This window comes from Pongo pygmaeus, chromosome 2 (assembly GCF_028885625.2).
Source record: "Pongo pygmaeus isolate AG05252 chromosome 2, NHGRI_mPonPyg2-v2.0_pri, whole genome shotgun sequence".
NCBI lineage: Eukaryota > Metazoa > Chordata > Mammalia > Primates > Hominidae > Pongo > Pongo pygmaeus.
In genome coordinates, this window is record NC_085930.1 from 117,547,969 (window position 1) to 117,620,057 (window position 72,089).

General features: G+C 37.8%; 1 pseudogene; it reads left to right on the plus strand.

Moving 5' to 3' along the window:
- Window positions 1-18,627: 18,627 nt before the first annotated feature.
- LOC129032904 (replication factor C subunit 3-like) lies at window positions 18,628-19,330 on the plus strand (annotated as a pseudogene).
- The last annotated feature ends 52,759 nt before the right edge of the window (window positions 19,331-72,089 follow it).

The window sequence follows — 72,089 nt, forward strand, 5'->3', positions numbered from 1 at the left end:
CTAATGATCAGGGAAATGCAAATCAAAACCACAACGTGATACCACCTTACTCCTGCAAGAATAGCCATAATCAAAAAATAAAAAAATAGTAGATGTTGACACGGATGCGGTAAACAGGGACCACTTCTACACTGCTGGTAGGAATGTAAACTAATACAACCACTATGGAAAACAGTGTGTAGATTCCTTAAAGAACTAAAAGTAGAACTACCATTCAATCCAGCAATCCCACTACTCAGTATCTACCTAGATGAAACGAAGTCATTTATGAAAAAGATACTTGAACACACATGTGTATAGCAGTACAATTCTTAATTGCAAAAACATGGAACCAACCCAAATGCCCATCAGTCAATGAGTAGATAAAGAAACTGTGGTGTATATATACAATGGAATACTACTCAGCCATAAAAAGGAATGAATTAATGGCACTTGCAGTGACCTGGATGAGACTGGACACTATTATTCTAAGTGAAGTAACTCAGGAATGGAAAACCAAACATCTTATGTTCTCACTCATAAGGGGGAGCTAAGCTATGAGGATACGAAGGCATAAGAATGACACAATGGACCTTGGGGACTCAGGAGGAAAGGCTGGGAAGGGAGTGAGAGATAAAAGACTACAAATAGGGTGCCGTGTACGCTGCTAGGGTGATGGGTGCACCAAAATCTCACAAATCACCACTAAAGAACTTACTCATGTAACCGAATACCACCTGTTCCCCAATAACATATGGAAATAAAAAAAATAGAATATTGACAGTTTGAGAAGTCAATACAGTAGTATTTAAAAGCACAAATTCAAACATAATGGATTCAAATAAAGTCTCAACCACGTACTATTGCATGAACTGAAACAAGTTTCTTCTGCAATAGATAAAATATCCTCATACATAAAATTCAAAGAATTATATTTTATAAGAATGCTATATCATAAGAATGTTTTGGAAAATATTGAAGGGTGCATGTGAATGATCTGACACAGAGTAAATGCTCACTAAATATGAGCTGTTATTTTTGTTGTAATTAAATGTACGCTTTTGCAAGTGTGATATCATGGACTCAACTTGCAATCAGTAGAATTGATTTTAATTCTCAGGTAGACTTTAGAGTTTAACCATGAGGTTCAGCTCTTTTGCTTGAGTAATAGTATTGAGTAATAGTAATACTATTGAGTAATAGAGCTGTCCCTATATATCATAGATACATTTATGAATATTAAATGAGATGACATGTAATCAGACTAAGACATTGTTGGTGCAACATTGTCAGTGTTGGTGTTTGTTGAATCAGAAACCTCAATTATCTTGAAATAAACGTTTTTTCCCATTGAAATTATTACCCTAGATTTCTGTTTCTGGAAAGATTATTAAAAACGTTAGAATAGTTTATTAAATATAACCAAATTTTTGTAAATGCATGAACATTGAGGTGGAGTTTTATTATCCTAGTAATTTAAAAGCTCAGGTTTCCTTTTTTTCCATAGTGACAGAAGATAAGGCTTTGGCCTGGAGTAGGTGGGGAACTTGAACTAAGACCCTTTGTAAAGCTTGGATCCTTCGGTGAGGACCTACACTGTTGGTGGAAGGAAGACCTATAATAAAATATATCACACAAGTAAAAGAGAAGGAGGTTGTCCCTCTGGTTTTAACATCTAGTGAGAAGGAATTTATTTAGAAAGAAAAATTCTGAGCCTATAAGTTGCTCAAGATTGTATTTGAACTAATATCCATTGGTTTGGAAACCACCAAGTCAAAGCATTTCATACATATGGCTATAGGGCTGATGATGACACCTGGAAAAAGCAAGAGTAATAGCAAATATTCTCAGGGAGAACATGCCTACCACTCAAGGGATTATCTCGGAAAAATAAAACTCAAAGTTGAGTAGGCATTATCCAGATGTAGTTGCAGGAGCAGTGGAGAGCGTTTCAGGCAGAAGGGAGGCCCGTTGAAGGCCTAGAGGTCAAAGAGCACGGAATTAAGTGGAATTTAGTATGGATTGACTGAAGTGTTCATTGTTAAGTGCTGGTGGCCTAAGATAAAACTAAAGAAATGAGTGAAAAAAAAAAAAAAAAAAGAAAAGAAAAGAGGGAAGGTAGAAAGAGGGAAAATAATATGAAAATTAGAGCATCATTGTAGAAGATTTCAACATATGAGTTATAGGAGCCCCAGAAACAGAGAGGAGAAAAGCAATAGAGAGAACAATATTAAAGAAACAAATCAAGAAAATCTCCGAAAGCTGAAGGAGAAGATGAACTTACAGAAAGAATTGGCTCAACCTCCAGCCTGGGTGACAGAATGAGACTTCATCTCAAAAAAAAAAAAAAAAAAAAAAGAAGAAGGAAAAAGAATTGGCTCAACACAGTAAATGAAAATTGACACTCACCAATGCATATTGTTGTTAAATTTCAAAATGCAAAGGAAGAATGGGTACGTGTTTAACAATATAGCTTTAAAATGTATAAAGCAAAATTGAAAAAATTACTAGGAAAAATGAACAAATTTACAGTCTTCATAGTACAAGATTTTAATATACCTAATGAAAGATTTTAATATACCTAATGAATAATTAATAGATCAAGAATATAAAAATTAGAAGGGATATAGCATATTTGAACAATAGAATTAATAAGCTCGAAGTAATAGACATATATAGAATTGTGTCTAACATTAGTTAATACATAAAGAAAATCTCAAGAAATACATGAAAATCAGCACCATAAATATCATATCCTCAGATAACAATGAAATCAATAAATAGCAAAATTACAACTAAGAAAATCTTACATATTTATACCTAAATAATTTATGGGTTAAAGAAGAACTCTTAATAGATATTAGAGAATATTTACATACAAATAAAAATAAAAGCATTACACATCAAAAATGATGCCACTAAAGAAGTATGGACTGAAATCTGAAATCTTAAAATTAACATATTGGAAATAAAGAACTGACATAAATTAAATCAGCCTTTAATCCAAGAAGTTAAAATCAGGGCCAGGTGTAGTGGCTTATGCCTGCAATCCCAGCACTTTGAGAGGCCAAGATCACCGGAGGTCAGGAGTTCAAGACCAGCCTGGCTAACATGGCAAAACCCCATCTCTACTAAAAATGCAAAAATTAGCTGGGTGTGGTGGCACGTACCTTTAATCCCAGCTACTCGGGAGGCTGAGGCAGGAGAATCACTTGAACCCAGGAGGTGGAGGCTGCCGTGAGCTGAGATCATGCCATTGCACTGCAGCTTAGGCAACAGGGGTGAAACTCTGTCTCAAAAAAAAAAAAAAAAAGTTTAAATCAGAAAACTGAGCAAATTCTCAGTAAACTATCGCAAGAACAAAAAACCAAACACCGCATATTCTCACTCATAGGTGGGAATTGAACAATGAGAACACATGGACACAGGAAGGGGAACATCACACTTCGGGGACTGTTGTGGGGTGGGGGGAGGGGGGAGGGGTAACATTGGGAGATATACCTAATGCTAGATGACGAGTTGGTGGGTGCAGCACACCAGCATGGCACATGTATACATATGTAACTTACCTGCACATTGCGCACATGTACCATAAAACCTAAAGTATAATAATAATAATAATAATAAAAAAAATAAAAAAAAGAAAACTGAGCAAATTCAAATAAAATAACAGATAGGAAAAGCGAATGGATTAACTAAAAAAATTAAATCTATAGATGGGCTCACCTAAGTTAAAAATAATTTCTTTATAAAGATTAATAAAATAGACAAAGCTATGGTAATGTGAGTCAAGAAACACAGAATACAAAATAAAACTATTAGGAATAAAATAGAGGATATAACAACTTGTAGAATAGAGGTTAATAAATCACAAAAAAATTATGAAGATCTTTATGCCAATAAATTTGGAAACTAAAAAAGTTGTTTTTAATTAAAAGAATTTTATTAAAAAATTATAAATTTCCAAAACTGAGACAAGAAGAAATAGACAGAAAACCTGATTTAATTCAATATATCATTTTTAAAAATGAGACTTCAAGACCCATAGAACTTCACAAACGAAAAGTGAACCTTAATGAATAAAAACAAAAAAAATGAAAAATAATTAAGAGGTTGGGAGAGCCTAGGATGAAACTTAAACTTGACAGAAGATTCAAACTATATTAAAACATATGAAATAACTTCACTGAAAGAGTTGTGTTGAGAGGGGAAGTACTGACTTAGTAACTTTGGAAATGAGTGGAGACTGTAAGATAAAAGGCAAAAGGAACCATACATAATGAGGACTGTATTCTTTTTGGCAAAGTAGTTTTCCATGAGGAGATATATTAACAACTCAGAAATCACTATACATGCATACTGAAACTGAACAATTAAGTAAATGGATGGTGGCAGGTGGTATCCTGGTTTTTCGCTGTTGAAGTGTCACAGACAAGCCAGGGGAGAAAGCTAGAATGATCTATGTCATAATGGATTAAAGGTGGAGATATCGATATGAACTCATGTTTAGCTTAATATAGATACTGATGGATATATTAAGAAATGTTTATGAACATATAATGAACATATAGATTAGTATACACAGGTATATTTCCTTGTTGTTGTTGTTGTTGTTTTTAATCTGAGAGGGCCTAGAAGCAACGGCACTTGGTAGCAATGAGCAGATCTAGCGCTCAGACATTGGTTTCTAATACTTTTCTTCAATAAAAGGAACCTATGCACCTTGGAGAAATAGCTTATTTTAAAGCTGGGTAAGTAATATGCAAAATGAGCCTGGAGCTTCCCGTAGTATTAGAAAGCAAGGCAGTGCTAGACAAAAACCAAAAAGCCCTCACAGTTTTGGAGGCATGTCACAGGCACATAGGAGCCAACTAAAAGAACTCCCAATGGCGAAAGAAGAATTTGGGCAACAAAATAAAGTAGTATTGGGTTGTAATTCAAGGTATAAAATAAATATCCATGATCAATAGTGATATAAATAAATAAATAAATAAATAAGAAAGGGCAGACAAATCTCCCGTGCAGAAACATTTCAAATACTTTACACAGATACTCTGCCCTCAAGGATGTAGGGCTTAACTCCCCACATCTTAAATATAGGCTGCACATAATAATCTTTTTCCAAGGAGTACAATATAGAAAGGAGAAAAAGAGTAATTTTACAGTGGAGAAACCTAACAAATACCAAATGATCAAGGTTAACATCAACAGGGATAAGTCACGTTGCTTGTATGTACCCTTGATATGACTGGATGAGAATCTTTCTTCAAAAAAAGCCATAGTTCCAGAGCAATCATGAGAAGAACATCAGATAAATCTCAAATGAGGGAAATTCTACAAAATACCTGACCAATGTTCCTCAAAACTGCCAATGTCATCAAATGTAAGGAAAGTCTGATAAACTGTCACAACCAAGAGGAGTCTAAGGAGCTATGACAGTTAAATGTAATTATGATATCCTGGAGTGGATTCTGCAAAAAGAAAAGGACATTAAGTAAAAACTAAGTAAATTTGAATAAAGTATGAACTTTATTTAATAATACCATATTGCTATTTGATATGGTTTGGATCTGTGTCCCTGCCCAAGTCTGAAGTAGAACTGTGGTCCTCAGTGTTGGAGGTGGGGCCTGGTGGGAGGTGATTGGATCATGGAGGTATTTTTCAGGGGTGGTTTTGCACTGTTCCTTGCTGTTCTTGTTGTGGTGAGTGAGTTCTTATGAGGTCTGATTGGGGGTATGTAGCACCTCCCCGCTTGCTCTCTCTCTTGCTTCTGCTCCTGCCACATAAGATGCCTCACTCTCCATTTGCCTTCTGTCATGATTGTAAGACTCCTGAGGCCTCCCCTGAAGCCAATCAGATGCCAGCATCATGCTTCTTATACAGCCTACAGAACCATGAGCCAATTAAGCCTCTTTTCTTTATAAAGTATCCAGTCGCAGGTATTTTTTTATAGCAATGCGAGAATGAACTAATACACTATTATTTCATTAGTTCTGTCAAACATTGCATACTAATGGAAAATGTTGGGAAACTGGGTAGGAATTATACAGGAACTACCCATACTATCTTCACAACTTTCCTGTAAGTAAAAAATTATTCTAAAATAAAAAGTATATTTAAAAATATGTCAGTAACTAAAAATCTCTCATAGCATAATAAACTCAAAGGAGTCGACAATTCAGAAAATGGTGCTATGCAACTGCCTATCCATGGGGAGAAAAAGAAGATAAAAAGAAACCTACTTAACATCATACACAAAAAGAAAATCTAGGAGAATGAGAGACCTAGATGTGGGGACAAAAGAAATAATTTTATGACAAATAATCTTATTATAGTCCCTAGACTAGTGGTATCAGCATTCTCAGGGAATTTGCTAGAAATGCAAATTTGAGGGCTCAGTTCCAGACGTATTGAATCAGAAACTGCATAGGTAGCGTCCAGCTATTCTAGTTTTAACAACCCCCTAGGAGACTGTCGTGCATGTTGACATGTGAGGACCACTGGAATAGAGTAACCCTTCATAAAAAGACAAGGTAGACAAGGTATAAAGTGAAAGATTGATATAATGGCTGCACCAATATTTAAAATATAAAATATTTATCAAACCAGTCTTAGAAAGTTTTTTTTTGATTCCTATAACTGACCATAGATTAGCATATAAAATATTCAGCACAGATTAATACAGAGCAGTGGTTCCTAATTGGGGTTGATTTTGTCCCCCTGGGAATATTTTGTAATTTCTGGAGGCATTTTTGGTCACTAAAACAGGTTAGAGAATAGGTGCTGCCTTCATTTAGTTGGTAGGTGACAGGGATGCTGCTAAACATCCTATAACAGACAGCTCCACACAACAAAAAATTATCTAGCCCAAAATGTCAATAATATTGAGTTTGAGAAACTCTGGTATAGAAAATTTCTTCAAATCATCAAAGAGATAACAATCAACAGAGTAGTTTGTGCAGAAAAAACATTAAAATGACCAATATGCATATGAGAAGAGGCTTAAATTCGTAGTAGGTAGGCAATTGAAAATATCACATCCCTCATTTTGGCAAACGAAAAACTGAGCCTTACAACAATGTGTGTATTAATGGCCCATTTCTGCTGCAACAAATTGCTAAAAATGTGGTAGCTTAAAACAAAACAAATGCATTACCTTATAGTTCTGGAGGTCAGAAGCCTAAAATCTCACTAGGCTGAAAGTGAAGGTGTCAGCAGTATTGATTTCTTCTGGAAGCTTTGCGGGGAGAATCTGTTTCTTATCTTTTCCAGCTTCTAGAGGTCACCTGCATTTCTTAGCTAGTAGTTCCTAACTTCATCTTCAAAGCTAGCAGCATAGCATCGTCATCTCTCTCTGACCTCTGCTTCCATTTTCACATCCCCTTCTCTGCCTCTGATTTCCTGACTTTTTATTATAAGGACAATTGTGACTACACTGGACCCATCTGGATAATGCAGATCATTTCTCCATCTCAACCCAGCATCTGCAAAATCCCTTTTGCAATATAAGATAGCATAGTCACAGATTCCCGAGGTTAAGATGTATTCATGTTTGCAGGTCCGTTATTCAGCCAACTGTGCCATGCATTGAGAAAAATGTGGGGGCATGATAGCACTTTTACTTTAGAAGTGTAAATTGGTACCACTACTGTGGAGGGCAACTGAGCATATTTAGCAAAGTTGAAGAACATCTTTCAACCCTGCAATAGCGTTTCTTAGTGGTCATGCCTGAAGAATTCTTACACATGTGCACAAAAAGAAAAGTATCACAAAAGACATGTACAATAATGTTAATTGTAGCAGGGATTATAATAGCACAGAAGTGGGAAATAACCCATCTCTCTCAGTTGTAAGGTTAATTAAAATTGATATAGAAATGAACCAGATTTTTTTTTGAATCAACCTGTATAAATATCTAGACTTAAAGCTGAGAGTAAAAAGAAAGTTGTAAAAGGATGCACGTGTATTAGAATATGATTTATGTAAATTGTTAATTAATCCTATGGATTTATACTTATGTAGTAGAGATACAAAAACATGCTTGAGCATAATTTATACTAATTTCAGTATGATGATTAAGTCTGCACAGGGAAAATTGGGGAAGATATAGAAGTGTGGCTTTAGATGTTTCTTTGTTTAGATATTTGTTTGAGAAGTTTTTACAATATAAAGAGACAGAAAAATCTGAAACCAATATGGCAAAATCTTAATGTCTTTTAAATTTCAGCTTGGGCATATAGACATATATTTCAAAACAAATGTTTTAAAATCACAGAACATCCAGGATCCAGAGGAATTCTGTTTTCTATGTTAATATATTCCAGAGAGTTTTGATCATTATGCCATAGCCAGCATTTTTCTTTTCACCTTTTTAATTTTAAAATCCATTTATTATTCATTTGATCAATGAGAATCATTTCTCAGAGTCTCAACACCCTAAAGGAAGATCCAATCTAATTTCTGCATCCTCAGAGCTAAGGACCAACCCTAAGCACTTGTCGACCTATTAAAAGGGCACATGCCCCACAAGGTTCTGCCTGAAACAGCACATAACTTTCTTTCTGAGCTTACCTAATAAACAATAGGAAGTTGATGAATGTGCTGTATTAACTTCCTTTCATTAGGTTTCTGTTATGCATTAGAGGTATCCCAGGGTTCTCCTTTTATACTAATGGAGTAATTTGTCCAGCCCATGTGGAATGATGATCCTTTGCTACATTGTCAATATATCCCCTCCTCTGGACACTTGGATCTGCACCCCCAAACACCCCTGTGTCCTACGCACTTGATTCCCTTGAGCTCACTGGCACCATAATCAATGGGACTAACCAGGCCTCAATTAAAAACATAGCCTACATTTTAAGATACATAAAATACAAGTGAAAAAAAGGACTTAAGTATTCAAATATAGATATTCAGTATTTAGCTATTGGGGACAGGGAAAATGTGTTGTACAAGAGAAAAATACATAGCTAATTTCTAAATCTGGTTTATTTGCTTTCCTTTTTTTTTTTTTTTTTAACTGACCATCCAAATAGTCATCAGGAAATCTCAGATCCAGCTTTCACTTTTTATGATTTTATGTTAATCACTTAAGTGTTCTTGGATTCAATTTCTTCACCTATAAAATGATGGCACTAAACTAATAACATCTTTAAGGGCTTTCAAGCTTTAAAATTCTGATCTTCTCTGTTTTCTTTAAATTTGTAATCTGTAAAGTCTCATTGCTAAGTGTGTTGCTGTTACTCTCTAGTTTTATCTACTAGATTCTAAAGAATTGCTTTAAAGTTAACTCATTGAGCTCTTAATTAGTTTTTAAAAGAACATTCAAACACTTAAAGGTACTTAAAGACTTTTAACAGCACTAGTATTACCAAACTATCGCCAGAGATCTATTGACAGGGTGCTTAAAGATTTAATTTTAAGTAATGGAGGGAAAAACAGTGCCCTACTCTCCTTTCCAACACTTCAGCATTTTAATGTTAAAAGACCAGCCTTACCAACATGGAGAAACCCCATCTCTACTAAAAATACAAATTAGCCAGCCATGGTGGCGCATGTCTGTAATCCCAGCTACTTAGGGGGCTGAGGCAGGGGAATCGCTAGAACCCGAGAGGTGGAGGTTGCGGTGGGCCGAGATCTCGCCATTGCACTCCAGCCTGGTCAGCAAGAGCAAAACTCCATCTCAGAAAAAAAAAAAAAAAAAAAAAAAGGCCGGGCGCGGTGGCTCACGCCTGTAATCCCAGCACTTTGGGAGGCCGAAGAGAGCAGATCACAAGGTCAGGGGTTCAAGACCAGCCTGGCCAACATAGTGAAGCCCCGTCTCCACTAAAGATACAAAAAATTAGCTGGGCATGGTGGTGCGTGCCTGTAATCCCAGCTACTCAGGAGGCTGAGGCAGGAGAATCGCTTGAACCCAGGAGGCAGAGGTTGCAGGGAGCCAAGATCATGCCATTGCACTCCAGCCTGGGTGACAGGGCGAGACTCTGTCTAAAAATAAAAAGATATGCTGATCACTTGCTCTCTTGGCCTAGTAATCCCAATGTTATTAGAATGGTTGGTATCATAGCAGCACGGGGCTTTTGACTTCCTCCCATCCTTTCCTCTGTGTGAACACGTACACTTGTGGTCATTCTTTATATTATATAAATTCATTCATCCTCAGCCTGGGCCAGGGGTTCTACAGCACAGTACAGTTTACAAAGGCTTTCCGTCTTTCTTAGGAAATGCGTCTTTCTTAGCAACATGCATAAACTGTCTGCAAGCAAGGGGGTTGTTTTAACAGATAAGAATATCCTGCCAAAGACAGGAGACAAAAATTGTTTTCAACCATGTTCTCAAAGAACTTACATTGCTTATTTCAATTTATCTTCAAAATAACTTTATAAAGTTTTACATTATTATGTCCATTTTACTGATCAGAAAACCGAGGCTTATGATGAGGGGCTAGGTATCTTGCTTGGGGTTACACAATTGAAACAGCCATGATTTAAACTCCAAATTCACATTTTTTTTCACTTGATTGAAATACCTCTCCTACCAGCAAACATGAAATATAATGGTAAACAAAATCTTGATGAGTTAAAGAAATTACAAATTGTAGAGTTGTTCTTTTTTTTTAATTTTGTTTTTATTTTCTCAAGGCAAATTTTCTATTTGGAGCTTGTTAGGGATATTGAGAGAAAATACCATACTAACTAACTAATTGACATGTGTTTACTTCAAGTCGGCAGCTTTTCTTTAATTTGTTAAAAACATACAGTACTGTTTTACCATGTGTTTGTTATTATAAAAAATAATTCAGATACTTTTAGAAAGTTATTTTACATGCCATTTAGCTGTTTTCATGGAAATGAGTCACATTTGAGGAGGTCAGTTGTCATTTGAATGAGAAAATCAAATACAGAATTGCTAACAGAAAGAAGAGAAAGAAGAAAAGCAAATTTCAGGCAATCAGGGCACAGTGAATCTTGTTTACACATATTTTGGGGGGATAAACTTGATAAGCTGTCAGCTGGCAGAGAAGGCTGTCTGGGCATTCTGTCCTTGAGCAAGCTCACTAGTGGAATCAAAGAAAGCAATTTTAGTTGGTAGTGGACTTGGCCTGCAAAAGTGTAGTTGAGGAGTGTAAGTGGGTAGTCTGCCTCTGAGAAACCACAGTGGGAATGCATCCACCTGCACCTCCGCCTTGGTTAGAGCTGATCTGCACCATTCCCCTCAGAAGTAATTCTTAGTACTTGCCTGTATTCTTTCTACACAGGCATAAGGATGTCTAAGTGGGAGGTTCCTGGAAGTTTTCCCACTTGGGGAAATTTGAGATTAGTCTTAAAATGTAGGCAAAATGGGAAGAATGGGATGGTGGCATGGATCACCATTTTAGAGATGTGAATAGTGTGGCAGGACAACAGAAAACTACACGCATAAGCAAGAGGGAACACAATAGAATGCCTAACTGGTTTAGGACCCTTCAAGCCAACGAAGGCCTTGTAAAACTCACCCACGTGTTAAGATAGTGTCTGGTGGGCAATGTGTGGCCGTCACAGATTTTTCAGCGGGATTTAGCATGTGTAGATTGTACTTCAGAAAGTGTGGAGGCAGAGGTCGGAGGTGAGCTGTTGCAGCGGCTCACAGGTGGAGTGGTTTTTGTTTTCATCAGGGACTGCCTGGTGGTATCTCACATTTCATTCAGCTTTAAAACACACAACATTTTTTTCTTTTTTTTTGAGACGGAGTAAAACACACAACATTTTAAGTACGTTTTAAAATAATGACATCAAGCTTTAGATGTCAAAATCATGTGAGAGCTGAGGATGACTTCTCAACTGCCTTATGCTGTAAAAATTTACCCAAATATTTAAATTTTGTTTGAATTTTTAATTCAGTATTTGAAAATTCAATTTGGTGTTTTAAAGACAATGACTCTTAGGCCTTAAAATGTGACAATGATTTTTCATTTAGAGGAGCCAAAGTGGTATCCCAAACAAGTGTTTGCAAGTCTTCTGTTTGATACTAAAAACAGCATTTGCAAATACACAAGAAATCCTAGGGGCTCCTTTGTCACATTCTCCATCCAGAAGCTGTATTTTGTGTAGACTTAGAGTAAAGGATCAAATTCTCTCGCATATGGGTTGCTACCCTGCCTTCTAAGTGGTCTTCCTGTCTGACGTCCTGTCCTACAGCCCTCCCCTCTATGCTTAAACCAGTGTGACCTTCTGGTTGAAATACTTCAAAATCTTCCCATAGTCTTCAGGAGAAAGCCTGAACTTCTTAGTGTTGCCTACATGGGTTTTAATTATACGAGTATAGTGTGCTTTTCTTTCCATATCCTTAGCCTTGAAGACCACATACATTTTGTTTTTTACCCATGTTTACCTTACCTCCAAACATGTTATCAAACATTGCATGATATTTTACCTCCAGGCTTTTCCAAATTCTTCTTCCTTAACCCTAAACTATCTTTCCCTAAAAAATATTTCCTTCCTCCTCTCTATACTCAACCCCACTTAACAACCAATTGCATATAGACAACTCTTTTATCAGGCTGCTTTTCTCATTACTATTTAACAAAACCCAAAGAGATCAGTGTCTAGGAAGAGGTGGAGCAGGATAGCTGAATAGAACCCTCCAGTGATTGTGCTCCCCTCCCCAGGAACACCAAATTGAACAACCGTCCACACAAGAAAGCACCTTCATAAAAACCAAAACTCAGGTAAGCAATCACAGTACCTGGTTTTAACTTCATATCACTGAAAGAGGCACTAAATAGGGTAGGAAGGGCAGTCTTCACTTGCCAACACCACCCCTCCCCCACCCCCCAGCAGCAGCCACATGGTGGGGAAAGAGAATCTGTGCATTTGAGGGAGGAAAAGCGTGGTGATTGTGGGACTCTGCACTGGAACTCAGTGCTGCCTGTCACAGTGGAAAGCAACACAGGGCAGAATCCAACTGGCACCCACAGAGGAAGTATTTAAATCAGCCCTCACCAGAGGCAAATCATCCATCCCTGTGTTTGGAACCTGAGTTCTGATAAGCCCTGACACCTCAGGCTAAAGCACGCTGAGGTCCTAAATGAACTTGAAAGGCAGATTAGGCCAAAAGAAATGCAATTCCTGGGCAAATCCTGGTGCTGTGCTGGTCTTGGAGCCATTGGACTTAGGGTGCATGTGGCTTAGTGAGACACCAGCTGGGGTTGCCAAGGGAGTGTTTGTGTCACCCTCCCCCAACCCCAGGCAGTACAGATTGCAGATCCAAAAGAAACTCCTTGCTTCTGCTTGAGGAGAGGAGAGGGAAGAGTAAAGAGGACTTTGTCTTGCACCTTGGATACCAGCTCAGCCACAGTAAGAAAAAAGGGTAGCAGGCAGAGTTTTGAGGCCCCCATTCCAGGCCCTAGCTCCACACCATGGGCCAGAGGGAAACTCACTGCCTTGATGAAAAGGACCCAATCCTAGCAGGATCTATCACCTGCTGACTGAAGAGCCCTTGGGCCTTGAATAAACATCAGCAATACTCAGGTAGTACTTATTGTGGGCCTTGGGTGAGACTCAGTGTGATGCTAGCTTCAGGTATGTTCCAGCACATTTCCAGCTCTGGTGACCGTTGCAGGAGAGACTCTTCCTTGAGGAAAGGAGAGGGAAACATAAAGGGGATTTTGTCTTGCAGCCTGGGTACCAGTTGAGCCACAGTGGGATAGAATACCAAACAGACTCCTGAGCCCCCAATTCCAGGCTTTCGCTCCTGGATGGCATTTCTGGACCTGGCCTGGCCAGAGGGAGCCCATTGCCCTAAAGGGAGAGCCCTGGCCTGGCAGCATTTACCATAAGCTGACTGAAGAGCACTTGAGCCTTGAGTGAACATCAGCAGTACTTGCCATGGGCCTGGGGCAGTTGTAGTCATGGGGTAAGACTCATTTCACTTGACGAAAAGAAAAGGGAAGAATGGGAAGGAATTTGTTTTACAGCTTGAATGCTAGCTCAGCAGCAGTAGAATAGAGCACCAAGAAGATTCTTAAGGTTTCTAACTCAAGGACCTGACTCCTGGACAGCATTTGTGTAGCTGCTCTGGGATGAGTAGAGAGAGAGAGAGAGAGAGAGAATGAGAGAATGAGAGAGACTCCATTTATCTGGGGGAAATAAGAGAAGAGATTGTCTGGTAATACGGGGAATTCTCTCAGATCATACCCAAGACCACCAGGTGGTACTTCTATGAGTTTGAAAGAGACACAGTGTTAATGGGTATGGCTAAAGTCACCAAACACCAAAGACTTACATCACAAGACTCAATTCCCTTTGAATACTTGGAAAGCCTTCCCGAGAAGGTACAAACAAGCCCAGACTCTGAAGACTACAATAAATACTTAACTCTTCAGTGCCCAGACATTGACAAACATCCACAAGCATCAATACCTCCCCAAAAGAATAAAATAAGGCATCAATGACTAATGCTGGATTGGCAGAGATATGCGACCATTCAGACAGAATTCAAAATACCTTTTTTGAGGAAGCTCAGTGAAATTCAAGATAACACAGAGAAGTAATTTAGAATCCTATCAGATAAATTTAACAAAGGTATTGAAATAATTTTAAAAATCAAGCAGAAATTCTGGACCTAAAAAATTCAATTGGCATACTAAAGAATGCATCAGAGTCTCTCAATAGCAGAAATACTCAAGCAGAAGAATTGGTGAGGTTGAAGACATGCTATTTGAAAATAGATTCAGAGGAAACAAAATAAAAAAAATGAAGCATGCCTATAAGACCTAAAATATAACCTCAAAAAGGCAAATTTAAGAATTATTTGCTTTTAAAGAGGTCATTCAGACAGAGATCAGAGTAGAAAGTTTATTCAAAAAGATATTAACAGATAAGTTTATAAATCTAGAGAGATATATCAATATTTAAGTACAAAAAGGTTACAGAACACCAAAGAGATTTAACCCAAATAAGACAACATCAAGACATTTAATAATCAAACTCCCAAAGGACATTTAATACCCAAACTCCCAAAGGACAAGAATTAAAAAAAAGATCCTAAAAGCAGCAAGAGAAGAGAAACAAATAGCATACAAAGATGATCCAATATGTATGGCAGCAGATGCCTCAGTGGAAACCTTACAGGCTGAGAGAGTGACATGACATATTGAAAGTGCTGAAGGAAAAACAAACAAAAATCTTCTATCCTAGAATAGCATATCCAGTGAAAAGATCCTTCAAATATTAAGGATAAATAACAGCCCCCCTCCAGACAAACAAGAGCTGAGGGGGTTTCATCAATATCAAAACTTTCATATAAGAAATGCTAAAGAAAGTTTTTCAATCTGAAAGAAAAGGATGGTAACAAGCAATAAGAAACCTTCTAATACAAAACTCACCAATAATAGTATGTACATAGAAAACACAGAATATCATATTACTGTAATTTTGGTGTGTAAACTATACATATCTCTTCCCTTGATTACAGATGATGCAAGTTCTGTGAACTTCATGACAGCATGGAAATCCTTTTTAGGATCTGCGCTAACCTCCCCTCCAGGCCACAAGCTCAATGACCAGGATTAAGTTACAACAGAATCCAGCTGGAGTCATATGGGGTCTGAGAAGGGAGTAAAAAGACTATATTTCAAAAGAGTTGCAGAACATAGCTAACTTCTACTGGCAGGAGTCTGGAACATATGTAAGGGACTGTTTTTTGTTTGTTTGTTTTTTGTTATTTGTTTGTTTTTTGAGTGTGCTGGATCCAAGAGGCAAGAATAGCAAAATCTTTAATATGGTGCTGGTGTCTCAAATAGGTAGAATACCTTGTTCTATGAACCAAGGAATGGAAGCAGAAGTACATTGCTCACTGTCACTCTCAGTAACTCCTTTAGGGGAATTTATGTTTCCTGTACCCCAAATTCTGGAATCTTAAATATGTTAGTTACCAAGGAGAAACACTTCCAACTAGGAAGATACAGGAAGACTCCCATTGAAGTGCAAGCTATGGCTAACAGCTGGTTACTTCAAGTTCTTCTTGGAAAGTGAAGAACAGAAAATAAGAAGAGTCATCATCTTAGAAAGGATAATTAATAATGATTATCAGAAGGAGAAAGGGATACTGTTATAATGGGGACAGGGAAAATATATTTGGTACTCAATGCACTTGGGCACCTTTCAGCTATACCCTTGGCAAATTTTCTTGGCAAATGAACAAGTGTAACAGCCTTGGCCTAAGAAGCCTGTGTGACCAGGGACTCAGGTTTCTTAGGCATGTGGGGATGGATCACGCCACAAGGTAAACCACTGAGATAAGCGGATGTGTTAGTTGAGGATGAAGGGAATCCAGAAAGAAAGTAAAGGAGAGACACACAATGAGTGTCAGTTGTGACTTCAAGACCAACTATAGTAGCAAAGGCCATATATTTTCCTGTTAATCTTCTTTTTCTAAGTTTCCCCTAGAAAGAGAGGCTTACTGGGATCCTTCAGTAACTGTTCCCAGAATTGACTTGAAGAATTGTATCCTCGTATTGCAAGGGGTGGACTATAGAGGACACCCAGATTATCAGGACTGAAGGATTTATTTTCCCAAATGCTGGGAGTGCTTCCAGCAGACAGCTCTTATCTATTAGCCTTCTTTGGAAAGTGCCTAAACTCAAGAGAGCTGCTTTGCCCAGGGTTATAGCTGGTGCCCTGGCTTGCCTTTGGGACTTCTTGAAAAGTTGGAAATTCACATTTCTCTGGTCAGCTCCAGTGATGAGGACTGAGGTTTTTGTTTGACCACAGATACCTGAACTTGGAATTTTACATTGGTCAAAAGCACATGTCCTCCCACCATACTCCACCATCCTCGAAGAGTATTCCTCATGTTTTTTTAGCTCATCACTAGTCCTCCCAAATCAGTTCTCTCCAGGTCTCATCACGATCACCTACGTCTGGGATCTCCTTTTGTGGTTCAGCCTGCTTTACTTACTTATCTTCTGTTACTACCTTGATCTTACAACTGGGACTTGGGTAGGTAAGCCAAAAATAAAATTCTAAGGCCCCCAACCATCTGAATGGACCCCTCCTTTCAGCCAAGGACATTCCAAAGTTAACCTGAAAATCTTAGTTCAGACCCTCATGGGAACGGGGGGTCAGGTATTTCTCATTATACCCTCCTCCTTTTTGTAATTCAGGAAAAGCTGAACAGTGTTAACATCAACACAGACTTTAAGTCGAATAAAAACATTTAAAATCTCTTCTCTCTGAAGCCTGATACCTGGAGGCTTCATCTGCATGATAAAACCTAGGTCTTCATGAGCACTTATTCTAAAGCATACATTCCTTTCTGTTGATAATAACGCTTTCAACCAAATGCCAATCACAAAATTTTGAAATCTATCTATGACCTGGAAACCCCAACTTAGAGTTGTTCCACACTTCCAGATCAAACCACTGTAAATTTTACATGAATTGACTGATGTATTATGTCTCCCTAAGTTGTATAAAAACAAGCTATTCCCCAACCATCTTAGGCACATGTCAGAATCTCCTGAGGCTGTATCATGGATGTATCCTTAACCTCACCAAAATAAACTTTCTAAATTGATTGAGACCTGTCTCAGATACTTTTGGGTTCACAGGTGTAAGTGGAGGGAAGACTGACTTCCTTTCTCTCACAGGCCATATGAATCTTGGCATCTAGGATGAGGCTGGGGAGGTGTTTTCACATGAAAACTAGGGCATGTCTCCCTAAGAAATTGGCCATCTCCAGGACTCCCAAAGAAATAACCTTTGCTATATGGTGATTTGCAGACCAATAGTGTTAAGGAGAGAAGATACATTCTTCTAAGCTGTAATCATCACAAAGCAAGCTATAATTTTAGAAATTGATACTTGGAAGGTATTATGTGTTAACAATTACGGTCAGGAAACTGGTGGTCAGAATGGAATGAAAGCAAAGAAGAATTAGAAGACAAATGGGATTTAGGTGGGATTTGGACTCTGCAGAAAATCTCATGGCTGCCAGATTCAGCTAGAAAAGCTCATTATCAGTGTTTAACTTATTTTTTCTAATGCTAGCGTATGTCTGCTAGTTTCCTTTGTAGTCACACCTTGAAGTGGAAGTGCCCCTTTTTTTTTTTTTTTGAGACGGAGTCTCGCTCTGTCGCCCAGGCTGGAGTGCAGTGGTGCCATCTCGGCTCACTGCAAGTTCCACCTCCTGGGTTCACGCCATTCTCCTGCCTCAGCCTCCCAAGTAGCTGGGACTACAGGTGCCCACCACCATGCCTGGCTAATTTTTTTTTTGTATTTTTTTAGTAGAGACAGGGTTTCACTGTGTTAGCCAGGACGGTCTCGATCTCCTGACCTTGTGATCTGCCTGCCTTGGCCTCCCAAAGTGCTGGGATTACAGGCGTGAGCCACCACACTCAGCTGGAAGTACCCTTTAAGTAAACAGTCTCACCTTTCAGGGCAGGCAGATATGAGATATTACAAATATATTGTAACTCTGCGGAGTTAAAGTTGACTTCAGAATACAAATTTCATGTACCAAAGTAGCATTACATTTTCTCTCTTCAGAAATGCAAATCAAAACCACGATGAGACACCATCTCACACTGGCTGGAATGGTTATTATTAAAAAGACAGGCATGTGTGTGGGACTTTCATTTATCAGACCCCAGGAACTCAAGCTTTCATGAGCCTCTGGGTGGACAAGTACCAGCCCTAATCCTTGGGATGGATGGAGTATCATAGGGAGCAGGCAGCCCAGCTGTACAACCTGGTGCAGGGTGGTGAGTTTCCTCACCTTTAAGTGTATGGACCATCAGGTGCTGGAAAAAAGACAAATGCTGTGTGTGTTCTACATGAACTTTATGGTGTTGGAGTGGAAAAATTGAGAATTAAATATCAGACCATCAGGACTCCATCTAAAAAAATTGAAATTAGCACCATTGCAAGTAATTACCACCTTGAAGTTAATCCCAGTGATGCTGGAAATATTGATGAGGTAGTAATTCAGAAGATGTCGAAAACAGTGGCTCAGTCACAGTAACTTGAAACAAACTGTCAGATATTTTAAAATGGTATTATTGACAGAAGTTGACAAACTTATTAAAGATGCTCAACATGCCTTGTAAAGAATCATGGAAAAGTATATGTCCACCTGCAGATTGGTCTTGTGCTACAGTTCTACATCTAATGTGATACCACCTATTTGTAGTAGGTGCTTGGCAGTTTGTGTGCCTGCTCCCAGCACTGGAGATATTTACCGTGTGTTATGTACTGTGTACAAGAAGGAAGATCTGAATCTTCCTTCACAACTGACTCATAGACTTGCAGAGAAGTCCTGCAGAAATCTCACGAAAGCCCTGCTTATGTGTGAAGTAGGATATCACTAGAGACCTCATGGACATTAAAAGGATGATAAGAAAATATTATAAATAAGTCTAATCATATAAATTTGACAATTTAGATGAAATAGATTCCTTAAAAGCCACAAACTGCTGAACTCACTGAGAATATATATAATATATAATTAATATATATAATTAATTAGTATATGTGTGTGTAACTTATATATAAAACTATTTCTATTGAAGAAATTGCATTACTAGTAAAGGGAAAAATCAGAAAGCCCTGAAAAAGAAACTTTCTATTCAGATGGTTTCACTGGCAGTGAAGAAAAGGCAAAATCTGCAAGATTGGTAAGGAAAATCGCCTAGGCTAGACGAACTTCTCTTTGTTACTTGGTCTACCTCTAAGGTTTATCCAGTCAGGCTTTACAGTGCTGTAGTTACAGGAGAAGACCTGGAATGCTGGTCCCTGGTGGAGTAAAGGAAGGATCTGTTCACCCAGAGAACTTAGCCCTTTTTATAGTCCATACTATGAATACTGAGGACCTTGGAATTCCTTTCTCAAGTGAGCCTGAGCTTGCTTCTAGGGTCTCCATGGGTCCCTTTCTGAGTTCATCCCTATACTAATGAGTTGTTCTCAGAAAGCATAAACAGAGCTTGGACAGGGTTAGAGGTGTTCACGCAAACATGCAGGAAGACCTTTGCAGGGCAAAAGGGAGAAGAGAGTGAGAGGAGGGAGACCCAGGCCTCAGCTGGGGGCCAGGGACTGAAGACTGGCTCTCCTCATTAGACCCTTATGTTCTAGTAAGAAATTTCATGGGGTTTGAGAATTCTAAACTTGAACTTGAAAGTCATAAAGGCATATTTTTTAGGGTAGGAAGAGAAAATGCATTTTATTCAGTCATTTGTTAACTTGATGAATGGCTTTTAAATATCTAGGCATAGGGTAAATTGTATTCATTTGTACTCTTGTCTTGGGTCCCACAATGTAAGCACCAGGATGGGTTGGTGAGGGGGCTTTGTTTACTAACAAATTTTGAGCTCCTAGAATAGTCCCTGGCACAGTGGGCACTCAATAATAATTTTGAATGAATGTGTAGATGAATGAATGAGTTTAGTCTTCCTATCATCCCAAGAAGAATTCCAGATATAAAGAAAGTGGCCTACTTGAAGGTGAAGAATGGGAGGAGGGAGAGGATCAGAAAAAATAACTATTGGGTACCAGGCTTACTACCTGGGTAACGAAATAATCTGTACAACAATACCCCCACCCATGATGCAAGTTTACCTATATATCAAACCTGCACATATATCCCTAGACCTAAAATACAAGTTTTTTTAAATAAGAAAGAAAGTGATACGTGGACATAGAGTGTAGAATAATAGTCATTGGAGACTCAGAAGGTTGAGAGGGGAGAAGAGAGGTGAGGGTTGAGAAATTACTTAACGGGTACAATGTACACTATTTCACCTATAAATATGTTCACATAACAAAACTGCCTTTTTACTCCTTGAATTTATACAAATTATTTAAAAGGCAAATATAAGCATACTTTGTTAAAAAAAGTGGTAATAAGAAGTCACTGACACTTGATAGAAGAATGAATGTATAAAGGATGATTTGAGAAGGAAAATCCTTTAGGGTGTTAGACATAAGGAATACGCTGTTATTTGATCTGATGGACCGTGTAAAACTTAAATCTATGAGGCCATCTCAGAAGAGCCACCTGGGCCCCAGTGGACTGTCACAAGCTGTGTTTCAGGAATTCCAGTCTTAGTCATTTCCTTGGAACTTGTTAAACCTCTGCTGTGAGCCCCAACCTTGAAGTGATGCAGCAGTGACTCAGACAGCTTCCCTGCCCTCCAGGACTTTATTCAGTATCTGCCTTGTTTGTCAATGAGAGGCTGATTGTCAAAAGAAACTTTGGCTCAAATACGATACCTGAACAAAGAATCTCAGCATTGAAATAACCAATGGTATTCTTAGAAAAAAATAAATTTGAGAACGTAATGTAAGAAATTGTAGTAGTAGAACATGTTTGTCTCATGCCGCTAAAACTTCTCCATGTACCATTTGAATCTAATTGAAACAACATTTTCAAATAAATCCAAACTAGTCATATTCCTGTAACACACAGTCATGGTTATTACTCAATTTCAAGATGAATTATTCTCAAACATTCACTATATCAAGGGGAAAATGTAGCCAACAAGCAATTTAATTATTTAAAAGAACATTGGAGCAACTAAACTTTTTCTACAATTACCACATGAGTAAAACAGAAGGACAGAAAGTAATGTGTTAACTGTTTGCCATTAAAATGGCTCATTGAGTCTCTAGCAATCATATGGTACAAATAGGACATTTATATAACATGCAAATATAGTGCCCAGAAAAAAATCAGCGGCAAACCTTCACACAGCTCATTGACTTATGGTCTTTAATGAGGAAGCCGCAATGGAGCAATTATTTCACTGATAACACATTTATTATTGCTGTAATTTCCTCCTTAGCTCTGTTAACTATATTATTAAATAAATAGCAATACTCATGATTTCTTTTAAAATGCAACTAACTGCTATGTAAAGAACAGTGAAATAAAATATATTTATAAAAAATGAATATTTGTTTACATTGTTTTTGAGTTAAAAAATCTATCCCTTAAATAAGACAAGCAGACACAAGATACTGAAACCTGACATAAAAATGTTTTAATGTATATATTTACCCAATGTGCAGAGCACAGAGCTATAGAATTGCTATTATTGATTATTCAGCGAAATAACATCTTTTGCCTTGATTACACATGTTTATAAAGGAAAATTGAAAAACTCATGTAGATTACAAAGCTATTACCATAACCATTCTACTGTCAACATAGAACTATGAAAAATACAATTTACAAAGTGCTAAGTACACTTGTACACTGTACCCTATTATACTTGTATTAAAGTTATTGGAGAAAATGAAAGAAAAATTTTTCTAAAACTGGAAAAAGGAAAGAAAAATTTCCATAAAAATAACATTTTGATATGTAAATGGGATTACTAGCATAGTAAGTTAATAATTTTCCAATTTTAATTATTATCCAGCGTTTGCTCTTCAGTTGACTATATGCTTTCCATGTGTGTATGTGTGTGTTGTTTATTGCTATAGCATTGTATGTATACAATCATCATTATATATCCTTAACAGACATAGAAATACTAGAAAAATGTAATCACTTTTTCTTATGTTTGGCTTCCTTAACTTGTCTTTAAATATGCCCATGACATTTTAAATTTATGTTATTATCATTTTTATCTCTAATATATCTTTTTTCTTCTTTTTTTTTTTTTTTTGACAGGATCTTTCTCTGTTGCCCAGGTTGGAGTGGAGTGGCACAATCTTGGTTCACTGCAACCTCCACCTCCTGGGCTCAAGTGATCGTCCCACTTGAGCCTCTCAAATAGCCAGGACTACGGGCATATGCCACCATGCTTGGCTAATTTTGTATTTTTTTGTAGAGACAGGGTTTCTCCATGTTGCCCAGTCTGGTCTCAAACTCCTGGGCTCAATTGACCCACCCACCTTCACCTTCCAAAGTGCTGGGATTACAGGCATAAGCCACCATGCCTGGACTATTTTTATCTCTAACATTTCTTTATTTTTCTCATAGTCTTCCTTTTATTGCAACCATTTGCAATATAATCAAAGCAATATTTTTGCTTTTTATCACCTATGGATATTAATTCTTCTTATGTTTTCTTTTATTCAGAGTACTGCCTCTTTTTCTTCTGTTTTTTTTCTCTGTTTTTTGAATTTTTTCTCTGACCTCCATGTTAAATACTTTCTCAAATGCTTAATCATCCTAGGCTCTTAGGAACATACATCAAGTTGATATTTGGCAACTCTCCATGTGATTTTGTTTGTGGGGCATATGGTGTGGTAGTCATGATGGTGGTGGTGGGGCAGTAGTGCCTGTCAACTGATATACTTCATTGTAGATTGATCGGAAGGAAACCCAGGCCATTTATTTGTGGGATTGCCAAAGGTCAATTGCTGTCAGTCTTGGATTCTTTAATCTCCCATTCAAGTTTGCTGTTATAAAGCTGACTTTGGGGTTTAGGATTTGAACAGAGAGAGAGCTGGGGACTCACTTTTCAGCAGACAGATTTTCTCTTAATCTGTTATTTTCAGTATCGGAACGTCACCCCCAGCCTTCCTTGTACCTCGTATTCTCAAGGCCCAGTGCTTTTTCAGTTAAGACCTTGGGAGAGTAAACATCCAGGCTTCTTCCAGAGTGGAGAAGGAACAGGTCCTTGGGGTTCTAGGAAAGACAAGGAGATCTAGATTTCTCACTGCTCCTTAATCAAACTTTCAAGTACGTTTTCTGTTTTTCAGTTCCATCTAACTTTCCTGACTTCAGAAGTACCTGATGTAATAAATGTGTGTGTATCTGAGGGTGAGATGGGGCTGTGGCAAGAGTTATCTTGCTTATTTTTGGCAATTCATACCCAACCACCACCAGCAGCTCACATGTTTTTGTGTCTTCTCTATTACGTCAGTTAAATTACTTTCTACTTTTATTTATCCTCCATTCTACTTTTCCCATTCTCTCTCTCTTATTTTATGGATTTCTTGCATTTTAATGGGATATGGAAATCTCAGAAATAGTTATAGTAATAGTGGTAATATGCTATTTCTAAAAGCTAAATAGGGAGTGATGAGAAATCAGGAAAAATCAACAAAGAAGGGTGGTGGATTGGATGGTCTGATGGCCCGTGCCATCAGATCTCTTTAAATGAAGAGATTTTCCTGGTGGGGGTTTGTGAAAAGGGAGGATAAATAATCCAGCAATAAGCATTATGAACAGCTAACCCTCTTCCAGGCCCTGTAGTACTTGGGTTGTGAGCAAAAGAAGCAGCTACCACTAAGAGGGTTACCAAAGAAACAATCTCCTTAAGGTGGGCCAGGTGCCAATGAGCTCTGGAGGTGAAGGAAATTCAATAAAAAAGAGGCTGAGGAAGTTGGGAATTTTGTCAATGCCATGTGAAGTGTTCCAGAAGGCATAATGGAAAGGCTTGGGAGCTTGGTAAGGAGTAAAAATTTGGCTTAGGTTATGAACGTTCAGAGTCCTGTGAGGAAAATATCCTAGTGCTAATGGATGACTTGAGTTGTTTGGACAACCAGCAGTGACCTAGATAGTGATGGGTGTAAGAATTAAAGGGTTTGTCCTGGTGGTCCATGGAAAAGATGAGTGATCACTTTTAACAAGAGGAGCCTTCTCAGGCCTGGCCTTTTGTATGATTGGGATTGGTTAGACAGGTGGTGCTGTGGCTACAGGGACTAAGCCAAGAGTATCAGGGGCCCGGGGTGGGATCTCTCATGTTTAGGAGCATATTGGGCTCTATGGCCTTCTTTATAGATTAAAGTAAATGATGTGGTTTACCCAAGCTCACCACAAACTCTAAGGCCTCCATCCACGCAACAGTGACCAAATCTGCCATCAGTGATATATGCAACCACAGAAAGCGTATCTGGGCTTTATTTTCCTCACCTATAAAATGAAGGCGTTGGCCTACTTCAGTGCTTCTCAAACTTTTCCACCACACAGCTCCTGGAGAAACCTGCAGGGGTGGCCTGAATAAACAGCATTTATCACATTGTAGCTTAACATTCAATGTGAAGTTAAATGGGAGATAATATTAGCCCTTGCAATGTGATCATTTCCTGACAAATTAATTAGGTTTTACTTTTCTGCTGTAGAGAACCATGCCAAGTTAGAGATATAAGTGTTGTGCTTCCTGTATTTTTTCTCTTCTGTTTCATGGAGGTTGTCAGATCCGTGTTTTTTTCTATTTCATGTTTTTTTTCACAGTGTGAGTGAGAAGCTGATGGATGTTATTCATTCAGCCTATCTGTGCAAGTCTGAACTCATGCAGAAGCCTATTGTATGTGTAGAATTGGATAATGCAACGGAAAAACAGCATGGGCCATGAGAGAGATGGTGTATTTCTCCTCAATCTGTGAGAAGGACAGAGTTTGGGAGCCTGTGTATAGGGCAGACTTAGGCCCCATTCCTGGTTGCACCCAGGAAGTCTGTGGTGCCACCAAAAGCTTTACCTTGATCTGGAGGCTCCAGAATCAGAGATTTCCACATCTGAGCTTAACTCTGTTGCAGCAGATTTGTTAGTTTTAAGAGACCCCAGGTCCTTGAACACAGTATCAGCAACAATGGAGTGAAGACAAGTCATCCTTATCCCATTGGAGGGACTTCATGGAGGACTCTCAGATTCTCATACAACTCTAGAAGGAACTTTCCTGGCTATTGTTCAAATTCACTTTTGAACCAGCTTAGCAGGTGGTGTTAAGAGTCATGTTTTACCCTATGTAAACTGTCTTGGCCTCCTTTCCTTCATTGGAGAAATGAAAAAGAGAGACCTACATGATTTTTATGGTCACATCCAGTTTAAAATGTAATTCTTTTTTTATCAGACAAGTGATCCTACTCTAAGAATTCCTTCCTGCCCTATCTCCCCACCAGTCCCTAACCCCAAGCCCACTCCCTGTACTAACACAAGCAGTTTCACTAAGCCATTGCACTCTAAGTGAGAGAGAAATATATTCTTTGCCAGTCCCTCTTGATGCTCTTGTATGTTGGGGTGTTGGAGTTCATTCTGACCATTAAATTAGGAAACGTTGAGTAATTTCTTAGTTCTTCCTCCTAGAAGAGCCAACTTCAGGAAACATGGTAAAAATAGCAAGCTTCTTCTTTCTTTTTTTTTTTTAAGTGTTCTTAATGAAAAAGAAACATGATTTAAACCTATGGAGCTCAGTAACATTTTTAAAAATCCAAAAAAAGTAAGACTGTAAAATATGTAAGAAGTGTAAGTTTAAGTTTTAGTAAACAGTACATTAAAATATATTTTTTTATTAAGAAAAATATCCTAAAAGCAATTATTTGCTCCTTTGTGTACTTTAGAAAAGGTAATTTCCCAACCCTTAATGGCAAAAGCATTTATACTTTTGAAGAGAACGAAAGGAAGCAGGGAACTGGCACCTCCTTCATTAGTCTATCTGGTTTGTTCTCCATTGCCTTTTCCCCATATAAACCAGAAATATGACAGTCATTATTCCACAACAATCAAAATACCTCTTCATGAATCCTTGAGCACATGGAAGCTCCTGCAAATAGTTTCCTTTATTAGCAGTAATATGTGGCAAAGTTAGGGTTTGAGCCCCCATCTTAACATAAATGCCATAACTGTTACACTGTGCTACAGTTGGTAAGCAATGACATTTACTAAAGATTACATCAAATAATGGTTAAGATTTTAGACTGACAGAGCAAAGTTCAAGTTTCAGCCTTGTTACACACTAAAAGAAGTTTCTTGGGATTCCCAGGCAAGAGAGCCAAATAGGAACAGCTCTAGTTTGTAGCTCCTAGCAAGACCAACACAGAAGGCAGGTGATTTCTGCATTTCTAACTGAGATACTTGGCTCACCTCATTGGGACTGGTTAGACAGTGGGTGCAATGCTTATTTTGCCATTAAGCAGTGGTCAGCCTTTAAATAAATGGGAAGTTGAGACTGCTGTTGAACGGTATGAACATGAACATGGCCCAGTGATTTTTGGAACACACACACACACACACACACACACACACACTCACTCACACAAATATACAGATTCCCACATTTTTTGGATGGGGCAGTTAAGAAAATATTGTCTGTCACTTGGAAGAAAATGCCATAGCTGGACTTCCCAATGACGCTAGTGGTCCTCTGGCTGACACACAAGAAGGTTTGAAGATAATACTTGCTATTAAGGAGACACATTTAGTGTTAATGTCAAATGGCTGGCTATTTGAACAAAAAAGGGTGGCTAATAGGGGTTGCTGCCACTGTTAGCATGCCACTACTCTTATAATCTAGAGAGAAATAGGGAGGCTCTTCTCAGTCTGTCCCTTTTTTCTGTGTCACTGATGTTAAGGGAAATCAAAGAGCTTGGGTTTTTTCTCCGGCATTCTACTCCGACAGTTCTTTTCCTTCCTTAGCATCTCAGACTATCTGGCCCTTACAGCCTTTCCATTAAGAAGCATGAGGAGGGCTTTAGTCATGCAGAATATTTTAGAGGTCCTCAGTCTGTGTTGCCTCAGAGAGGCTGATTTCCTTTTTATTTCATCAGGGGAGAAGTATTTATTCTCCCTATGAGTACAAGCAATGCATGGTACAAACGGGAGGCCATCTCTCTCCCCCACCACAGCAACAGTTCAGAACCACACAGTGACCTGGCCCTCACTCCATTCTGCTAACTTACAAACTATTCTCTAAAATTTATTTCCATCTTATCCTATCCTCAGAATGATATTGAAAACTACCCAGATAAAAATTTGAGGATGTCTCAGTCATGGTGTTTCGCCTTCTGACTGCAATCTCAGACTGTCCTGAGAAAGATCTTTCTCCTAGATGAATCCCCTTTGACTGGTCTAACACTGATATCATTCTTGAGTTGGACTTTTACAACATTGCCTTTGCTTTATCACAGGGAGCCAGTTTGTACTGTGAATAATGTAATAATACTACTACTTGATCAAAGCCTTATACTCTCAGGCATGGTGCTAACAGCTTTATATACATTACATTATTTAAGTCTCAGAATAAAATAACTATTATTATCTCCATTTTATAGATGAGAAAATGTAAGCACAGTGCTAAATGAGTAAAGGGTTAATACACCTTTTAAAACTACTGTTATAATTATAAAGAATGATTTTATAATGTTCTGATGCCATTTGGTCCAATATATGTATGAAATCAGCATTCCAATGTGGAAGACAGGCACATCACTGTATAGATTTAAAAAGTCTTTGAAAGGGCTGTAATGAAAATATTCACAGCTGCTAAAGTCTAAATGTTTGTGTCTCCCCAAATTCATATGTTGAAATTCTAATCCTCAAGGTGATGGTATTAAGAGGTAGTATCTTTGGGAGATGATTTGATCATGAGGGAAGAAGTCTCATGCATAAAAATAGTGCCCTTATAAAAAAGGCCCAAGGGAACTTGTTCACCCTGCCCACCAAGTGAGGGGACCCATCGAGACAGTGCTATCTGTGAACCAGGAAATAGGTCTTCACCAGACATCAAATCTGTATCCTGTGCTTCCCAATCTCCAGAACTGTGAAAAATAAATTCCTACTGTTTATAAGCTACTCAGTCTATGGTATTTTGTTATAGCAGCCTGAATGGGTCAAGATAATATATAGTGTGATTATATCATGGAAGAAGGTCTGATGACTCTGTGGTTCAGACAGTGTGTGGGGCCTGCGGGAGGAAATTGCGAGAAGCTGTCCTCCCTTATTTGTAAAAGTATGGGGCAGTTTGGCTGTCATAATAATTTGAGGGAAATACTCTCATTTGGTTTATAGAACCAAAGATGCTACATTCTCACACAACTAGAGCAGGGTATCACAATAAATCGTCTTATCCAAAATGCCATGTTGTGTAAATAGCAAGTTTTTGATTTGTTCTCTTTTCTCTGAATGACTGAGGGAAGCGTGTTTTAACCTCCTAGTATGATGGTGGATTTGCCCATTTCTTTTTGTACTTCTGGTAATTTTTCCTTTCTCTTTATGTTGAGACATGCTATTAGATGAATACAAATTTAGAATAGTTCCTTCTTTCTGGTGAATTGAGTCATTATATAATGACATGTTCCTTTTGATCACTAGTAATGCTTTTCCTTAAAGTCTGTTCTGCTCATTTTAATATAGGCACAAAAGCTTTTTGTTCTTGGTTAGTGTTTGCGAAGTATGAGTTTTTTGTGGGATGTGCACACAAGTTTTTTTAAATAAACTTTTTGTTTTAGGATAGTTTTAGATTTACAAAATTATTTCAAAGATAATACAGACAGTCCCTATAGACCACACATCCAATTTCCTCTGTGATTCACATGCCATGTTAGTGTGGCATATTTGTTACGATTAATGAATCAATATTGATATCATATAATTAATATCTACAGTCTATATTTCCTTAGTTTTTACCTAATGTCCTTTTTTGGTTCCAGGACATTGTACAGGGCAACACAATACATTTTGTTGTCATGTCTCCTTAGGCTTCTCTTGACTGTGACAACATGAGAGCTTCCCAGACTTTCCTGGTTTGTTTGCTTGTTTTTGTTTTTGTTTCTTAAATGACCTTGGCAGTTTGAGCAGTACTTGTCAGGTATTTTGTAGAATATTCCTCAGTTGGGATTTGTATGATGCTTTTCTCATGATTGGATTGGTGTTAGATATTTTTTAGAAGACTACACAGATGAAGTCATATCATCACATCATTTCAAGTATACTTACTATCAAAATGACTTGTCACTGTTGATGTTGACCTTGATCACTTGGCTAGGTTCTGTTCATCAGCCTTCACTTCTCCACTGTGAAGTTGCCCTGTCTCTCCCTATCTCCTGCCTTTTCCATACTGTACTCCCTAAAGGGATATTCTTCACAGCCTACCCTTCAGGAGTGGGAAGTTATATTTGCCTCCTTAAACACAGAATATGTCATTAATTTATTTATTCAATTATGATTTACATCAGTATGGACTCATGGATATTTACTTTATACTTTGGGTTCTGATCCAACCTACTTGATTTTGTTGCTCAAATTGTTCTTTTGACATAATACTGTCTTTGTGCTTATGTTTTTAAAAGAACTTCATTACTTTCTGTCACTTTAAGATACTCTAGCCTCATTCTGTGTATTTCCTGTCCCACTTTAAGAGGAACTCATTTCTCCAAGCACCACTTTCTTTTATTTGAGGGTACTATTAGAAACCGAGATCTGGGTACTAAGTGTGCTTGTTGCTACTAGAGTATTTGTTGCCTATAGGTCCTCTCAGCAGACAGAGCAAGGAAATACATGTGTGTGTATCAGCCTGTGTATTGCTTATATCTATAAATATTTATATGTGGCCATATATATGTATATTAAGCTAAGAATGAGTTTATACCGATGTTTCCAACTCTAATATACTACTATACACACCATTCTAGCCTCTTCCTCTGACTTATCTGTAAACTCCCTTGCCAACAGTAGGAAACCAGGATCCCACCATCTACCAACCATTTAACTGCCCTATTCCAGTATAATTACATAGTAGCATCAGAATTATTAACTCATACTCCCACGGTAGGGAGGACCTTTATCAACTAGAGTGCAATGCTTATGTACAGTTTTTTTCTCTTTAGTTTTATAGACTCTACTCATTTCCAAAGTTACTTAGGTAAGCACCTTTTCCTTCACCCCCTTCACTGTGGTTGTTTTATACATTTGCACAACAGTTAGATTCTTTTGTCATATACCACATTTCATCCTGGGATTTCCTAATCTACTAAGTTATTTTTAAAATTTGTATACATTAATATTTTCTCTTTGTGCTGTAAAGTTCTGCAGGTTTTGATCGATGCATAGTGTCATGTATCCACCATTACATGACAGAATAGTTACACTACTCTAAAAAAAAATCCTCATGCTTCGACTCTTCAGCCTTATTGACCTCCCCCGAACCTCTGATAACCACTGACCTTTTGACCATTACAGTTTTCTTTATCCAGAATGTTATATAATTATAATCATACAGTATATAACCTTACAACTGGGTTCTTTTTTCGTTTAGTTATGTACATTTAAGGTTTATTCATTTGTTTTTGTGGCTTGATAGCTATTATCAATTATAGTTCATTTTAAAAGTTATGGTTGTCCTGGAGTTTGCCATATACATTTTGACTAACCTAAATATACCTTCAAATAACATTATACCACCTCAACTGTATTGAAAATAGCTTTTACAAAAATTCCCAGTTTTTTCTTCCCATCTCTTATGACATTATTGTCATTCATTTCACTTATCTATGTGCCATAATTACCTAATACATTGCTACTATGACTATCTTACACAATGATCTTTTAGTAAATTAAGAATGCAAAGATTTTATTTTACCATTTTTTTCATCACTCTTCTTCATGTAAGAAAATTTCTGATCTATATCATTTTCCTTCTTCCTGAAGAATTCCTTTTAGGACAAATTTCTTGTTAATACATTTCCTTAATTTATTTCTCATTCACTTTTGAAAAATATCGCCGAATATAGAATTTAGGTTGATAAAATTTTTTCTCAAAACTTTTAAGTGTTTCGCTCTACTCTCTTCTTCCTTTTCCTTGCATGGTTTCTGATGAGAAGTCTCCAGTGATTCTTATTTTCTTGCCTGTATAATTAAGGCTTTTTCCTCTGGCATCTTTCAAGATATTTTGTTTTCTGTCCTTTGCAGTTGGTAGGTGTTATGCCTATGTGTAGATTTTTTGGCATTTATCCTGCTTGATGTTCTCTGAGATTTCTGGATCTGTGGTTTGGTGTCTGCCATTTATTTTGAAAAGTTTTCATCCATAATTACTTCAAATTTTTTTTCTGCCCCATTATTTTCTATCCTTTTGATGTTCCAGTTATTCATATGTTAAATCTTTGGAAATCATGCCAAAGTTATTGGATGTTCTGTTATTTTTTTTCCATTGTTTTCTGTCACTGAATTTCAGTTTGGAAGGACTTACTGACATATCTGTAAGCCCACTGATTGTTTCCTCTACTTTCTCCAGTCTATTGATGAGCTCATCAGAGGCATTCACTTATTTTACAACATTTTTGATTTCTAGTATTTTGTTTTGATTATTTCTTAGAGTTTCAGATCTCTCTGTTTACATTAGCTCTCTGTTCTTTTATGTCTACTTTCCTTTAGAGGCCTAAAATATTAATCATATTTATTTTAAATTGTCTCTTTGACAATTTCAACATGTGCATCATCTCTGAGTATAGTTCTGATGTTTACTCTGTCTCTTCATGCAGTTTGTTTCTGTCTTTTAGCATACCTTGTGATTTTTTTGTTGAATGCTGAACATGATGTACTGGGTAACAGGAAGTAGGTAAGTAGGACTTTAGTTTGATAGCTTATGCTAATCTATCTAGGAGTCAGTTGAGCTTACTATTTACAGTATCTGTAGGTGCTTCAAATTCCTCCAGTGTCCTTGTCTCCCTACTTCCTCAATTGTCTTTGGATTTCCCTGAGAACTCCTTCTTAGAGTCTATGACTTGCAGCTATTCTAGCCATAATCTGCTATTATCACACTGGAACTCTGTGGGTGTGGTGGCAAGGGAGGGAAAGTATTCTTAAATCTTGTAGTTAAATTTCAGCCTTTTAGTAGTCCTGCTGCATTAGGCTGTGATCTTCACAAGTGTTTTAGCTTCACTCCCTTCTTCTTCTTCTTGGGTGAGACAGGAAAGCTAGAGGGCACTGAAGTGAGAGAAATACTTTTCCCCGTATGACCCCGTATGGTCTTCATCTCTGGTAAAGTCTTTTCACCTTAAAAGTAAGTCTTTGTTGTAGAGAATGATATGGATATATTTTACGATGGTTATTCTTCCCTTCCTCCTGCCAGAACCACAGGGGATCTTCTCAGCTCTTCACCATTAGAGCCTGATGTGGTTTCTGCAGGTAAAACCCATGGAAGTGTGTTTAACACTCTGTATAAAGGTGTATAAGGCTGCAGGTCCAGAATTTTCTCAGTCTCATTCTGGTCCACACTCAGCCTCCAAAATTGTGTCAAAACTACCATTTAAATGTTTCTACCCATTTATGGTTCTAGCAGTGTCTGCAGCCAATCTCAGCTGTGACTCTTTGGATTTACCTATCTCTCCAGATTACCCAGTGTCAGTTAGCACTGTGACTCCATCTCTCCAGTGGATCCAAGAATAGTCATTGAGTTTTAGATCAGCTTTTTTGTTGTTGCAGAGATAGGAGTAGGTAGGTATTTTGAATTCTTTTAATATCAATATTTCTCTATCTTATGTTTAAAGAGTTTCTTTCCTAAACATCATATAGTTACTTATAATAATCTGGAGTATTTATTTACTCATATTTAATATAATTACCAATATGTTTGTACTTAAATCTACCATTTTATTATGGATTTTTATTGCTCTTGCCTTTTCTAGGTTCTTTTGGTTCTCTTTTCTTCCTTTAGAAGTTTTATGCTTTATATTGCTGGGTAAATTTGGTAGTGCTTTCTTAAGGAATTTTGTGTCTATATTCACTGGCCTTAATATTATTCTTATTATTTCTGGAATTTTGGGGTCAGATTTTAGTATTAAGGCTGTTCAGTCTTCATAAAATGAGTTTGGGAAATGTTCCCCTTCATTTCTTTCTTTTTTTTTTTTTTTTTTGAGACGGAGTCTCACTCTTTCTCCCAGGCCGGACTGCAGTGGCACTATCTAGGCTCACTGCAAGCTCCGCACGCCATTCTTCTGCCTCAGCCTCCAGAGTAGCTGGGACTACAGGCACCTGCCACTACACCTGGCTAATTTTTTGTATTTTTAGTAGAGACGGGGTTTCACCACATTAGCCAGGATGGTCTCGATCTCCTGACCTCATGATCTGACCGCCTCAGCCTCCCAAAGTGCTGGGATTACAGGTGTGAGCCACCGTACCCAGCCTGCCTTCATTTCTTGAAAGAGTTTGTGTAAGATTGGTTTTATTTCTGCCTTAACTATTGATAGAACTCCCCTATGAAGCATCACAGGAAAGTTTCATATTATTACAAATTCAATGTTTTCAATAGATATAAGGTTATTTAGATTTTGTTATCATTTCTTTTAGTCATTTTAATAAGGGTGCTTTTCAAAGAATTGTCAAATATATTCACAAAACATCTAGTACTCACTTTTTATTATACTATTGAATCTCTGTAGAATATATAGAGATTAATAAACAAACCTACAATGATTCCATAGTGTTTTCTGTGTTTAAAATCATATCTTCTCTGAAAACATTTGCTTCTTTCTTTTTAATATTTATGCCTTTTATTAATTTTTCTTGTCTTATAGAACTGGCTATGAGTTCCAGGACAATGCTTCACAGTCTTCTTTTTGCTGTTTTTCATACATAGTATCTTGTCTCCTCATTTTTCTGTTGATTCCTATTTGTTTGTTGAATATTTATATTTGCCAAGTTCAAAAAGTAAAAGCTAAGTTAAAATATTAATGTGAAAAATAAATTTTTTTAAAATGGCATATTTGGAAAGAACCAAGGGGAACTAATATATGTAATTGAATTTAAGAAATAAATAATAAAAGACAGAGAAAATAAAATTAAATATAGGTTAGAAAATCAAAGATGTCAAGGACACAATAAGTGTACAAGAAGCTCAAGTTCCAAAAGGGGAACAGAAAGAGAATAAGGAAGAGCCAATATTTGAAGAGCTATGGGCTGAAACTTTTCCAAACAAAAGTGATAAAACCACAAATGCTAGAAGCATAAATTCCAAGCAACACGATAAACATAAAAATGCCCACACCTAAACACATCACATCGAAACTATAGAATATCAAAAGTAAAGAAAATATAAAAGTTTAAAACAGTGACAATTAGACTAGAGCTGACTTCCCACAAATAACCAGGTTTATAAGTGAGAGAGCCAAATAAGTGTTCTGATTTCCTCCCTCTATTAGATGGGAATCTAAATGTACTACTTACATGTGGTAAATAATAAAATTCAATGTTTTCAATAGATATACAATTACTTAGATTTTTCTACCATTTCTTTCAGTAGTTTTTATAATTCTTTTCAAAGAATTATCAAATGTATTTACTAAAACTTCCAATGGTAACTTACTTTAGAACCTATGTAGGATGTACAGTGATCAAAAAACAAATCTTAAAATAGTGGTAAATAATAAATCAACAACTAGAATTATGAGCATCCCACTATCTGAATATTGGTTGGTAGAGGAGAAGGACAAGAAGAGGCATAATATATGTAAGTTGATTTTATTGTTGCTAATGCTCAGAAACTAGTAGCTATTAAATTAATAAAGAGGACAATAATAATAAAATTTAAAATATAACTACATAAATAACAAAAAGTACAAACTTCTAAATATCAGAAGTAATAAAACTGAAAAAGAAAACAGAATACAGAATAAAAGTACTTTAATATATGTAAAATATAGAAAAAAGTAAAAATTAAGATATTTGTTGACATGATGTGCATATTAGCACATATCAATGAACTTTAGTCACTAATTACCAGAAAAATATTTTACATTTGGATTGCAAAGCAAATCCCAATTATTTTCTATGTACCAGAGACACCGAGTATTTAGAAAATGCTTTTTTTAAAGAAAAGTTTGGGGACATGGCAATGAAAAACTAGTTAATTAAACCATATCCCATGAAAAAAAAATGAAAGCTGGGCAAAACTTTAAAAAACATTATATGTAATGTGCTAAGAGACAGAGAAAAATTCTAACCCGATACTCAAGAAAAGATGGAAACGGAATTCAGTGCTGCTTCTAAACAAAGGGAGTTTGCTGATCCAGCTGAGTGAGAGGCTATGGTGTGCACTTAGTGACTTCATGTGACTTAGAGAATAGAAGTCAGAGTCCAGGGCTGCTGTGGTTGAATGTGTCCCCAGCATTCATGTGCTGAACACTTAATCCCCAGTGCAACAGTGTTAGAAAGTGGGGCCTAATGGGAGGTGTCTAGATCATGAGTGCACCACCCTCATGAATGGATGAATACCACTATAAAAAGGGCTTTGAGAGAGGGTTCTCTTTCTTCCACTCTTCTGCAATGTGAGCCCACAAAGTTCATTCCCTTTTGCCCTTCTGCTTTGCACCATGTGAGGATGCAGTAAGAACACCCTCACCAGTTACTGGTGCCTTAGTCTTGGATTTCTCAGCCTCCAGAGAGAATAAATTTCTGTTCTTTATAAATTGCCCCATCTTGGTTATTTTGTTATAGCAGCACAAACGGACTAAGACAAGGACCTACCAAAGGGTGAAACATGGTAAAGCACTTGCCACTTTGGGATGTGAGTCCTATGAACAGTACCCTAGGAGTACAGGTGAACTTAAAGAGGAACAGCCCTTGTGTGGACTTCAGCTCCATTGGAGCCATCTAAAAGGACCCAGAATATCATGAAAAAGTTGTTTTCATAAACTTGGCATCAAATTTGTCAGCCAAATCTTATCTGAACTGACAATAGCTGTCAGTTAGATCTCAGCACTTCTACCAGTCACTCAAATTGTTGAATTTTCATTTTATTATTTTGTAGTTTTACTATTTAGGTTTTAATCACATTGTGAAAATGTCGAAAGGTATTAAAGGTATTTCTCCATGTGTAACAATAATTTTGTGGGGGATAACCTGGTACAATCTTTCTGGATGGGATTTTGATATAACTGTCATACACACACACACACGAATCATATCCTGCCATGGCAATAGCCTTTCTAGAACTTTATCTTACACAGAGTTGCGTATACAGAGGGCATTTATTGCAGTGCTATTTGCAATAGCTTAAAGTAATCTAATGTCAATCATTATGTGACAAACTAAATCAATTATGATGATGCTATACAATTTAGTAGCAAGGCAACAGTTTTTAAATGAATGAAGTAGCTCCATATGTGCAACTATGCCCTGTGCATATATAGTAACTAGAAAGTAATCAAGTAAATTTTAATATGTTAATTGCAGAAGGTCTCCAAGGGATGTATTATTAGGTGAAAATGGAAGAAATTATTCTCTGGATAGAATTTGCCTTTGTACATCCTTGACCTTTCCATAACTTCAAAATAAAAATCCTGTCCTGTGGAGAACTGAGGAAAAAGCCTGACCAACACATGGAGGTTCTTGGGACAAAGTAGTAAGGTCCTTCTTAAGAGCATGAGAGCAGCTAGCATTATATCCCCAGTGTGTAGACAATTGAGCCCAGTAAGAATTAGGTTAAAAAGTGAAAATATACTGAAAAGCAAAATATGTTTAAAAACTGTGCAGTAGTCTCTAGGGGAATGAGACTCTCAGCTATGGTTGGCAGATAAAATCAAAATGATGCCTATTGAAATTAATATATGTATTTATTGTCAAAGGCTGTTAAGACATTTGGTTTATATTGCACACATTTTACACAAACACAAACCTACATGTATGCATATAAATGTGTTTTACATAAATGTCTATATACATATATACATACATATATAATGCCTATGTACATATTATTTATGAAGATCACTGAGATTTTTCATAACTGGATAGGGTCTGATTGACTTGTAGTGATGGCTGTTACACTAACTTAATGTAAGCTAATATCAAATATAAATGAGTTATTAAAATGTCATTGTGTCCGAATTTTTTCCATGCTTATAAAGTGGTCCATTAATATTAAAAGAATAGCAAAAATATAATTTCCTAACTCTAAATTTCCCAATTAAAAATTTGAAAAATGCCAATATAAGCAGGAGTTTTCTTAGGAAAACTACAGGGTTTAATATCAGGTTTTTTTTTTTTTTTTTTTTTTTTTTTTTTGTAATTTCTCTTCTTTCCTCAAGGTCTGATTCTTAGTGGGCAGAGACTGCAATCCAGCACAGAAAATAGCTAGATTATTTTTCTCCTATGAGAATGAGTGCAAATGTCTGTTTTCTCTTTACTTTAAGAAACTGTAGACAGGAGATAAATGTTTTAAGGATGTTAACACGTGGTAATGTGCCAGGCCAGAAATCTGTTGATTCTTTCTGTGATCAGCATTTGAAGAAAACTAAATTATTTTAGTTATAAATTTTTTGACAATAACTAGAAGTTCACATACTGTATTGGCCAGGAGGCCTATGTTTGCAAAGGTTATCAGATACCTCTTATGAGTCACTGTAAAGTTATTTATCCTTATTTCAGTTTTCATGAGCCTGATGATTTCACCCAGGTGCACTCAGAAGGTGCCTCACCTCTGGTGACCTGCATGCTCTCTTCTAGCCCTGAAGCTCCTTTAACTCTATGGTGTGGGATGCCCATGTGTATACTCCTGCATGTGCAACTTGGAGTGCAGGGAAGTTAATGCCTGGTGGGGCTATCCCTTGACCAATGGAGAAGGAAGCCAATGGATAAATGCTTCTGCTTTCTGCTCAGAGGTGGGCAGTCTGGCAAAACACTTAATGAGGTGACTCAGAAGCTCTTGGCTGGATTGAGCATGGGCTGTTTCCTATAGAGGAGGCCAACTTCATTCTGCGTCCTAATTTTACCCCTTCTTCTCCTTCCCCACTCCACCTCTTATCCTGCACTCCTACTCCCTGGGATTACTTTCCAATTAAACTACCTGGGAGCCCTTATCTCAGGCTCTTATTTCAGGAAAACTCAAGCAAAGAAACAAGTAAAATAGCACAATTATTGGTTTGTATAACTAAAGTTGGCATGTTGCAAATGATCTCAGGAATGACCTGTTCCAGGGCCGAAATGCTCCAGTAATTCTCACTCTCCTTTTCTATCTTTCATTTCTCTTCTTTGCTCTGTGAAGGTCTCATTTGCTTCTCCAGTAGAAATGTCTCCCAAGAGCAACAGGAGCTTCTGATAGTCTTGGCTTTGTATTTCAAAGGTCCCTCTCCCCCTTTCCCAGAGATCCAGCTCAAGGACTTTCACTGGTGTGAGTAGGGCCAAGTGTCCTATTGTAATCACAGAGGATGAGAAAACTGAGCACCTCCATAGCCTAGTATGTGACTGGGAGGTAGTGAGTACTGTTTTCAGAAGTTGACTATGATTATAATTTTGAAAATTGTATGTGAGTATTATGTTTTATATTAGCAGATATTGAGAAATTATCAAGCTTTTGATATCCTAAACTTTTCGGGCAACATCTGCTATGTGTTACTACATGGCCCTCATAACTTGGCAGACCTATACCCTAAACATACAATATGCCAACGTGTTAGTCAGGGTTCTCCAGGGGGACAGAACTAATAGGATACATGTATATATGAAAGGGAGTTTATTAAGGAGAATTGGCTCACATGATCACAAGGCAAAGTCCCACTACAGACTGTCTGCAAGTTGAGGAAGAAAGAAGCCAGTAGTAGTTCAGTCCAAATCCAAAAACCTCAAAAATAGAAAAACTGACAGTATAGCCTCAGTCTGTGGCTGAAGGTCTGAGAACGCCTGGCAGACTACTAGTGTAAGTCCAAGAGTCCAAAGGCCGAAGAACCTGGAGTCTGACATCCATGGGCAGGAGGAACAGATGGAAGCATCCGACACAGGAGAAAGATAAAGCCAGAAGACTCAGCGAGCCAGTTTATCCCACCTTCTTCTGCTTGCTTTGTTCTACCTTCACTGACAGCTGATTGGATGGTGCCCACCCACCCACACTGAAGGTGGGTCTTCCACCCAGTCCACTGGCTCAATCTCCTCTGGCAACACTCTCACAGACACATGCAGAAACAATACTTTACCAGCTATTTAGGCATCTTTCAATCCAATCAAGTTGACACTTAATATCAACCATCACAGCCAAAATAAACAGATAAGAAAATAGTCCTCATATGGGCTGTTAGTCATAGCTTCTGTCAGCCTGTCTTGCTAGTCCATCTTAAACTCAACATGTGGGCTTGTTCCTCACACCTATCTTGATTCCTGCCTTAACTGACTGTACATCTCCCTGAGCTCCGGGTTTATGATCAGCAGTACTTACTCTGAAGATCCTGCTCAAAAGTGATTCAATCAAAAGGGTTGACCCTGCCTGAGAGGCCTGGAAATCCAGTTTCAGGGTCGCTGTTGTTTTCCAAACAAAACTTGCTTTGGAACAGTACAATTTACCACTCCTAATGCACTCTGGACAGGGGTTCGTCACTCTCCCATCGGTGTTTAGTCTATGTTTAGCCCCTGTTCTTGGAGAAAACACTCTGCTTTAAAATCTAGAGTATCATGAGTAGTCCTTTAATTTATGAGGTTAAACATGATTATTGCACACAATGTCTCACCTTAATTAAACAAATTCATTGCTGGGTTCTAGCTTGATGAGTGATACCAGCTACATACTGCAGAGTCTCTGGCTGATAGAATTCAGAAGCTAGAGAACAGATTACTGAGACCTTGTGGAAGTTTCTTCTGAGACGTCTATGAAACACACCTATACCCTCACACCCTCTCTCTCATAACACACACACACACACTCTCATACCTTCTCACACATGTCAATTATGCATAGCTACAAACATCAGAGTGCTTTGCTATACAATGCCATTTACCTTTCCACCAAGAAAGATTATAGTTTTTGTATTTCTTAAAAGTATTCAATTATGCTATATTTCATAGTAAGTTTTTATAATGCACTTGTTAACAGAAGTTGTTATGGAGAATTTTCCTGTAAATGCCAGTGTGGGTAGCCTTTTTATTTCTCATTCTAAATTATTTCTCATGGAGTGATGTGATATGGCATGCATCTTATTGCATTAACTGGGAAAAATATTCTCTCATTTTAAAGAATCAACAAATCTTGCTTTGTACTTCCTTTGACTTTGATTTTGAAGTCAATTTTTTTTTTCACACCATAGACTGGCACTCTGTGCTGGTAGGTCCCTGGGTTCATGACAGTGGGTCACTTGTGATAGAGGCCACTGTAATAGTCCAGGTACAAAAACTGTGGTGATTGAGGCTTCCTTTAGAGTGGATCTCTGCCAATTTCTCCACATAGACACAGATTGCTCAGCTATGCTGGGGTTTTTCTATTGCTCAGACAGAAAAGACCTTTGAGGTCTTTGCATTCCCTGCCCCCTCTCTCTCTGCATATGGCCGGCTCATTCTCAATCTGTAGTTCATAGCTCAAATGTCACATCATCAGAGATGCCTTCTGTGCATGTTCTACTGGAAGTAGCCACACCCACATGCATCCTCTACCCCACCACTTACATCATTTTATAAGCTCTAGAGTGCTTAAAACCTAAAGTCAATGAAGTACTCATAAACAGTATCAACAGAAAAGACAGGAATATTGTAACCTACTACTAACTCTAAAAACAAAAAATAAAGCAAAATGTATGATTTTAAAAAGTGTAAATAAATACGGGCAAAATACAAATTTTTCTGAGTATTTCAAAGGGATTTATTTGGATAATGTAATGTTTTTTTGCATACAAAAAAATTTTCAAATTAATAAGATAGCAATGAACCACCCAATAGAAAAAGAAGCATAAGTCATGAAAAAGAAATTTACAGAACAAGAAAGACAAACCAGGAATAAAGATATGACATACTTAAGCACATTAAAAATAAAACAGATATCCACATTAACATAAATTAATTAAAATTAAATTCACTAATCAAATTCAGCAAAAATTAAGTAGTTACATAAATTGAAATGGATTGAAGAAACAGTCGCAATGAAAATTTTCAAGAGCAATTTGAAATATCTTTCAGAACTTGACAAAGTAATTTCAAAAGTAGAATTATTTTATCCTACAAATATGTTAAAATAGGTACATAACAACTTGCCAACGGTTAGCATTTATTGACTACTTGCAATGTTCCAGATTATGCTTTGAGCACTAAACATCCAATTTTAATTCAGCTAGCTAGGCACTACTGCTTTCACAATTTTGCACATGGAAAAAATCGGGCAGCCGAGGTGGCCTATCTTGCCCCAGCTCCCCTGCTAGTCACTAACACAGGCAGAATTAGAATGAGGGCATCTGGATGGATACAGGGCCTGGACACAACTTTTACCCTAAACTGCCTAGCCTCCTGGTAGCATTGTAGTGGCACAAAACTTTAAACAATCACAGTGTTTATTTACAAGAAACTGATTTTTATGGTCATGTAAACTAATTTTTATGGTTATATAAACAAAAAACTACTTCATAGTATTTAAAAGGAATGGAGAATATTTATATATGCCGATATGGAGAGACATCTGCTGTGATCTGAATGCTATGTCTCTCAAAAATTCATATGTTGAAATCCTCACTCCACATTGATGGTATTGGAAGGTAGGGCCTTTGGGGGCATGATTAGGTCATGATGGGGTTAGTGCCCTTATAAAAGAAGCCCATGAGAAATACCTTGCCCTTTTTCCATGTGAGGTTAAAATGAGATGACAAGATGCTCTTTATTAGGAAGCTGGCCCTACTAGACACAGAATCTGCTTGCCCTTTGACCTTGGACTTCTCACCCTCCAGAATTGTGAGAAATAAATTTCTGTTTTTTATAAGCCACCCAGCCTATGGTATTTTTTATAGCAGCCTAAACAGATTAGGGCAGCATTGAAGACATATTAAGATGAAAAAAAATCAAAATGAGTATGTTTAGTATAAACTTTCATTTTATGTATATAGATATATACATGTGATGATATAGTATATTTATGCTTATATGTGTGTATGTATATGTATACACATATATATATACACACATATACACATGCACACAGAAATATGCTTATTCAGAGACAAGTCTGGACTGTTGGAAATAAAAGATGAATTTCAATGTTTCAATTTATACTTTTCAGTACATTGAGGATTTTTTTCCCCTAATATGTCCATGAGCAGATTGTATTGCTTAAAATAGTAATATTGCTTAAAATAGAACCAGGAAACTATACTTCTATGTCAGTGAGAAAACACTAAATCAGTGATTCCCATCTGCTCTCACATTTCATGAAATGCATATAAAAAAATAATATTTAAGGCCCATTGAGATGGAGTTGCTGGAGACCTGTTGGACCTGGGTCTCTGGCTCCTCAGAGCTCCCCAGTAGATTGGAAGCTAGAGGAGATCCACTTTTGTGTGCACCTGTGGCTTACTCTTAGCTTGTAGGAATTCACAGTTGGAGTATGGGGAAAGAACAGGGGAATTCATTTTAGGACTTCGGGTACTGTTGGTGCAGCCTCCCTGCACAGAGCAGCGGGAGAACACATACATAGCCTATGCTGTGTCTTCTTTTGGAAAATATGAACTAGCTTTAATAGTGATCATTTTTTGTGGCATTTTATAGGCCCAGATTCTGTGATTGACACAAACAAGATTCTGGTTTTAACCAAAATATTCTGCTCTAAAATGGTAATATTTTACCTATTCAGATGCTTGTTATGTACCATATTTGGTGAAAAATTACCCTCAGTAGGGTTTTTCATTCCATAATAAAATTAGAGTGGGCATGGCTCCAGCTTTTCTAGGTAGATTGATAAATTGAGGCATGATTACAGCAGGATAAATGTGTCTGTGCACACATGAGCAGACAGCATCTATCTGTTGCCGGTTTAGTGACTGAATTTTCATTCAAGGGAAGCTATGCTTAGAAAAAGAAATATATAGCAACATTTAGAGTGCCTGCTATGCCAGGCTCTGGCAAGTGTTTTCTTATATAATGTTTACAAATAATTTATTTTGAAATAAAACATAAATATTTTCCAAATCAACCAACCAACAGACAAAATCAGCGGATTTAGGAGTATTGCATGTGCTTGTGTAGTTTGTGCCATATCAATAGGCTTCCAGCTAGCTGGGGGGGAATGGGCAACTGGAATCTGTAATTTAGCCTACTCTCTGCTTTTCAAATGTGTGCAAGGGTGCAGAAGGGCATTAGTCCAGAAGTGGTCCAGGAACCCAATGCAGTAACTGGGAAAATTACTTGGCATCAAACTTTTTTCTCTGGCAAGTGTGGAAATTGTGATAAATGATAAAAGGCCACAAATGCTTTGCAGCTCATCCTCTGTAGAGTTTAAATCTACTTCCCAGTTTTAAAATCTAGGCTGGCCTTGTGATTTGTTTTGATCAGTAACATGTGGGAGAAGTGATATTGGGGGAGTTATCAGACTAAACCCCAAGAGTCTTGGAACATCTTATCTCTCCCTCTTGGAATGCAGATGCTATGTAAAACAATATGCACAGAGGATGGCCTAGTAGCAAGCCAGCACCTATCTTCAGGCATGTTAGTTGAAACCATCTTAGCTAATCCTGACACAGTTGGACCACGAGATAGCTGCAATCACCATGGTAATCTAGGCAAGACTAGTAGAACTGTCCAGATGAGTCCAGCCCAAGTAACTGACTGAATTGTGAGCAAATAAGTGGTTGTTGTTTTAAGACACTAAGTTTTGAGGGTAGTTTGCCTCCTACTAATAAAAAAGCCCCCACCTGAAACAGATATATAGTGTGCGATTAATCAATTAGGGTTTATAGATTATAATTCTCCTACTTCCTAACTCTGATAACTTCAGCAAGTTGTTAATCTTAGTTTTCTTTTCCGTCAGGCAAGAGAAAGAAATAAAAGGCATCTAAAGAGGAAAAAAATAAGTCAAATTATCTTTCTTCATTGACAATATGATTCATTACATAGAAAACCCTAAAGATTCTGCCAAAAGACTTTTAGGCCGGATAAACAACTTTAGTAAAGTTTCAGATATAAAACTGATGTGTAAAAGTCACTAGCATTTCTATACATTAGTAATGTTCGATCAGAAAAAAAAATAAATAATGAAATCCCATTTATAATAGCCACAAAAAATTAAAATACCTAGGAATACATCTAACCAAGGAGGTGAAAGATCTTACAAGGAAAGCTATAAAACCCTGCTGAAAAAAATCATAGACAATGTAAACAAATGGGAAAAACATTTCATGCTCATAGATTGTAAGAATAAACATTGTTAAAATGGCAATACTGCCGCAAGCAGTCTATAGATTTGATGCAATTTCTATCAAATTATCATCATCATTTTTTTCACAGAATTAGAAAAAACTATTCTAAAATTTATATGGAACCAAAAAAGAGCCCAAATATCCAAAAGCAGTCCTGAGCAAAAAGAATAAAGCTGGAGACATCACATTACCCAAATTCAAACTATACTATAAGGCTGTAGGAATCAAAACAGCATGTTACTGGTGCAAAAATAGAAACATAGACTAGTGGAACAAAATACAGAACCCAGAAATAAAGCTGCACACCCACAACCAACTGATCTTCAACAAAGTCCGCAAAAATAAGCAATGGGGAAAGGACTCCTTATTCAATAAATGATACTGAGAAAAATCATTAATCATATACAGAAAAATAAAACTGGACCCCTACCTATCACAATATACAAAAATTAACTCAAAATGGATTAAAGAATTAAACATAAGATCTGAACTATAAGTATCCTATAAGAAAAATGAGGAAATCCTCTTCTCAACATTGGTCTAGGTAAAAAGTTTATGACTAAGTCCTCAAAAGCAAATGCAATGAAAATAAAAATTGATAAGTGAGACCTAATTAAACTAAGGAGACTCTGCATAGCAAAAGTAACTGTCAGCAGAGTAAACAGACAACCTATAGAATGGGAGAAAATATTAGCAAATTATGCATCTTGTAGGGAAAAGAAAGAGAGATCAGACTCTTACTGTGTCTATGTATAAAGGGAAGACATAAGAGATTCCATTTTGACCTGTACCTTAAACAATTGCTTTGCTGAGATGTTAATTTGTAACTTTGCCCCAGCCACTTTGCCCCAGGCATTTTGCCCCAACTTTGAGCTCACAAAAACATGTGTTGTATGGAATCAGGGTTTAAGGGATCTAGGGCTGTGCAGGACATGCCTTGTTAACAAAATGTTTACAAGCAGTATGCTTGGTAAAAGTCATCGCCATTCTCTAGTCTCAATAAACCAGGGGCACAATGCACTGTGAAAAGCCACAGGGACCTCTGCCCTGAAAAGCTGGGTATTGTCCAAGGTTTCTCCCCATGTGATAGTCTGAAATATGGCCTCGTGGGATGAGAAAGATCTGACTGTCTCCCAGCCCGACACCCATAAAGGTCCTGTGCTGAGGTGGATTAGTAAAAGAGGAAAGCCTCTTGCAGTTGTGATAGAGGAAGGCCACTGTCTCCTGCCTGCCCCTGGGAACTGAATGTCTCGGTATAAAACCCGATTGTATATTTGTTCAATTCTGAGAAAGGAGAAAAACCACCCTATGGCAGAAGGCGAGACATGTTGGCAGCAATGCTGCCTTGTTATTCTTTACTCCACTGAGATATTTGGGCAGAGAGAAACATAAATCTGGCCTACGTGCACATCCAGGCATAGTACCTCCCCTTGAACTTAATTATGATGTAGATTCTTTTGCTCACATGTTTTTTTGCTGACCTTCTCCTTATTATCACCCTGCTCTCCTACCGCATTCCTTTTGCTGAGATAATGAAAATAATAATCAATAAAAACTGAGGGAACTCAGAGACCGGTGCCGGTGCAGGTCCTTGGTATGCTGAGTGCCGGTCTCCTGGGCCCACTGTTGTTTCTCTATACTTTGTCTCTGTGTCTTCTTTCTTTTCTCAGTCTCTCGTCCCACCTGACGAGATATCCCACAGGTGTGGAGGGGCAGGCCACCCCTTCACATCTGACAAAAGACAAATATTCAGAATTTACAAGGAACTTAAACAGACAAGAAAAAAAATAACCTCTTTCAAAAGTAGTCAAAGAATACGAACACACACCTCTCAAAAGAAGACATACAAATGGCCAACAAACATTTGAAAAAATGGTCAACATCACTAATCATCAGGGAGATGCACATCAAAACCACAAGGAGATATCATCTCACATCAATTGCAATGGCTATTATTAAAAAGACAAAAAATAATCGATGTTGACAAGGATGCAAAGAAAAGGAATACTTACACCCTCCTGGTGGAAATGTTAATTAGTTCAGCCCCTGTAAAAAGCAGTTTGGACATTTCTCAAATAAGCAAAAATAGAATCACCATTCACGCCAGCAATTCCGTTACTGGGTGTATACTCAAAGGACAATAAATCATTCTACCAAAAATATACCTACATTTGTATGTTTATCACAACACTATTTACAATAGCAAAGAGGTAAAATCAACCTAGGTGCTCATCAATGGTGGATTGGTTAAAGAAAATGTGTTATGCATACACCATGGAATGCTACACAACCATAAAAAAGAATGAGAGCATGTTCTTTGCAGCAACATGAATGCAGCTGGAGGCCATTATCCTAAGCAAATTAATACAGAAATAGACAACCAAGCACTACCTAATCTCACTTATAAGTGGGAGCTAATCATTGGGTACACAGACATAAAGATGGGTGCAATAGACACTGCGGACTCCAAAAAGTGGAAGGAAGAACGATGGTCAAAGGCTGAAAAACTACCTATTGAGTACTACGGTCACTATTTGGGTGATGGGATCAGTAGAAGCCCAAGACTCAGCATCACACAATATACTCATGTAATAAACCAGCACATGTACCCCTGAATCTAAAATTAAAAAAATTTCTTTTCTGTGTAATTTTGATAACAGTACCATCTACTATGAAGTGTATTTGTGAGAATTAAATGAGAACATATATCTAAAGTTTACAATGTCTGGAATATAGGAAACACTAAAGAACGTCGCTGATTTTAGACAAAAAACTGATTGTAGTTTTATCTTATACATTACATTATGTCTAACATAGCATCTTTCCATTAAATGCCATTTTCCAAGTAACACTAGAAGAGCAAAGGGAACAGTTTTTGTCAAATATTAAATGATGGTTCTTACAGATTGGAAAATACTACTTTCTCATTTGAATCATTAATATTTAATGGAAAACCTATAAATATCAAGCACTGAAATACAAAGTTAAAGAAGACATGGTTTTATTAGTAATGCAACTCATACTCATATAGCAAATGTTGAAAATAATATCTTACAGTTATTAAAAAAACTCATATCATTTAGTCAGCTATCACAATGGTAGCTTTATTTTTCCCAATACTTGTCTTCATGACTCCTCAGAGTATCAACCAGTCGCCTGGAAAGAAACACTTTAACACTGCTGTATTTCCAAGACTTAAAACTTAGAAGCTCAACCTCCTGCTCCAATCCCTTTCATTCCTTCCTCTTGCTGAGTCTCATATTCAGTCTCACAACTAGAGGGTCTTATATTCTTGACTCTCCTTACTTTCCTATCCTATGGACCTTTTCAGATTTGTGTTAGACCTTTTTTCTTGCCTGGCCGTAGTGCTCAGCCATTTTCCCTTTCTATATTCAATGTTCCTAACTGAGGTGGAGAAAGCTCATGAACTAGCCCAGGTGTAATAAAGGATGAATGGTTGGTTTTAGGCACTGGAGTTTGAAGAATCAGAGCTGGCAAGGAGATTCCAACCCAAGGCACTAAACAGGGTGCTAACATACGGAAAGAAGATACACTATGGTTAAATTAACTCTTATTTTAGCAATATTGTCCTCTAGTGATTGTACAAGAGATGGAAATTGATAGGTTTTACCATTCTATCTCCAGTGTGCTCTGGACTATGCACAGTAACTTTTTTCTAGTGAATACCAGGGCTATATCTGTTACATTACTGGCCAGTGATGTGATTTTGGGCTAGGCAGTTAATCTGTCTCCACCTCAGTTTCCTTATTAGTAAAATAAGAATATGGTAAATATTCTGCAAAGGTGGTCACCATCAATTCCTTTCTCCCCTGAACATATATGCTGTTCCACCCATCAGGAGTTAAAAATCTACCTCCTATTTTCCTTTTCTTAGAATCTGGGCTAGACTGTGACTTGCTTTGATCAGGAGCAACCATATAATAGGTGGGGCCCAGTGGAAAATAAAAATGTGAGGCCTCTTGTTCAAAAACTATTAAGAATTTCAAGATGACAGCAACAGAGCAACAAACATAGGGTCTTTCTATGCACCAGATTTTGTGCAACTATACAGATCATATGTCCATGAAGCTGGCCTTGGCTTGACAAGTGGAATGCAGTGAAAGTTATACTATATTTGTTCTAGGCAACTTGCCTTAATTGTACAATAAGCATAATAATCTACATGGTTATTATATGCAGTGAGTATATACGAAAACTTTTGGTGAAAATTGCTGTGTATTTAAAATATTTAAAATTTTACTTAAGCTGACTTAAAAATGACAGTAAAAAAATGTTAGGGAAAAGTAGAAGACGTGTTAGGAGAGACAATTTCTAGTGCAATATGGCTCCCAGGAAAAGAGCTATAAGAGAGAAAACCTGTGGGTGAGCAACAACTTTTCTAATTCTCTACTGCAGTTACTGATATGAGGTAAGGAGGACTAACAGAATTCAATCCAAGATCATGTTCTAGATTTATAGAATGTGCTAATTAAACTATTCTGCTAATCATGGCATATCACAAATTATCTCATATGAAAGATTAATGGTATTAGAAATAAATGGAATTTAATAATCTTATTAAGATGATTAGTTATAGATGAGTCAAAGTTATGTAAAAGGATTTATGGAACCAATTCTGGCTAGAGTTTTAGTAGGCTGGTTCAAAATTACAAATCATCACACTGGAAGATTTGAGTCAGTGATAGGAGTAGAACGTTTATTTTAGAAGATTTTTTTTTGAAGATGGCCAAATAAGGTACAAGCCAAGTGGAGTTTGCTGATTCAATCATGCACATTATATATCTTGAAGGTCCACCAGGTACAAACTGCTGTTTGGAACTGAGCAAAACTGGCATAGGAAGGGCATATAGACAAAGTTTCTTCACTTCATATTGTCATAGTTTGACATAAGGGAATGCTGGCAAATTAGAGTTCAATAAATCTCAGCCAAGAAAGCATGCTTATAGAGTGCCCTCTTGGCGACTATAGGCATACACACAGACACACACACACACACACATACACACACACACAAACATACACATATAGTCATATATATGTAGGTATGCCACACAAAGAAATATTTCAGAACATGTTTATGAGAATTCTAGAAAGGGAAAACCATTGCATAGGCTTTAGAAATTTACTAGAAATTTGCTACTCACTTGTTATAACTGAGTTTAGGTAATGCTAAGTATACCTGGAACTTGAATGCCTGGAAAGAAATAATATCCCAAAAAGTAGATAGGTAACAAGAAATATGAAAATTGAAAGGACACAAGAAGTTCTTGATAAAATTGCCTGTATTTTTTGAACACTGTGAAGAAAATTTGAACACTGTGAAGAAAATTTATAACTTTCTTCCAAATTATAGTTTGGAAGTTATAAATCAATGCTGGTTGAATTCATACACTAAGAAATCCAGACAGAAACATGTTTACTTTTCCACCCAAGAAAAGTAACCCAATAAAGAGTTACTGAATATTTACTATGTTCCAAGGGCAGTGGTAGAAACTGGAGGAATGAAGAATAATGAAACATGATCATGACCTTTGAAGATATCATATTCTAGTGAGTACAGAGATAGAGAATTACAGATTTTAAATATAGCAGGAAAATGACATAGTAGAGGTCTTAACTGAGTATGTGAGATTTTAGAGAAGACAGTGAATACCTCTCATTTTACTAATAATTTTTTTATTAATAGTAATTAATCATAAGCACACACAGAAAATGTGTGTCTTCGTTCATTCAGGCTGCTAGAACAAAATCTCTTAAACTGTGTAATTTGTAAATAACATAAATTTATTTCTCACAGTTCTGCAGATTGGGGAGTCCAAGATCAAGACACCAGTATATTCTGTATCTGGTGAGAGCTTGCTCTCTGATGGATAGATGGCACACCTTCTTGCTGTGTCCTCCCATGGCAGAAGGAGTGAACAAGCTCCCTTGGGCCTATTTTTTTTCAGGGAGAGGACCACATTGTTTTTTTCTTCCTTTTTTGTTTTGCTTTTTAAAATTGATACAGGCTATTTTTGGCCTGAAGGTCAAGCCCCACTGGTGACCCTTCCCTGTCTGCCCAGGAATCTGTTTTCTTTCACTATCAATCCCCACCTTGAAGTGGTACATCTAACTGCCATTAGGATAGGGATGGTGACTGGTCTAGCTGCTTCATGCTGACAGGGGTTATTGTTTTGGAAAATGGCAGTCAGACCTCGATCTCTCTCTCTCTCTCTGTCTCTCAGAGGCCTACTTAAGAGTCCCCAGTAAAAGGGAGCCATCATTTGAGTCTTCATTTGCATGGCCATTTGGAGTTTGATGGGCTCTAGGTGAGAAGAAACAGATTTTACAAGGAGGTTAAATATGCATGGACCAAATATGAGTATAATACAAACAGGAGCTAAAAAGGGAATAATCCAGGCCAGTGCCAGAGATAAGAAATAAAATAGACTAATCATTCTGAAAACCATGTTGTGGCCAGAGCTGTTTCACAATTGTGAAAGAAATTAAATCTTTTGTGGGGGAGGGCAGTTAAATTTTAGAAGAGAAACAGGTGTTTAGAGAGTAGATAATCCCATGAATATTCAGGATTAAGGGCCTTGGCAAAGACACCTTATGGTTAGGAACAGAACAGATGTGAGAACAGCAAGTATAAACAAGACTGTAAAGAGGATATCCATAGAGGGTTAATTATTAACACTTATCTTTCATGATATTTAACTTGAGGTCTATGATTTCTTCCCATTGATATTTTGTGCACTCTCCTGGGTCAACAGAGGTAATTCCATCAGTTCCTCAGGTCTTTACTTGAGTATAATAAATTCAAGAATCTATTCCAGTGACCTTCACTGCTGAAGGAGTAGAAAGAAGTTCAGTGTAAGGTTCCTCCCAATCTGGGCCTAGAGATGGAGACAGAGAAGGAAGAGCCTCTACCAGTACTAAGTCCCCTGAGTTGAATAGAGGAGGCCCTAGTTCATGGGTTTGGACCTCTGAGAGTTGTTTCAGTTCCTACTGGATATAAATCAAATAAGTTGCATATTTAATCAAATTAGAGATTTCTTGGTCTAGCAGGAAATCATTGGTGAGAAAATATCATTTCAAAGGGACTTAAACCCAGCTTTGAAGGAGTGTTTCTAACAGGTAGTAGGGCCATGGGAAGAAGAGTAATCCAGGGGAGATGAGTCTCTTGAGACAGTTTTCTAAGGTGCCTTTTGATAAAATCAGTTATCTTTTGTACCATTCCCAAGGATTGTAGTCTCCAAGCACAATTAAGATGGTATTGTATGCCTAGTGCCTTTGACACCCTGGGTGACAGCTGCCTGGAATGAGGGGCCATTATCATTCTTGAGGTACTTAGGGAATCCAAAGTGAGGAATTATCTCATTAATTAGTACTTTTATCACCTCAGAGGCTTTCTCTGACATGCAAATGCTTCTACCCAGTTAGTGAAGGTATCTACCAATACTAAGTGGTATTGGATGTCCCTTATCTCTGGCATATGGGTGAAATTCATTTGCCATTCTTTTCCAAGGTAGATGCCCATTCTTTGGGTTCTGGAGAAGGGAAGAGAAGCCATCAATTGAGGGAATTATTTTTAAGGCAAGTGTAACAAGCATTAACGACCTGTTTGATGATTTTTTAGCAGATTTTTACCTGAGAACAACCTTTGAGCCAATTGATAGGTTTTATCTTTTCCTAGGTGGGAGGCTTGATGAAGAATTTTAAGAACTTTCCATTGGCTGGAAGCTGGTAGATGAAGTTTGCCATCCTCCAATTAAGGCCATCCTAAGGGCTGAAGGTGTACCCCTGAGAAGTGGCCCATTGTATTTCTGCAGGAGAATATTGAGGTTTTATTTCTCTTATGGAGCATCCTCCAGACCAGAGGGGCCTCAAGTGGATCAGAAATCTGGGGCCTTCTTGCTGCCAATTTAGCTGCTTGGTCTGCCAATTTATTTCCCTTGGTTATTTCATCCATCCACTTTTGGTGGCCTTTACAATGTATTACTGCCACTTCCTCTGGAAGGAAAGATGAGGATAATAGTCTGTTAATTTCATGATAGTATTTAATGGGAGACACATTAGCTGTGAAGAAGTCTCTCTCTTTCCAGATAGTGGCATGGGCATGGAGGACTAGGAAAGCACACTTAAAATCAGAATAAATGTTAACTTCTCTCCCTTTGTTTAATTCAAGCACCCTTGTGAGGACAATTAGCTCAGCTAGATGAGCACTGTGTCTAAGGAGAGAGTTGTGCTCTCAATTGTGTCATTTAGGGTGACTACTGCATACCCTGCTTTATGGATCCCTTGTTCTACACAAAAAAAATAAAAAAACTTTGTTCATAAAGAGAGTTCAGTCTGGGTCTTCTAAGGGGGTTTCTTTGAGGTCATCTCTAGACACATAGGTTTCCAGTACTATCTGTTTGCCGTCATGTTCAGGCTCATCATCTTCCTCTGGGAGGAAGGTGGCTGGGTTTAGGGAGAGACAGCTTCTTAACTGGACTGTAAATCCCTCCCATAGCAGAACTGAGATTTGAGGAGGCAGTTGTCTGTTAGCCAGATACTCTCCTTAGAATACAGCAGTCCTGCCACATTATGTGGGGTAACCATGGTTAAGTTATTCCCCATGGTTAACTTATTAGCCTCTGGCACCAGTAAAGCTACCACTGCAACTGCCTGTAGGCAAGCCAGCCATCCTTTAGCCACCAAATCAAGCTCCTTGCTTAGGTAGCCTATGGACTTGTGATGGTTAATATTGAGTGTTAACTTGATTGAATTGAAGGATGCAAAATATTGTTCCTGGGTGTGTCTGTAAGGGTGTTGCCAAAGGAGATTAACATTTGAGTCAGTGGACTGGGAGAGGCAGACCCACCATCAGTTTGGGTGGGCACCATCTAATCAGCTGCCAGTGTGGCTAGAATAAAGCAGGTAGCAGAAGATGGAGAGCTGACTTGCTGAATCTTCTAGCCTTCATCTTTCTCCTATGCCAGATGCTTTCTGCCCTCAAATATCAGACTCCAAGTTCTTCAGCTTTTGCACCCTTGGACTTAAACAAGTACTTTTCCAGGGGCTCTTGGGCCTTTGGCTACAGAATGAAGGCTGCACTGTAGGCTTCCCTACTTTTGAGGATTTGGGACTCAGACTGATCCACCACTGGCATCCTTGCTTCTCAACTTACAGATGACTTATCATGTGACTTTATCTTGTGATCATGTGATTCAATTCTCCTCAATAAACTCCTTTTCATATACACATCTGTTATATTAGTTCTGTCCCTCCAGAGAACATTGACTAATACAGGGTTGCTGGGTTTCACCTCAGGACTGGGTTAGAACTCCCAGGGCCATTTCCTTTTTTCTGATACATAAAGATCGAATGTATTTACTATGGGAAGACTAAGTGCTGGTGCCTCAAGCAGAGCTTGTTTCAATTGGTCAAAGTCCCTTTTAGCCTCTGGTTCCAAAATTAGAGAGTGAGTCTTAGCAGCCTGAATTTCCTTTATTAGATGATAAAAGGGACAAGCTATCTCACTGTACCCAGGTATCCATAATCTGCAGAATACTGGAATGCCCAATAATCCCCTCAGTTGTTTGAGGGTTTGAGCGAGGAGAAAGGAGACGATGGGCTTAATCCTTTCTTCGCTCAGCACCCTGATTTCCTCTGACAAGACTAGACCTAGGTACTTCACTGAAATCTGACAGATCTGAGCCTTAGGTTTTGAGACCTTATATCCACTGTTAGCCAGCAAATTAAGAGCCTTACTGCCTTCCTGAGAGATTCCTTCAGTTGGGGCACACAGGACAATGTCATCTACATATTGTAAAACTTTAACCTGAGGATAAGGGAACTCAGAGAGATCCCTTGACAGCACCTGCCCAAACAGGTGGGGGCTGTCTCAGAATCCCTGAGGTAATACCATCCAGGCCAGCTGGGTGGTCTGGTTGGAGGGTTCCTTGAATGCAAATAAATATTGTAGTCAGGGTATAGTAACATGCAGAAAAAGGCATCCTTTAGGTCCAGGACTGTGAAACATTTATTTCCCTCAGGTATTTGAGTTAGCAAGATATAAGAATTGGGAACCACTAGATGAGTTGGAACCACAACCCCATTAATGAGATGGAGGTCCTGGACCAGTCACCATTCCCTGTTGGGTTTCTCTATCCCCAGTATAAGGGTAGTACAAGGGTTGTTGCAGGCCCTGCATCCTCAAGTTATAATGATGGCTTCTAGCCCTTTCTTAGCTTCTGGTTTTAGGGGAAATTGTCTCTCATTAGGGAAAGAAGTGGGATTCTTAAGGTGGATCCAGACTGGTGTAGTGGTTGTGGTTTGGCCAATTTTCCCTTGAGTTGCCCAAATTTCTGGATTATCTCCACCAGAGGAGATAAATAGTCTGTCCTGGGTCCATAAGGACGATGGTTCCTATATGAGGTAAAATATCCCTGCCTAGCAGAGGAGTTGGGCTTTCAGGCATGATTTAAAAGGCATGAGTAAACAAGAGGTCTTCACAACTACAACTAAGGGGTTGGGAAAAATATCTGATTAAAAGCTTTCCTGAAATGCCCCTCATGGTCATGCAAAGAAAGGAGGGGAGGCCTGGATTGGAAAGAACAGAAATAGCAGCTCTGCTATCCAGGAGGAAGTACACCTTCCTCAGTGTGACCTCCAGAATCACCTGGGCTCCTGGATGGTAATGGCAGTCTGAGCCATCAGAGCTGGGAGAGGAGCCCTGGGACTCATCAGTCCTGCTGGACCATTTGGAAGACTGGCTCTGGACCTAGTGACTTGTATCTCTAGGGACAGTCTGCCTTCCAATGGTGCCCTCTGAAGATTGTACAGGGTTGAGGTGGCTTCCTCATGTTGCCTGGGCAGTCTTTCTTAAAGTGCTCTGGCTTGCCACATTTGTAGCAATTAATAGGTGCCTTTGGGGATTCTGGGGTGAAGCTTGCAAGGTAGCCATTAGAGCCTCTGCCTTTATTTTGTGTTCCCTCTCCCTCTTTTGAGCCTCCTCTAGATCCCTATTGTGAAAGATCGAGATGGGCACTTTCTGGAGGTTCTCTAAAGTACATCTGGTCCCATGGCCTTTTTCTGCAGCTTCCTCCTGATATCAGGGGCCACCTGAGTAATAAACTTATCCTTTAGGGTTATCTGTCCCTCAACTGAATCAGGGGATAAAGGGATATGCTTTACCAAGGTCTCTAGGCCTTTCCAGGAAGGCAGAGGGCTTCTTATATGAGCCCTGGTGTATCATGGATAGTTTGGAGTAATTTAGAGGCTTAGTTCTAGCCCTTCATAAGCCCTCCAATATGCACATCTAAAAGTGTTTCCTCTTCCATTCTCCCATGTCATCACTGGGGTCCCATTTAGGGACCTCCAATGGTACTGCTGTTTTTCCAATTGGATAATGCTGTCACCCTTCCTTGGCACTATATGTGATACAAAGCTCATCCCAAAACTTCTCTGCCACTTTCAGGGCTGCCTCCTTCTCAGCCATAGTCAGAGTTTGATTTAAAAGTACCATAACACCTTTGCAAAGGGGTTCAAATACTTGGGTTAAATTCTGGAAGACCTCTATATACCTGTCAGAGTTATCTGAAAACTTACCAAAATCCCCCTTAATTTGTCTTAAGTCCTATAGCAAAAGGGGGACCGGTACCTTAATGAGGTCATATTCACAAGGCATCTTTTGTAGGGGCATCAGTGAGGCTGGGACCTTCCTAAAATGAGAATTTCTAGGATGGGATAAGCTTGAGAGAGAGAACCTGGGTAGAGAGAACAAGATGGACCAGGAGGAGCAGGATCAGAGGGAGTTTACTCCCCTGCTGGAGGCACCTCTGAGGTTGACTGCCCTAGTGCCTTAGGATAGTCCTTTGCAGACTCTCCTGAGATGACCACTAGGAGGGCTGGATCAATCCTACAATGTCAGCAGAGTTCCTGATTATCCTACAAGGAAAAAAAAAATCCTGCACATGGGACATTGGACCATTTGCCCTTGTGTTTACAGAAAAGATTGAGCTGCAGGATAGTATTAAAATTGTTACTCCCTCCAGAGGCCAAGCTTTTCCATCTGCAAATTATAACCTGGCCAAGCCATTGTACAAAGGAATATAAGGCATTATTTCTTCAGAGCGTGAGGGTCAAAGGAGTCCCAGTGATTCAGGATGCACTCGAGAGGAGTGCAGGCTGAGGATAGTTTGCTACCCATTTGAAAAGAGAGAGGGGATAAAAGGTGTCCCTTGGTCTCTCCCTTTCTCATTTTGAATTTGAGGCATCCTCCAAATCTCAGTACCTGGTACTGGCACCATGGGTGAATTCATGGGGCTTATACCATAAATATGAGCATGACCTCCACCCATGAAGAGGGAAGGCCTAGTCAGCAGGGGTAGTCATGCTTACCTCCACTGTGCTGTAGTCTTCCACTGTCGACTGCCTCTGGGTCCCTCAGATCTAGTTTTCCTTTTAGGGCTTCAAACCGAAGCTTGGAAAATATGCTGGAGTAATGCTAAGGTAAAGCTGTGGGAACAGATCTTCCTCAAACAAAGAAAGGGAATCCCCGGAATTGGGGACCCGGCCTAATAAAATGCCTCCCCAAAGGAAAAAAAATAACCCCTTACAAGTAAAAGCTCCCTGTATTCGCAGGATTGTGTTGACACCTGACATGGTGGGGGAAAAAAAAAAACAAAACAACAAATTAAATGCAAAGGAGGGAAGGTGTCTGGGGGAAAAAGCCTCTTGCCCTGTGCTAACAGGTTTTTTTTTTTTCACAGGGGAAAGAAAACTCTCTTAACCATTACATACCCCTGTTTCTAAGGATAGACAGAAACATTGTTCTGGTTTACTTTCCTGGTGACTAAGCCAAGTATTCATTCTACCCCATAAAATTATCTCTTCGGGTTGCAAAAACACCTGTAATATTGTGTATAAAGAAGGGATAGCAGCCAAAAGAGTCTCAAAAGAAAGAAAATGTGATAAGAAAGACTGGAAATCTTGGTCCAGCACCTGAATGGGCTGTCAGGGATTGGAGCTAGTCCAGGAGCTCTTAGGTAATGCCAAGTTGTGGCCTTAGCCAGATACCTTCAATTGCCCTGGGACCTTATTCTGATACCATGCAATGGCTAGACATCTGTAAAGGGAAACTAAATGGGAACAAAGCCAACATTACCAACATCTGAAGGTGAAGGGGTATTGACAAAGTCCTTCCCAGGAAGCCTGTCTTCTGAGTCTTGTAGACCAGCAGCTGTGCTATCCACTCTTAACTGGCTGACAGAGTCCTGGTGTTTTATCTGTTTTTGGAAAATAATCTGAGGACAATAACCTTGGAATGAAACTAAAGAGTCATAGGTCCTCTCTTACTCAACCTTCTGAATATCCTGAATGAGCCCCCCAAAATGTTGTAACTTTTTCACTCCTGTAGTTCGGCAAGCGGGAGGGAGTGGCACCCAGCAGCCTCTTCACGCCCGTAGCTTGACGAGTGGGAGGGAGTGTTACAGCTCTTTTTACTCCCACCACCTGCAGCTTGGCAAGAAGAAGTGCTCCAGCTCTTTTGCTCCCAGAGTTTGGTGAGTTATGGGTTCTTGTCTTGTGACCAAGACGAATAAGGTACATGGACATTGGAGAGTGAGTAAGGCAGAATAGAATTTTATTTTCTGACAGAAAGAAAACTCTCATCAGCGAGAGGAGACCTTCTGAAAGTGGGTTGCCATTTGTGAGGCTGAGTCTGGGGTTTTAATGGGCTTAAAATGGGAGAATGCATGCTGATTGGTCCGTGGGTGGGCTTGAAAAGACATCATAAGATTGGTTAAAAGGCATCATTCAGAAGGAATCAATAAAGAGAGAATGGGCAAGATAGGAATAGAAGTTCTTACTCTGGTTTTGGACTCTATCTAGAATGAACAGCTCGGTTTTCAGGCTTCAGACTGTTCTTGGCCTGAAGGTTGAGCCCCACTGGGGACTTGTCTCTGTCTTCCTAGGAATCTGTTTCCTTTCACTATCAGTTTTAGGTATTGCTTTTGCATTTTTAATCCACATCAGTTTATTTTTGTGTATGATGAGAGATAGGGGTCTAGTTTCATTCTTCTGCATGTGGATATCCAGTTTTCCAGCACCATTTTTTGAATAGGGTTTCCCTTTCCCAGTGTATGTTCTTGGCACCTTAATTAAAAATAAGGTGGCTGTAGATATGTGGATTTTTTTCTGAGTCTTTATTTGTTCCATTAGTCTATGTGTCATTTTTATACCAATATTATGATGTTTCGGTTACTATAGCTTTGTAGTATATTTTGAAGTCAGGGAGTGTGATACCTCCAGCTTTGTTCTTCTTACTTAGGTTGCTTAGACTACTTGGGGCCTTTTGTAGTTTCAGACAAATTTTAGGATTCTCTTTTCTATTTCTGAGAAAACTACCACGAACATGGGATATCTTTCCATTTTTATGGTGACCTACTCAATTTCTATTACCAGTGTTTTATACTTTTCATTGTAGAGATCTTTCATATTTTGTTTAAATATATTCCTAGGTATTTTATCTTTTTTGGAGCTAGTGTAAATGGCCTTCCTTTCTTAATTTCTTTTCAGATTGTTTGCTTTTGGCATATAGAAACGCTACTGATTTTTGTATGTTTATTTTGTACTCTGTAACTTTACCAAATTTGTTTATGAGTGTTAAACATTTTTGGCAGATTCTTTAGGTTTTTCTAAATATAAGATCATGTAGTACACACACACACACACCAATTTTACTTCTTTGTTTCCATTTGGATGTTCTTTACTTTTTTCTCTTGTCTAAGCACTCTGGAAGTTAACATTGGAAGTACTATATTGAATAAAAGTGGTGAAAGTGGGCATTCTTGTCTTGTTCCAGATTTTAGTGAAAATGCTTTTCACAAAATTTTTCTTCATTCAGTATGATGCTAGCTGTGGGTTTGCCATATATGACAAACCCACAGCTAGCATCATACTGAATGAAGAAAAATTTTGATGAGTTCATATATTACATAGGTTTTGATATTGTTTTATAAAAACAAAGTTTTGAGGTATGTTTCTTTTATAGCCAGTTTGTTGAGAGTTTTCTTATCATGAAAGTATATTGAATTTGTCACATGCTTTTTAAGCATTTATTTAAATAATCATACGGTTTTTGTTCTTGACTCTGCTGATGAAATGTGCTATGTTTATTGGTTTTCATGTGCTAAAACATTATTGCATCCCTGGGATGAATCCCACTTGATAACAGTGGGTAATCTTTTTAAAGTATTGAATTCAGTTTGCTAATATTTCATTGGAGATTTTTGCACCTATTAATATATTCATTAGTGGTATCGGCCTGTAGTTTTCTGTTTTTATTGTGTCTTTGTCTTGTTTTGGTATCAGGGTAATGCTGACCTCATACAATGAGTTTAGTAGTATTCCTTACTCTTTAATTTTTTTGGAATAGTTTGAGTAGAATTGGCATTAGTTCTTTAAATGTTTGATAGAATTTAGCAGTAAAGCCATCAGGTCCTGGGCTTTTCTCTGATGGAAGACTTTTTATTATTGCTTCTGTCTTGTTACTTATCACTGGTCTGTTCAGATTTTCTATAACTTCATTGTTTAAATTGGTAGGTTTTCTGTGCAGGAATGTATCTATTTCTTCTTGGTTTTCAAATTTGCTGATGTATAGTTGCTCACAATAGTCTCTAATGATCCTTGGTATTTCTGTAGTATCAGTTGTAGTGTCTCCTTTCCATCATTTAATTTGTTTTTTTTTTTTCTAATTCTAGACAAAGGTTTATAAATTTTATCTTTTCAAAAAACCAACTTTTTGTCCTGCTAAACTTTTGTACTATTTTTAATCTCAATTTTAATTATTTCTGCTGTAGTCTTTATTATTTCTTTTCTCTATGAATTTTGCCTTTGGTTTGTCCTTGCTTTTCTAGTTCTTTGAGGTGCATTGTTACATTGTTTGTTTGAGGTTTTTATGCTTTTTTGATATAGGCATTTATTGCTATAAAGTTCCCTCATAATACTGCTTTTGCTGTATTCTTCAGGTTTTGAAATTTTGTGTTCCCATTTTTATTTGTTTTTTAAAACTAATTATCTTTTAAATGTATTCATTGACCCATTTGTCATTCAGGGACATGTTGTTTAATTTCCATGTATTTTTACATTTTCCAAAGTTCCTCTTGTTATTGATTCTAGTTTTATTCCACTGTGGTCAGAAAAGATATTTGAATATGATTTTGATTATTTTTAATTTATTGAAACTTGTTTTGTGGCATTACACATAGTCTGTCCTGGAAATTGCTCCATGTGCAGATGAATAGAATGTGTATTCTATAGCAGATGAATAAAATGTTCTACAAATGTCAATTATGTCCATTTTGCTGCAATATAGTTTAATTCTGATGTTATTTTTGTTGATTTCCTGTTTGGATGATCTGTCCATTGCTGAGAGTGGTGTTTTGAAGTCCTCTATTATTATTGTATTGCAGTCTATCTCTTCCTTGATCTATTAATATTTGCTTTGTATAATATGTTTGAGTGCTCATGTGTTGGGTACATAGAGATTTACAATTGTTATATCCTCTTGTTAAAATGACTCCTTTTATCACTATATAATGACCATCTTTGTCTCTTTTTTTTTGGAATTTTTGGATTTTAGTTTATTTTATCTGATATGATCAGTATAGCTACTCCTCTTTATTGATTTCTGTTTTCATGGAATGCCTTTTTGCATCTTTTCACTTTCAGTCATGTGTGTTTACAGGTGAAGCGAGTTTCTTTTAGGCAGCATATAATTGTGTCTTTTTGTAAAAATGCATCCAGCTGCTCTATATCTTTTAGTTGGATAAATTAATCCATTTATATTCAATGTTATTATTGATATGTAAAGACTTACTACTGTCATTTTGCATCCTGTTTTCTAGTTGTTTTGTACGTCCTCTCTTTCTTTCTTACTATCTTCCTAATTTTCTCTGGTAATATGTTTTAATTTATTGCTCTTTATTTTTAGTGTATCTATTCTCTTTTCTTTTTTTCTTTTTGCATAGTAGTTAGCCTGAGACTTACAAAGAACATCTTACAGTTATAACAATTTATTTTAAATTATTTGCACCTTAACTTTGATCACAATAAAAGAAGAAAAATCTACAAGAAAACTCAATTTTAACTGCACCTCCTTACTTTTTGTTGTCTCAATTTATATCTTTTTGTATTATTTCTTAACGAACTATTATTGTTTTATAGATTTATCTTTTAGTCTTCCTAATAAAGATATGAGTGGTTTTTACACCACCATTACACTGAGTATTCTGAATATGTCTATGTGCTTACTTTTATACCTTTCATAACCTCTTTTTATGGCTTGACGTTCTTTTTTTTCAGGTTGACAAAGTCCTTTTAAAATTTCTTGTAACACAGGTCTGTGGTAATGAATTCCCTTAACGTTTGTTTGTCTAGGAAAGTATTTCCTTTTTATATTTAAAGGATCGCTTTCTAGGGACAGTATTCTCAGTTGAAAGGTTTTCTATCTTATTCAGTATTTTGAATATATCACCCCACTCCCTCCTGCCCTGTAAAGTTTCTGCAGAGATTCTGCTGTTAGCCATATCAGAGCTCCTTTATATGTTACTTGCTTCTTTTAGGATCCTCTCTTTGTTCTTGAACTTTGAGAGTACGATTATCATATGCCTTGGAGTAATTTTATTTGGATTGAATCTGCTTGGTGTTCTTTCACCTTCTTGTACTGGGATATTCCCATCTTTCTTTAGGTTATTATTCTTTGAATAAACTTTCTATCCCCATCCTGTTTGCTCCCTCTTTAATGCCAATGATACATAGATTTTCCTTTTAAGCCTGTTTTCTAGATCTTGTAAGTGTACTTCTCTCTCTTCTCTCTGAATGTGTATTTTCAAGTCTTTGAAACTCATTGATGTTCTATGACAGTGGAACACATCACTGGGCAGAATTCTATGAGTGCCCATGGTGAGAGTACTTAGATCAGCCATGAACCAGACGGAAATACACTGCCCTGTCAAGAGAAACCTAAGTCTTGGCCTGCTTCACCATCAGCTAACTAAAGTAGCCTCGGACCCTTAATAAATTTCAGTGGTAACCAGGTTGTTGCAAGTGCAGTCCTTGGGTGAGCACTGGTGCTGTGCTAGTCTTGGAGGCTGTGGGCTTGGGATGTGACTCACTCTGGGCTTCAGCTACAGCAGCCACAGGAGTGCCTACATTACCCGTCCCCCAACTTCAGGCAGTATAGTAGAGGGAGACTCATTTTTACTTATGGGAAATACAGGGACAATTACAGGGGGCATTGTCTTGCAACATGGTGCCAACCCCACCACAGGAAAACAGAGCACCATGGAGAATACCAAAGCCCATTATATCAGGCCAATACAAGACAAATTGCCTGGGAACCCAGGCAATTTTTATTTATTTTCCCAAAGTCCACCAAGGCTGAGTATCTAGGAGTCTGCAAGTCACACAGTGTACCTGGGCTTAGGACACCCTCTAGTGCTGAAATGGCTGCAGTGACCACAGACTTAGGGAATTCAGTGGTCAATCCCCTTTGATTATTAGAAAGCCTTCTGAAGAAGAATGGGTCAGTCTCTGAGCTCACTAATTCTTTTTTCTTTTTTGATCAATTATGCTGTTGAGACATTCTGATGCAATTTTCATTTGTCACTTATATTTTTCAGCTCCAGGATTTCTGTTTGACATTTAGAAATTATTTACACTCTGTTAAATTTAATCAACTTTGAAATTTATTCTCTGTGTTTTCTTGAAGTTTGTTGGGTTTCTTCAAAACAGCAGTTTTTAAAAAAAATTACACTTTAAGTTCTGGGGTACGTGTACAGAACGTGTAGGTTTGTTACATAGGTATACACATGCCATGGTGTTTTGCTGCACCCATCAACCTGTCATCTCCATTAGGTATTTCTCCTAATGCTATCCCTCCCCTGGCCCCCCTCCCCCGATAGGTCCCAGTGTGTGATGTTCCCCTCCCTGTATCCATGTGTTCTCATTGTTCAACTCCCACTTATGTGTGAGAACATGTGGTGTTTGGTTTTCTGTTCTTGTGTTAGTTTGCTGAGAATGATGGTTTCCAGCTTCACCATGTCCCTACAAAGGACATGAACTCATCCTTTTTTATGGCTACATGGTATTCCATGGTGTATATGTGCCACATTTTCGTTATCCAGTCTATCATTGATGCACATTTGGGTTGGTTCCAAGTCTTTGCTATTGTGAAGAGTGCTGCAATAAACATACATGTGCATGTGTCTTTATGGTAGAATGATTTATAATCCTTTGGGTATATACCCAGTCATGGGATTGCTGGGTCAAATGCTATTTCTGAAGGGGGTCCTTGAGGAATCGCCACACTGTCTTCTACAATGGTTGAACTAATTTACACTCCCACCAACAGTGTAAAAGTGTTCCAATTTCTGCACATCCTCTCCAGCATCTTGTGTTTCCTGACTTTTTAATGATTGCCATTCTAACTGGCGTGAGATGGTATCTCATTGTGGTTTTGATTTGCATTTCTCTAATGACCAGTGATGATGAGCTTTTTTCCATGTTTGTTGGCCACATAAATGTCTTCTTTTGAGAAGTGTCTCTTCATATCCTTTGCACATTTTTTGATGGTTTTTTTTTTTCTTGTAAAATTGTTTAAGTTCTTTGTAGATTCTGGATATTAGCCCTTTGTCAGATGGATAGATGGCAAAGATTTTCTCCCATTATGTAGGTTGCCTGTTCTCTCTGATGGTAGTTTCTTTTGCTGTGCAGAAGCTCTTTAGTTTAATTAGATCCCATTTGTCAAGTTTTGCTTTTGTTGCCATTGCCTTTGGTGTTTTAGTCATGAAGTCTTTGCCTATGCCTATGTCCTGAATGGTATTGCCTAGGTTTTCTTCTAGGGTTTTTATGGTTTTAGGTCTCACATTTAAGTCTTTAATCCATCTTGAGTTAATTTTTGTGTAAGGTGTAAGGAAGGGGTCCAGTTTCAGTGTTCTGCATATGGCTAGCCAGTTTTCCTAGCACCATTTATTAAAAGGGAATCCTTTCCACAGTGCTTGTTTTTGTCAGGTTTGTCAAAGATCAGATGGTTGTAGATATGTGGCATTATTTCTGAGGCCTGTGTTCTGTTTCATTGATCTGCATATCTGTTTTGGTAAAAACAGCTATTTTGAATTACCTGTCTGAGAGGTCACAGATCTCTGGCAATCCAGGTTGGTCAGTGGTGTTTTATTTCATACATTTGGTAAGGCTATTTTTTTTGGAATGTTCTTGATGCTTGTAGATGTTCATCAATGGCTGGACATTGGAGAATTTGTATTTATTCTATTCTTTGTAGTCTCGCCATGTTTATACCTATTATTCTTTAGAAGGTTTTCTAATAATTCAAAGGAGATTGACTGTTGAGGTCCCTAAACCTGTGGTCACTGAATCCATTTCAGCCCTAGACGGTATCCTAAGCCCAGGAACACTGGGACTTGCAGACTCCTAGATACCCACCCCTGGTGGACTTTGGTAAGATGCAGAAAAATTGCCTGGGTTCCCAGGCAATCTGTCTTGTAGTGGTCCGATATAATGGGCTATGGTATTCTGGGTGCTCTGTTTCCCGTGGTGTTGTTGGCACTGAGTTGGAAGACAATGTCCCCTGTAATCTTCCCTCTACTTCCCCCAAGCAAAAATGAGTCTCTCTCTACTTTACACCGCCTGGAATTGGGGGAGGGGTGACGTAGGCACTCCTGTGGCTGCTGTAGCTGCAGCTCAGGAAGGGTTACTTCCCAAGCCCACAGCCTCCAAGACTAGCACAGCACCAGTGCTCACCCAAGGACTGCACTTGAAACAACCTGGTTGCCACTGAAATTTATTCAGGGTCCAAGGCCACTTTAGTTAGCTGATGGTGAAGCAGGCCAAGACTTAGGTTTCTCTTGACAGGGCAGTGTATTTCCCATCTGGTTAAGGGCTGGTCTAAGTACTCTCACCACGGGCACTGGTGGAATTCTGCCCAGTGCTGTGTTCCACTGTCATGGAACATCGCTGAGTTTCAAAGCAAAGTCCCACACTCACTTTGCTCTCCTTCCCTCAAGCACACAAATTCTCTATCCATGCTGCACTGCTTGGGAATGGAGTAGGAGTGGTGTAGGCAATGTAAGACTATTCTTTACACACTCTTTAATTCATCTGTCCTTGTTATTATGCTAAAACCAAATACTGTGATCTCTCGCCTGATTTTTCAGTTCTTGTGACAGTGCTTTCTTGCATGCATAGTTATTCCATTTGGTGTTTCTGCTGGGGGAAGATTGCTAGAGGGTTCTATTTAGTCATCTTGCTTTGTTTACTATTTTTCCAACCCTCAAGTCTTTTTTATAAAGGGACTGATCTTGTTCATGAGGGCATCATCCTCATGATTTAGTCACCTCCTAAAGGCCCCGTCTCCCAATACACTGAATATTAGATTTTCAACATATGAATTTTGTGGGGGTATACAACCATTCAGACCATAGCACTATGGCCATTGAGCTCATTTTGGAAATATGAGTTAGTTTGCCAGATGAAGAGAGCAATCTTAGGCCATGAGAATAGGGGAGAGTTACGACAAAGAATGATGAAGTCAGCTTTACAGAATCAATATGGATTATGTCACTTTTTCTGAAAGTTTAAATCTCAGCAGCAACAATAAGAAGTCTTCAATATCACACTAACCTTAGTTCTTCTGAGTACGTTTCTTTTCAAGTGTGTATCTGAGTATCCTTCCTGGTATATATTTTACTTTATTTTTTATCACTGCTCTTTCTTTCAAAATATACAACTGAATTTTTTCCCCAATGTTTATTATTAGCTATATAATATTTGATCCCCAATAATATTCCTCACTTCCTAGGAGTGAGGTAGTTTTGGAGTTATAGTCATCTATACTAGGAAACAGGTAATATTAATATGTTAAGAATTGAGGAGAAGTAGTCAGCATGACTTTTGGCCACTCTTGCTGCTCTCACCTTTTTTACATGTAGAGTAAATGAAAACATTTTTTTTCCCAAAATATCCAAGTCTTTGATCAAATTCCCATAACAATTTGCTGTTGTCTTGGCAGGTTCCGGAGTAACAAGGACTCTGAGCACAGCAACCCTGGGTGGTGGAAAAGCAAATACTTGGTAATAAGAACTGAGATATTTAATTGAGAAATACTTTGCCATTGGTCAAGGGATAATTCACTAAGCAGTCTCCTTGTCCATTTTGACTTCTATGGTACCACTACCCACGTATTAGGTTTTTTTCTGTATATTCCCATGAAAAAATTGTTTATCCTTGGACTAGATTGATGTAGGTTATCCCCAGAAAAAGATTAAGGAGAAAAAGAGACATACCTTTGTTTAATTTATGCTAGCTCATTTTGAAAGTCATTCTCCACAAAGACCATATGACAGGATACTTTCAATTTACAAATGAGGAAATTATAACTCTAATAATGCTGCTACTTGTCAGCACCATAGCTGATTTTGTGACAGAGCCAATATTAAACACCCTTTTATCTTCTTTCACAGCCTATGGTCTTTTGAAAGTAATACTCCAGCTTCCTCCAGTACCTACCCAGAGCATTTATATAGATAAAGAGACTAAGAGATATTCTGAGTAAGTGGGTTATCTATACTTGACTGTAGTCCAGATATAGCTCCTCCAAGGACTTTTTGAGATTTTTGAAATATTTGTTACTTCCTCAATACATAGGAATTCCCACCAAGGTAGCAAATCCTTCATTCATCCATTCAACATGTATTAATTGAACATCTAATATATTATGAGTACTCTTTTACGGGCTAAACCTACAGATGTGAAAAAATGGGCAAGGTCCTTGCTCTTATGAAACATTCATTATAATGGGACAATAAAAATGAACTGGATAGTTTTAGAGAGTGGTAAGTGCAATAAAAGAAATGAAACTATTATTTGAAGCCATTACAAATGTACAACCAATATTTAGTTCACTGGTCTCATAGTCAACTCATTTTTCTTTCTGAATTATAAATGACAAAGCTAATTGAGGCCATGCTGTAATTACTTCTATGATCTAAACATTGATATAATTTCAGAACCAGGTAAACCTATACTGACCACACTCATTCTTGGGTAAAGAGACTGTGACCCAAGGTGGCTAAGAGATATGTCCAAGATCCCTGGCAAAGGTGACTGAGCTAAAAATTAAACATTTGTATATTTGTTTTCTACCACAAAGAAATTTGTCTGTCAACAAAAGGAAAATTAGGCCAAAGGTCTTACAACAATAACAGCAAAAACAAAAACAATATTCAATTTAGGATTAGCCTCAGTATACCTTATTAGAATGCCTTGCAATATACTAAATTTATATATCTAGTTTATATAAAAAAATGAATACATAATGGACAATTCAGTGGGCTGAATACATAAGAAGCTCCTGTGACCTCAATTTAAAATAGATTGTGAGGATCACTTGATATTTCCAAAAACAACCTCCTAATTGCTCTCTCTGCTTCACTCAACAACCCATTCTCCACATGGCACTAAAGTAAACTGTTCACAGGAGAAATCAAATGTCACTTCTCGGCTTAAAATTCTCCGATTACTTTTTAGAATGCTGAGAAGTTGATCTAAAACTTCTTACCAGAGTCTAGAAGGCTCTACCTGATCTGCTCCCATTGAATTTTTTAATCTTCTGCTACACTCCTTCCTCACTGTATTCTGCACACACTGGCCTTGCTGCTTCTAAACGATGCTAAGCATATGTCTATAGCAGATATTTACATGCTTAAGTCTTTCATATCCTTTTGTACTTAACCCAAATACAACTTTCTTAAAAGACTCTCTACCAATCATAATATCTAAAACAGCTTTTCCTCTTATCCAAATACCTTCCTGTATTTTCAAAACAGAACTTACTACCACCTACAATTAAAGTATTTCTTTGTTTAATGTGTATTGTCTTTCTGTCCACTAGAATGTAAAATACACCAAAACAAGGGCACTGTTCATTTTCTTCTGCTGTATCTTCAGCCCCTTAATAAATGGCTAACATACAGGAGTGACTCAATCATATATGCTGAGTGAATGTCAGAGAGAAAGAATGGACTCATTAGCAGTAGAGTTCTCCTGAGTCCCAGGTAGCCAACTAGTTGTGTGTAGGGAAAATTGCACTGCACTACTTGGCATATGCAACCTTGAGCAGAGTGCTTTGCTTTGTTTTTGCTCACCCTTAATTTGTATTTCCCAAAAGAAGATATTTGACTGGAGTATCTGAGCTCCATGAGATATAGAGTATTGCTATGGCAAGAGTTTTTATCAGTGATGTGAAAAATAACTATACACCCTCATCTGCAGTTCATATTTAGCTTCCTTCACTCTTTTAAAGTCACTGGCAAAAAATTTAATTTAAAAATAAAATAGGTTGGGTGAAGTGGCTCAGGCCTGTAATCCCACCACTTTGGGAGGCCGAGGTGGGAGGATCATCTAAGGTCAAGAGTTCAAGACCAGCCTGCCCGACATGGTGAAACCTTATCTCTACTAAAAATGCAAAAAGTAGCTGGGCGTGGTGGTACGTGCCTGTAATCCCAGCTACTTGGGAGGCTGAGGCCAGAGAATCACTTGAACCCGGAAGGCAGCAGTTGCAGTGAGCTGAGATTGTGCCACTGCACTCCAGCCTGGGCGGCAAGAGCGAAACTCTGTCTCAAAAAAATAAAATAAAATAAATAAAGTAAAATAAAATAAAATAATAAAATAAAATATATAGAGGCATAATTTTTTTTTCCAAAGGGAATTTTCTTCATAGTCACTGGGTGCTTCTTTCCCCAGAAGGTGGCTGTATATTTGTCAGGCATTTAAGATTCGTGTAAATAAGTTCGCAGTAGACCTATACAAGTACATCTGATGGCACACTAAGATAATAGTGAAGTTCTGAGCATATTCCAGTATATTGCTTAAAATGCACAGGTGGAAGTCAACTATATTGTATGCTACCATAGAGCATTTCTCACTGAACCAACATTTCAATTTTAGTCTGGTATCAGTGGCATTCTTTTAGCAGGCTACTTCACTATTATGGGCATCCATCCCATGTGTGCCTGAAGAGGGTTGTTCAGTCTCACATGACAGCATTGTATGAATGTGTGTGTTAGGGAGTGGTGTGTGTGTTGTGTGTGTGTGTGTGAGAGAGAGAGAGAGAGTAAAAATGTGAATAAATTACTTGATTGATAATAAAATCTACTTGCCCATTGATGATTTCCCTGAAGTTTTACATGCTGTATTGTAACCTTTGCTGTTTACTTACCTTTGATTATAGACAAACCAGACCTTTAGGAATGTAGACTAGTGGAAGAGAACTGTGTGCCAGGGGCAAGGGCAGGAGAGCCTTCCAGGAGAAGTGAGGATCAGGCTTTGGTGTACCTTAATCATTCTTTTCTGGGGGTTGGCACCACTTTGGGGGACCTATCTTGTTCCAGTCTGTGGTTCTGGATGTCTGCCTATACCTCTTTCCTTCTGATCACATTGGCTCAGAAACAAACCCTGATTCCTAGCATTCTGTTGGGCTTTAATCATGCTACTCCCAAACTAAAATTCTTCCACACTGTCATCCTATGTATGGAACTCATTTTGTTCTCTTAGGGCTCAGCTCAGACCCATCTGTCTGACTCAGATCCCCAAAACTTGTGTCTCTCATGAGTGGTACTTACTATTATTTTTTAATTTTTAATTCTTGTGAGTACATAGTAGGTCTATATATTTATGGGGTACATGAGATATTTTGATACAAACATATAATATATAATAATCACAATGGGGTAAGTGGGGTATCCACCCCCTCAAGCATTTATCAATTCTTTGTGTTATAAACATTCTAATTATACCCTTTTAATTATTTAAAAATGTACAACAAATTATTGCTGACTGTAGTTACCCTCTTGTTCTATCATATACTAGATCTCATTCATTCTAACTATTTTTTTCCCCATTAACCATCCCCACTATCTCCACCTCCCATTACCCTTTCCAGGTTCTGGTAACCGTCATTCCACTCTCTATCTCAATGAATTAAATGGTTTTAATTTTTAGCTCCCACAAATGAATGTGCCTGGCTTATTTTACTTAAGATAATGACCTCCAGTTCTATTCATATTGTTGCAAATGACAGGATTTCATTGTTTTTACGGTTGACTAGTACTCCATTGTTTATATGTACCACATTTTATTTATCCATTCATCTGTTGATAGGCACTTACTTTGCCTCCAAAGCTTGCCTATTGTGACTAGTTCTGCAATAAACATGGGAGTGCAGATATCTGTCCAATATACTGATTTCCTTTTGTTGGGGTGGGGGGTATATGCCTATCAGTGAAATTGCTGGATCATACGGTAGTTCTATTTTCAGTTTTTTGAGGAGCTTCCATATCGTTCTCCATAGTGACTGTACTAATTTACATTCCCACCAACAGTATATAAGGGTTCCCTTTTCTCCACATCCTCACCAGCATTTATTATTGCCTGTCTTTTGGATAAAGACATTTTAACTGGGATGAGATGATATCTCATTGTAGTTTTGGTTTGCATATCTCTGATAATCAATGATGTTGAGTGCCTTTTCATGTGCCCGTTTGACATTTGCATGTCTTCTTTTGAAGTGTCTACTCAGATCCTTTGAACATTTTAAAATCAGACTATTATCCTTTCCTATAGAGTTGTTTGAGCTCCTTATATATTCTGATTATTAATTCCTTGTCAGACGGGTAGTTTGCAAATTTTGTCTTCCATTCTGTGGGTGGTCTCTTCACTTCATTGATTGTTTCCTTTGCTGTGTAGAAGAATATCATTGTGTTTTGATAAGGATTGCATTGGCTCTGTAGATTGCTTTGGGTAGTATGGACATTTAAAAAATATTGATTCTTCCAATCTATAATGAACATGGAACATTTTTCTGTGTTTTCTGTCATTTTCAGTTTCCTCCATTAATGTTTTATAGTTTGCATTATAGAGATCTTTTACTTCTTTTGTTAAGTTTATTCCTAGATATTTTATTTTATTTGTAGCTATTGTAAATGGCATTACTTTGTTGATTTCTTTTTCAGATTGTTTGTTGTTGGCACATAGAGGTGCTACTGACCTTTCTGTGTTGATTTTGCATCCCACAACTTAACTAAATTTGTTTGTCAGTGTTATTACCTCTCTAGGGTGCTTATTTTATGTGTGTGAGGTTACACGATTCAGGAGTCAAGATGCCTGGGTTCAAAACCTGGCTTTCCTGTGTTCTAACACTAGTTATTTGTTCTCTTTGAGAGTCAGTTTGCAAATCTGTGAAATGGACCTTATAT